A 72,089-nucleotide genomic window follows, 5' to 3' on the forward strand; every position below is an offset into this window, starting at 1 on the left:
TCCTAACTAAATCAAACTATCAACTAAAATTAACATAATACTAATCCTAAATTAACCAACAAGAAACACAAATACTGCTTCCACCCCTTTATCTCGTATCTCACCCTCTATATTTTTTTGGCTCAATACTGTTTGTATGGTTTTTTTTGGATTGGACTATTTTTGTTACTCTATTAGTTCTGTCAGCAACAAAAATAATGGTTTTAACTAAGAGCAATTTCTTTCAAAGAAGCGAAAAACATATAATAATAATAATTACACAACAAATAATTTAATTAGGTATTTGAAAGATTTTTTTTCCAATGTTCATTTTTACTAATAATGTCAGCTATTTCCATACAGTATATTAAATGAGATCATGCTTCGATCAGTAATTAGTAATCACTGACCATAACCAAACTCTAGCTGAAAAATTGTCAATTGACAATACAAAGCTGACTAATAAACAAACAACAATAACAAAAAAAAGGTACTCAAATTCATTCAATATATATATAAACCAATTGGTAAGCATAACTTACAAGCTTAATTGCAACTTAAGAAAAAGGGATTAGGGTGGAATGAGGGTCCATTATGGTCCATTACCTAGTGCCTGCAGATTAAGAAATTAAGTTAAGGAATGAGGGTGGGAAAATGGATTAGGGTGGAAGAGAATAGTGAATACTACTACTGACACGCAAATCGGCGAGAGTGCTTCCGGTTCATAACAGGGGACCTTTTTCTTTGTCAATCTCCAGCACCATGATAGACTTTACTTGTAAATATATTTATAGATGGAATAGGAGAAAACAAGAAGAAATTAAAAGCTTGTTCAATTGTAAAAGAGTAGAAATGAAGCTTCAGCTGAGGTCAATTTAAAGGGAAGGAGATAACGTGGAGCATGTGCTTTCACCATAGTTAACTATAGAAACTCCCGTCATGAACCAAAAAAAATCCAAGAGTGCCACTCTACCGTGTCAAGTGTCTCACTACCGCTATTCTTCTGCATCATAATATAAATCAAGCAAGACAAATAAATAAAACATCTCTTCCCAATTCAGTTATTCGCCACCACCACCACAACAACAATAATTTATTATTCTTCTTAGTCTTATTATTATTGTTGTTACTATATACTAGTGTTAATCAATCTGAAAATCAACACATTGAATTAAAACTAAAGCAACAATTATTTGCCAATAGCAATAAATTAAAACTTGCCTTGAGATAATTATTCATCATTGATGAACATAATTGCAATGCATCCCATTTATCTGCAGCATAAGCAAAAACCAATTTAGCTTTATTTGGGATCCCCTCGTTTGATTCTACGTGATCATCTTGTCAACATAAGAGTTGAAGGCAATGAGCTAAACCAGCTTATACTCTGAGACCTCATTTTTCACTCACAGTAAGCCACAAAATACTTGCCAAATTCCAGTAAAGCAGAATGCTTAAAGAGAATAAAATCCTTCGACTAGTTAAACTTACAAGAATTAGGAAGTCATTAGTCAGCCTATTCTCACGATCAATGTCCTTATCCTAATTGTTTCCACGATTTTCACTGCAAAATTGTTTATAAACCATAAGAATCACAATTGGATCCAACATGCCCCCTCATCCCAGAAAAATTAAAAGTAAGAATTTAAACCTTCTCCCAATAACAAATCGTGCAACAATGCTCTTCCATCCTCCAGTTTCTTCAAAGCTGCACCTGCAAAGAAAGAACTCTTAATGTTAAAACTACCTCTAATCCACAATCTCAGTGAGCAAACTGTGTAATATTAATCATGGCAGAGTAATTTACAATGTCAGTGATTTCTAATTAAGCAAGAGAAAGAACAAAACATATATAATTACCACTTCCCATCCAGACATTGCGAATGGCATCCCTATTCTTCTGGCGGCCAAATGTTGTGAGTACACCTATCATGACCAAAGGCTTTCCCTCAGAGTAAATCCCATTGGTCTCAAGCAGTTGCTTCAAAACAAAACCCTCATTCCTAGCAGCAGCAAGTTCCATCTCAAGGGAATAGAGCTTCTTGTGTTGTTTCCTAAACAATCACATGATGAAACAAGAACTGGACAAGTTCCAAGCACGAAATGATCGTCATTAACAAATATCCAAACAAGAATTAAGAGATCAAGTTGAGTGAACCTGCAGATTATGATCTTCAAGGTATCTTCTACTGATATCGCAGATTGTCCCTATAACAGTTAACAGAACGAAACCCTAAGATTGTCTCACTAACTTGAATTAACTTTAATCACAGTTAATTAGAACCGTACCTTGGGATCGGTACTGATGAGCGGATAATTTATACGCTTTTTGGCATTGTTTTTAGTATGTTTTTAGTAGAATCTAGTTACTTTTAGGGATGTTTTCATTAGTTTTTATGTTAAATTCACATTTCTGGACTTTACTATGAGTTTGTGTGTTTTTCTATGATTTCAGGTATTTTCTGGCTGAAATTGAGGGACTTGAGCAAAAATCAGATTCAGAGGTTGAAGAAGGACTGCTGATGTTGTTAGATTCTGACCTCCCTGCACTCAAAATGGATTTTTTGGAGCTACAGAACTCAAAATGGCGCGCTTCTAATTGCGTTGAAAAGTAGACATCCAGGGCTTTCCAGCAATATATAATAGTTCATACTTTGCCTAAGTTTAGATGATGCAAACTGGTGTTCAACGCCAGCTCTCTGCCCAATTCTGGCGTCCAGCGCCAGAAACAAGTTGCAAAGTGGAGTTCAACGCCCAAAATGGCACAAAAGCTGGCGTTCAACTCCAAAAATGACCTCTCCACGTGCAACACTCAAGCTCAGCCCAAGCACACACCAAGTGGGCCCCGGAAGTGGATTTATGCATCAATTACTTACTTTTGTAAACCCTAGTAGCTAGTTTATTATAAATAGGACTTTTGACTATTGTATTAGACATCTTGGAACATCTTTGGATTATAATTTGATCTTTGGACGCCTGGTTCTTAGATCAGAGGGTCTGGCCATTCGGCCATGCCTGGACCTTTCACTTATGTATTTTCAAACGGTAGAGTTTTTACACTCCATAGATTAAGGTGTGGAGCTCTGCTGTTCCTCAAAGATTAATGCAAAGTACTACTGTTTTCTATTCAATTCATCTTATTTCGCTTCTAAGATATTCATTCGCACTTCAACCTGAATGTGATGAACGTGACAATCATCATCATTCCCTAAGAACGCGTGTCTGACAACCACTTCCGTTCTACATTAGATTGAATGAGTATCTCTTAGATCTCTTAATCAGAATCTTCGTGGTATAAGCTAGATTGATGGCGGCATTCATGAGAGTCCGGAAAGTCTAAACCTTGTCCGTGGTATTCCGAGTAGGACTCTGGGATTGAATGACTGTGACGAACTTCAAACTCGCAAGTGCTGGGCGTAGTGACAGACGCAAAAGGATAGTAAATTCTATTCCAGTATGATCGAGAACCTCAAAGATGATTAGCCATGTAGTGACAGCGCATCGGACCATTTTCACAGAGAGGAATAGGATGCAACCATCGACAAAGGGTGATGCCTCCAGACGATTAGCCGTGCTGTGACAGAGCATTTGGACCATTTTCCCGAGAGGATTGAAAGTATCCATTGGCACCGGTGACATCCTTACAAAAAGCCAGCCATAGAAAGGAGTAAGACTGATTGGATGAAGACAGCAGGAAAGCAGTGGTTCAGAGGAACGAAAGCATCTCTATGCGCTTATCTGAAATTCTCACCAATGATTTACATAAGTATTTCTATCCTTATTATATTATCCTTTTTCAAAAACTCTATAATTATTTTATATCCGCCTGACTGAGATTTACAAGGTGACCATAGCTTGCTTCATACCAACAATCTCCGTGGGATCGACCCTTACTCACGTAAGGTTTATTACTTGGACGACCCAGTGCACTTGCTGGTTAGTTGTATCGAAGTTGTGACAAATTATGAATTGAGATTAGAGCACCAAGCCTTTGGAGCCATTACCAGAGATCACAATATCGTGCACTAAGTTTTTGGCGCCGTTGCCGGGGATTGTTCGAGTTTGAACAACTGACGGTTCATCTTGTTGCTCAGATTAGGTAATTTTCTTTTTGTTTTACTTTCAAAAATTTTTCAAAAATCTTTCAAAAATTCTCCTTTGTTTTTGAAAAAATTTTAAAAATAAAAATGTTTTCAAAAATATATTTTTCTTCAGAATTTTTAAAAAAAATGAATTCTAGTGTTTCATGAAGCATGTTGAAGCCTGGCTGGCTGTAGGGAATGTCAGGCGTGTCATGTCTGAGTTACATACTAAAGCTTGGCTGGCTATTAAGCCATGCCTGACCCTTTGATTGGAACTTTAGAGCATAAGATTCCTGGAATTCATATTAAAAATTTTGGAATCCTTATTTTTCTTTTTCAAAATGATTTTCAAAAAAAATTAAAAGAAAATACAAAAAAATATCATAAAATTCATAAAAATAAAAAATATTTCATGTTTCTTGTTTGAGTCTTGAGTCAAGTTGAAAGTTTGGTGTCAATTGCATATTCATCTTGCATTTTTCAAAAATTCATGCATTCATAGTGTTCTTCATGATCTTCAAGTTGTTCTTGGTAAGTCTCCTTGTTTGATCTTGATGTTTTCTTGTTTTTCATGTGCATTTTTGCATTCATAGTGTCTGAACATGAAAGATTTCTAAGTTTGGTGTCTTGCATGTTTTCTTTGCATATAAAATTTTCAAAAATAAGTTCTTGATGTTCATCTTGACATTCAAAGTGTTCTTGGTGTTCATCTTAACATTCATAGGGTTCTTGCATTCATCACATGTTTTGATCTAAAAATTCTCATGCATTGAGTCTTTTTCATGTTTTTCTCTTTCATCATTAAAAATTCAAAAATAAAAAAAATATCTTTCCCTTTTCTCTCTCAAACTTTCGAAAATTAGATTTGACTTTTTCAAAAATTTTTAAAATCTAGTTGTTTTTATGAGTCAAATCAAATTTTCAATTTAAAAATCTTATCTTTTTCAAAATCTTTTTCAAAAGTCAAATCTTTTTCATTTTTTTTAGTTATTTTCGAAAATTATAAAAATATTTTTCAAAAATCTTTTTCTTATCTTTATCTCATAATTTTCGAAAATAACACCATCAATTAATGTTTTGATTCAAAAATTTCAAGTTTGTTACTTGCTTGTTTAGAAAGATTCAAACTTTAAGTTCTAGAATCATATTTTATGATTTCTTGTGAATCAAGTCATTAATTGTGATTTTAAAAATCAAATCTTTTTCAAAAAACTAATTTCAATCATATCTTTCCAAAAATATCTTCTTATCTTATCTTTTTCAAAATATGATTTCAAAATATCTTTTCTAACTTCCTATCTTATCTTTTCAAAATTGATTTTCAAATTTGTTTCAACTAACTAACTAACTTTTTGTTTGTTTCTTATCTTTTTCAAAACTACCTAACTAACTCTCTCTCTCTAATTTTCGAAAATATCTTCCCTCTTTTTCAAAATTTCTTTTTAATTAACTAATTATTTTGGTTTTTGATTTTAATTTTCGAAAAATTACTAACCTTTTTCAAAAACTATTTTCGAAAATCACTAACTCTTTTTCAAAAATTATTTTCGAAAATCCTCTTTCTCTCTCATCTCCTTCTATTTATTTATTCTTCTACTCACACAGGGACCTCTATAGTGTGGTAAAAAGGATCCCTACTATTATTATTATTATTTTTCTGTGCCCTCTTCTTTGTCATATGAGCAGGAGCAAGGACAAGAATATTCTTGTTGAAGCAGATCCAGAACCTGAAAGGACTCTGAAGAGAAAACTAAGAGAAGCTAAATTACAACAATCCAGAGATAACCTTACAGAAATTTTCGAACAAGAAGAGGAGATGGCAGCCGAAAATAATAATATTGTAAGGAGGATGCTTGGTGACTTTACTGCACCTAACTCCAATTTACATGGAAGAAGCATCTCCATTCCTGCCATTGGAGCAAACAATTTTGAGCTGAAACCTCAATTAGTTTCTCTGATGCAGCAAAACTGCAAGTTTCATGGACTTCCATCTGAAGATCCTTTTCAGTTCTTAACTGAATTCTTGCAGATATGTGATACTGTTAAGACTAATGGAGTAGATCCTGAAGTCTACAGGCTCATACTTTTCCCTTTTGCTGTAAGAGACAGAGCTAGAGTGTGGTTGGACTCTCAACCCAAAGACAGCCTGAACTCTTGGGATAAGCTGGTCACGGCTTTCTTAGCCAAGTTCTTTCCTCCTCAAAAGCTGAGCAAGCTTAGAGTGGATGTTCAAACCTTCAAACAGAAAGAAGGTGAATCCCTCTATAAAGCTTGGGAAAGATACAAGCAGCTGACCAAAAAGTGTCCTTCTGACATGCTTTCAGAATGGACCATCCTGGATATATTCTATGATGGCTTATTTGAGCTATCAAAGATGTCATTGGATACTTCTGCAGGTGGATCTATTCACCTAAAGAAAACGCCTGCAGAAGCTCAAGAACTCATTGACATGGTTGCTAATAACCAGTTCATGTACACTTCTGAGAGGAATCCTGTGAATAATGGGACGCCTATGAAGAAGGGAGTTCTTGAAATTGATACTCCGAATGCCATATTGGCTCAGAACAAAATATTGACTCAGCAAGTCAATATGATTTCTCAGAGTCTGAATGGAATGCAAGCTGCATCCAACAGTACTCAAGAGGCATCTTCTGAAGAAGAAGCTTATGATCCTAAGAACCCTGCAATAGCAGAGGTGAATTACTTAGGTGAACCTTATGGAAACACCTATAACTCATCATGGAGAAATCATCCAAATTTCTCATGGAAGGATCAAAAGCCTCAACAAGGCTTTAATAATGGTGGAAGAAATAGGTTTAATAATAGTAAACCTTTTCCATCATCCACTCAGCAACAGACAGAGAATTCTGAGCAGAATCCATCTAGCTTAGCAAACTTAGTCTCTGATCTATCTAAGGCCACTGTGAGTTTCATGAATGAAACAAGGTCCTCCATTAGAAATTTGGAGGCACAAGTGGGCCAGCTGAGTAAGAAGATCACTGAAATCCCTCCCAGTACTCTCCCAAGCAATACAGAAGAAAATCCAAAGAGAGAGTGCAAGGCCATTGATCTTACCAAAATGGCCGAACCCAAAGAGGGAGAGGAGGACGTGAATCCCAGTGAGGAAGACCTCCTGGGACGTCCAGTGACCAATAAGGAGTTTCCCTCTGAGGAACCAAAGGAATCTGAGGCTCATCTAGAGACCATAGAGATTCCATTGAACCTCCTTATGCCCTTCAGGAGCTCTGATGAGTATTCCTCTTCTGAAGAGAATGAGGATGTCACTGAAGACCAAGCTGCCAAGTTCCTTGGTGCAATCATGAAGCTGAATGCCAAATTATTTGGTATTGAGACTTGGGAAGATGAACCTCCCTTGTTCACCAATGAACTAAGTGATCTGGATCAACTGACATTGCCTCAGAAGAAACAGGATCCTGGAAAGTTCATAATACCTTGTACCATAGGCACCATGCTCTTTGAAAAGGCTCTGTGTGACCTTGGTTCAGGATAAACCTCATGCCCCTCTCTGTAATAGAGAAACTGGGAATCTATGGGGTGCAAGCTGCAAAAATCTCATTAGAGATGGCAGACAATTCAAGAAAACAGGCTTATGGACAAGTAGAGGACGTGTTAGTAAAGGTTGAAGGCCTTTACATCCCTGCTAATTTCATAGTCCTAGACACTGGAAAGGAAGAGGATGAATCCATCATCCTAGGAAGGCCTTTCCTAGCCACAGCAAGAGCTGTGATTGATGTGGACAGAGGAGAATTGATCCTTCAATTAAATAAGGACAACCTTGTGTTTACAACTCAAGGATCTCTCTCTGCATCCATGGAGAGGAAGCAGAAAAAGCTTCTCTCAAAGCAGAGTCAACCAAAGCCCCCACAGTCAAACTCTAAGTTTGGTGTTGGGAGGCCACAACCAAACTCTAAGTTTGGTGTCAAACCCCCATATCCAAACTCTAAGTTTGGTGTTGGGAGGTCTCAACAAAGCTCTGCACATCTGTGAGGCTCCATGAGAGCCCACTGTCAAGCTATTGACATTAAAGAAGCGCTTGTTGGGAGGGAACCCAATGTTTATTTGTCTAATTTTATTTTTGTTTTTCATGTTTTCCTAGGTTCATGATCATGTGGAGTCACAAAATAAACGAAAAATTTAGAAATAGAATCAAAAACAGCGGAAGAAAAATCACACCCTGGAGGAAGCACCTGTCTGGCATTCAACGCCAGAACAGAGCATGGTTCTGGCGCTGAACGCCCAAAATGGGCAGTATCTGGGCGCTGAACGCCCAAAATGGGCAGCATCTGGGCACTGAACGCCAGAATTGCACCCTGGAGAAGAGCTGGCGCTGAACGCCCAGAACAAGCATGGTTCTGGCGTTCAACGCCAGAAATGGGCAACAAATGGGCGTTGAACGCCCAAAATGGGCACCAACCTGGCGTTGAACGCCCAGAGTTGTGTGCAAGGGCATTTTACATGCCTAATTTGGTGCAAGGTTGTAAATCCTTGAACACCACAGGATCTGTGAACCCCACAGGATCACCTCAGGATCTGTGGACCCCACAGGATCCCCACCTACCTCCACTTACTTCTTCTCACCCCTCTTTCACACAATCCCACAAACACTCTTTCCCAAAACCCTTCACCAATCACCTCAATCTCTCTTCCCCATCACCTCTTCACCACTCACATCCATCCACTCTCCCCCATAAACCTACCCCATAAACACCACCCACCTTCAAAATTCAAAATCAATTTCCCACCCAAACCCACCCTAAATGGCCGAACTTACCCCCCTCCCTTCCCTATATATAACCCTCCATTCTTCCTCATTTTCACACAACACACCCCTCTTTTCTCTTCTTGGCCGAAACACACCTCCCCCCTCCTCTCCATATTTTCTTCTTTTTCTTCATCTATTCTTTCTTCTCTTGCTCGAGGGTGAGCAAAATTCTAAGTTTGGTGTGGTAAAAGCATAAGCTTTTTGTTTTTCTATTACCATTGATAGCACCTAAGACCGGAGAATCCTCTAGAAAAGGAAAGGGGAAGACAAAAGCTTCCACCTCCGAGTCATGGGAGATGGAAAGATTCATCTCCAAAGCTTATCAAGACCACTTCTATGATGTTGTGGCCAAGAAGAAAGTGATCCCTGAGGTCCCTTTCAAACTCAAGAGAAATGAGTATCCGGAGATCCGACATGAAATCCAAAGAAGAGGTTGGGAAGTTCTAACAAACCCCATCCAACAAGTCGGCATCCTAATGGTTCAAGAGTTCTATGCCAATGCATGGATTACTAGGAACCATGATCAAAGTAAGAACCCGAATCCAAAGAATTATGTTACAATGGTTCGGGGGAAATACTTAGATTTTAGCCCGGAAAATGTGAGGTTGGCGTTTAACTTGCCCATGATGCAAGGAGATGAACGCCCCTACACTAGAAGGGTCAACTTTAATCAAAGGTTGGACCAAGTCCTCATGGACATATGTGTGGAAGGATCTCAATGGAAGATTGACTCCAAAGGCAAGCCGATTCAACTGAGAAGGCTGGACCTCAAGCCTGTGGCTAGAAGATGGTTGGAATTCATCCAACGCTCCATCATCCCCACTAGCAACCGATCTGAAGTTACTGTGGATCGGGCCATCATGATCCATAGCATCATGATTGGAGAGGAAGTAGAAGTTCATGAAGTCATCTCCCTTGAACTCTACAAAATAGCCGAAAAGCCCTCTCCTGGGGCAAGGCTAGCTTTTCCTCATCTTATTTGCCATCTATGTTACTCAGCTGGAGCTTTCATAGAAGGAGACATTCACATTGAGGAAGAAAAGCCCATCACTAAGAAAAAGATGGAGCAAGCAAGAGAGCTCATTCATGGAGCTCAAGAGGCGCATGAATCTCATCACCATGAGATCCCGGAGATGCCTCAAATGCATTTTCCTCCACAAAACTATTGGGAGCAAATCAATACCTCCCTAGGAGAATTAAGTTCCAACATGGGACAATTAAGGGTGGAACATCAAGAGCACTCCATCATCCTTCATGAAATTAGAGAAGATCAAAAAGCAATGAGGGAGGAGCAACAAAGACAAGCAAGAGACATAGAAGAGCTCAAGGACATCATTGGTTCCTCAAGAAGGAAACGCCACCATCACTAAGGTGGATTCATTCCTTGTTCTTATTTCTTCTGTTTTTCGTTTTCTATGTTATGTGCTTATCTATGTTTGTGTCTTCATTACATGATCATTAGTATTTAGTAACTATGTCTTAAAGTTATGAATGTCCTATGAATCCATCACCTCTCTTAAATGAAAAATGTTTTAATTCAAAAGAACAAGAAGTACATGAGTTTCGAATTTATCCTTGAACTTAGTTTAATTATATTGATATGGTGACATTGCTTCTTGTTTTCTGAATGAATGCTTGAACAGTGCATATGTCTTTTGAAGTTGTTGTTTAAGAATGTTAAATATGTTGGCTCTTGAAAGAATGATGACAAGGAGACATGTTATTTGATAATCTAAAAAATCATAAAAATGATTCTTGAAGCAAGAAAAAGCAGCAAAGAACAAAGCTTGCAGAAAAAAAAAGAAAAAAAAAAGGAAATAGGCGAAAAAAAATAGAAAGAAAAAGAAAAGCAAGCAGAAAAAGCCAAAAGCTCTTAAAACCAAGAGGCAAGAGCAAAAAGCCAATAACCCTTAAAACCAAAAGGCAAGGGTAAATAAAAAGGATCCCAAGGCTTTGAGCATCAGTGGATAGGAGGTCCTAAAGGAATAAAATCCTGGCCTAAGCGGCTAAACCAAGCTGTCCCTAACCATGTGCTTGTGGCGTGAAGGTGTCAAGTGAAAACTTGAGACTGAGCGGTTAAAGTCAAGGTCCAAAGCAAAAAAAGAGTGTGCTTAAGAACCCTGGACACCTCTAATTGGGGACTTTAGCAAAGCTGAGTCACAATCTGAAAAGGTTCACCCAATTATGTGTCTGTGGCATTTATGTATCCGGTGGTAATACTGGAAAACAAAGTGCTTAGGGCCACGGCCAAGACTCATAAAATAGCTGTGTTCAAGAATCATCATACTGAACTAGGAGAATCAATAATACTATCTGAACTCTGAGTTCCTATAGATGCCAATCATTCTGAACCTCAATGGATAAAGTGAGATGCCAAAACTATTCAAGAGGCAAAAAGCTACAAGTCCCGCTCATCTGATTGGAGCTATGTTTCATTGATAGTTTGGAATTTATAGTATATTCTCTTCTTTTTATCCTATTTGATTTTCAGTTGCTTGGGGACAAGCAACAATTTAAGTTTAGTGTTGTGATGAGCGGATAATTTATACGCTTTTTGGCATTGTTTTTAGTATGTTTTTAGTAGAATCTAGTTACTTTTAGGGATGTTTTCATTAGTTTTTATGTTAAATTCACATTTCTGGACTTTACTATGAGTTTGTGTGTTTTTCTGTGATTTCAGGTATTTTCTGGCTGAAATTGAGGGACTTGAGCAAAAATCAGATTCAGAGGTTGAAGAAGGAGTGCTGATGCTGTTGGATTCTGACCTCCCTGCACTCAAAATGGATTTTCTGGAGCTACAGAACTCAAAATGGCGCGCTTCCAATTGCGTTGGAAAGTAGACATCTAGGGCTTTCCAGAAATATATAATAGTCCATACTTTTCCCAAGTTTAGATGACGCAAACTGGCGTTCAATGCCAGCTCTCTGCCCAATTCTGGCGTCCAGCGCCAGAAACAAGTTGCAAAGTGGAGTTTAACGCCCAAAATGGCACAAAAGCTGGCGTTCAACTCCAAGAATGACCTCTCCACGTGCAACACTTAAGCTCAGCCCAAGCACACACCAAGTGGGCCCCGGAAGTGGATTTAAGCATCAATTACTTACTTCTGTAAACCCTAGTAGCTAGTTTATTATAAATAGGACTTTTGACTATTGTATTAGACATCTTGGAACATCTTTGGATTATATTTTGATCTTTGGACGCCTGGTTCTTAGATCAGAGGGGCTGGCCATTCGGCCATGCCTGGACCTTTCACTTATGTATTTTCAAACGGTAGAGTTTCTACACTCCATAGATTAAGGTGTGGAGCTCTGCTATTCCTCAAAGATTAATGCAAAGTACTACTATTTTCTATTCAATTCATCTTATTTCGCTTCTAATATATTCATTCGCACTTCAACCTGAATGTGATGAACGTGACAATCATCATCATTCCCTAAGAACGCGTGTCTGACAACCACTTCCGTTCTACATTAGATTGAATGAGTATCTCTTAGATCTCTTAATCAGAATCTTCGTGGTATAAGCTAGATTGATGGCGGCATTCATGAGAGTCCGGAAAGTCTAAACCTTGTCCGTGGTATTCCGAGTAGGACTCTGGGATTGAATGACTGTGACGAACTTCAAACTCGCAAGTGCTGGGCGTAGTGACAGACGCAAAAGGATAGTAAATTCTATTCCAGTATGATCGAGAACCTCAAAGATGATTAGCCATGTAGTGACAGCGCATCGGACCATTTTCACAGAGAGGAATAGGATGCAACCATCGACAAGGGTGATGCCTCCAGACGATTAGCCGTGCTCTGACAGAGCATTTGGACCATTTTCCCGAGAGGATTGAAAGTAGCCATTGGCACCGGTGACATCCTTACAAAAAGCCAGCCATAGAAAGGAGTAAGACTGATTGGATGAAGATAGCAGGAAAGCAGTGGTTCAGAGGAACGAAAGCATCTCTATGCGCTTATCTGAAATTCTCACCAATTATTTACATAAGTATTTCTATCCTTATTATATTATCCTTTTTCGAAAACTCTATAATTATTTTATATCCGCCTGACTGAGATTTACAAGGTGACCATAGCTTGCTTCATACCAACAATCTCCGTGGGATCGACCCTTACTCACGTAAGGTTTATTACTTGGACGACCCAGTGCACTTGCTGGTTAGTTGTATCGAAGTTGTGACAAATTATGAATTGATATTAGAGCACCAAGCCTTTGGAGCCATTACCAAAGATCACAATTTCGTGCACCAGGTACTCAGAGGCCTTCTGGCGGAAATCGCGAGCGACGACCACTCACTCACTTCCTCGATCCTAGAAGACGCATCGGAGCCACTCTTCGATTCTGCCTCCGCAGGATTCTGATTGGCCATTCGTAATTCGAGCTGGGAGAGACAGCGTGCGAAATGAGAGGTGATTTTGGAATTTGTATTGACATCACAGCTTGTTGCTGAAGATCGGCGGTGTCAGAGAAAGGCGTAGATGTCAGAGGTTTGAGCATTGCTACCACATCTAGAGATGAGTTAGTGGAGGAGGCGCCTTTGCTCGACGGCGGTGTCGATGGCGGCAGTGACGGCTACGATGAGATTAGGGTTTTGGCGGTGAGACCAATCTTCACCTTCAACATAAGCTAGATCCCTTTCTTCCTGAATATCTGAATTAACATTTTTTATGCCAAAGTTCTAAGAAGCACAAGCAATAACTCATTAAAAAAATATTTTAATGATAATAATACTGGCCATAACTCTATGGCCACTAAAAAATTTTTTACAAACAAAATTTTTTTGTATTTATTAGTGGCAATAAAAATAATTGCCATTATAATATATAGTAATAGAGGCAAATATATAATTGCCGTAAAAACATAACTTAAATTAAAGAATTAATAGCCATTGTACTATTGCCACTAAAATTTTGTCGCTAAAACATATTTTTTTTGTAGTGTGAGAGGAAGAAAGTGAGCGGCGGCAGCGACGGAAGAAGGTAAGGGACGACGACGTGAGGGACTGAGAGGAAGAATTCCGGCGATTCAGTGAGAAGGAAGAAGGACTGAAGGAGGCGGTGAGTGGTGACCTGTGAGATTAAGAGTGCGAGAGAGAGGCTCTTCTAAGTTCTGAGAGAGCGTGAGAGAGTGACAAAGAGAGCGTGAGAGAATGACTGATGGTGAAATTCTAAATTAGGGTTTTAACTAATATATATATGGTTATTTTTGTAATTTTATATATATAGATATAAACGGGTACCCACGGGGCGGGTACCTCTATCTCCGCCCCCGCCCCGTTTGTTACACGGGTACCCGTACCCGTTCCCCGTGGAGAGAAAATGCTCCCCAAACCTGCTCCCCGACGGGTAAATCCCAGCGGATAACCGCCCCGCCGGGGAGAATTGCCATCCCTAGAAGTGGGAGAGATAACCGCATTTTTTCTCATCATGAAACCAATAAAACATAACTTTTCATCTCTGATATTTTCTCACGTACTCAATGTTTTAATTTTTACACGTAACTTTTCATTCGTAGTGAAATCTTTTTTTTTTCAAATTTAAACTAATCTATTCGATCTATTTTCCACCTTTTAATTTACAAACAGGAGTTAGGTTGGTGCATTGCACCATTATGGGGGAGTAGGGTGTTTAACCGAGGCATGATATCAAGGTGGAACAAATCAGAAAGTTCAATTTGGGGAGGAGGTAATTGAATGGTCCGATTGGAGCTCAAGACAAGTATTTGGCACTGCCTTCTTTAGTAAATAAATCGAAAAAGACCACCTTTTTTGATGTCAAAGAAAGGTTTACCAAAAAGGTCCAAGGCTGGAAACGATGTCTTTTATCTAATGGAGGAAGACAAGTATTATACTAAGGGAGGTAGGAGAAGCAATCCCGATATATACCCTGTTTTATTTCAGACTTCCAGATAATCTAATCAAGGAAATTCATGACATTCTTAATCAATTCTGGTGGGGTCAACAAGCTGCGAAACGTTGTATGATTTGGATTAGTTGGGATACAATGACAAAGGCTAAGAAAGAAGGAGGGCTTGGCTTTAAAGACCTCTGTGCACAAAATTTGTCTTTCCTAGGTAAACAATGTTAAAGAATTGCCACTAATCCTGATGCTTTATTATCTAGAATCTTAAAAGAAAAATATTTCAGATATAATTCTATTCTAGATGCAGAGTTGGGGTACCTTCTTGGGGATGGAGGAGTATCCTTGCAGGTAGAAGTGTCGTTGAAAATGGATTAAACTAGAGAGTTAGTTCTGGAACAACAAATCGAATCTTTAGAGATCCATGGCTCCCACCTCCGTATCCATTCTCAGTACCAACTCTCATAAGTTAGTCCCAAACTAGACATTCAATCTTCTTAGTTCGTGATCTGTTCTCTGCACATAAGCAATGGAATCATTCCCTAATTAATTCAATATTCTCTCAAGATATTTCCTAGAAAATTCTATCTACAGTACCAGGAGAAGGAGAGGATGAAATTCAATGGACACTCAACAGATCAAATATATATGATGTAGCTTCAGAATATAGAGTTGCTTACCTTTTTCACCATGTTTCTCTAGAATTTTGTCCAAATATCATGCAACAACTAAAAATCTGGAATTTCCTTTGGAGTCTGACAGTTCCACACAAGATTCAGGTATTCGGCTAGAAGTCCCTTCATGAAAAACTCCCCGTCACGCAGTTAATAAATCAGCGATTCCCAAGTACTTTACCAACTTATCCCATTTGCAATGCTGAACCAGAATCCTTGTTACATTGCATATCTTCAACTGTCCAGATGCTTCAGAAACTTGGAGCAAGAGTCTAATAGCGCACCTGACTCCAAATCTGAACTGCATCTCCTTTTTCGATTGGTGGAGACTCCAAATTGTTGCCCGGGTTGATCTGTGAGTAAGAACTCGGTCCGTTTTGCTTTGATTATTGCCTGGCATATATGGAAAGAAAGGTGTAGGAGGGTGTTCGAACGCCAATCTATGAATCTTGAAGAACTTCTAGCAATGGCTACCAAACAAAATTAAGAACTTGTGAACTTACTCACTGAAGTCCCAACTTAATTCCAACTTTGCTTTCTTCTTAGTTTCATTCTTTTTACTGTGCCTCGCTATATTTAAACGAAGGATGGGAGAACCCCACTTTTTTTTATGTAGTCCTGAATTTTAGACAAAATATTTTCTTTCATTTGAAATAAAATAACCTATTGTATTTGAGAAAAAATAATAAATAAGTTGTTACGGTAACTAGAAGATTGATAAAAAATAATTGATAAATTTATTGAGTTAATTAATAATTATAAACACTTAAGTTGGCATTTTTAAAAAGTTATTTATTATTATTAAAAAATTCTATGTTAAATATTAATATACTGGCATTAGAGTTATTTAGATATTTAATTAATATATTTATTATGGTATAAATAAGTGTTTAAATTTTTTGATATAATAATTATTATTGTTGTAATTATAATAATAGTAGTTAAAATGTTAATATATGGTATTGATCCATGTACGCGTGTTTTTAATGAATAATTAAATTTAGAATAGTTATTAATAGTTATTAAGAGTTATTAATACTGAATTTGGAATTGTATTAATAAGTTAATTATTAATAATAATAAATTTATTATTAATATGTTAGAGTTTTTCAAAAAGTTATTAATCTATTTAGTTATGTAAATAGTTAGTTTTTAAATTTTATTAGTTAATTAGTTATATATTTATTAGTACATTTATTATAATTAAGTTTTTATGGATTTTTTTATTGATGTGAAATTTGGCTGCGTTATGTAGGGTTCACGAATGTTGACCTGTAGCTATTATTTGCTATCGGATTTATACAATTCTGTTGTGGAGGAGATGGCATTCGAATACGCATACATTTCACCTTTCGATTGGTAGTATGCCGTGACATTAGAAGACATGGTTATGATAATTGGTCTTCCAATTAATGGTCTTCCAATGATAGAAGTGACAGTAAGTAGTTTCGATGCCCTAAAAGCTGAATGTTTGGATCAGCTTGGAGTGACACCTAGGAAGGCGAATTGCAGAGGTAGTTTTATAAAGTTGACGTGGCTACAGAATCTGAAAGACCATTTAGTGTTGAATGATGAAATTAGGATTCAAATGTATGTAAAGTGCCACATCATGTTGTTATTCGGGACGATCCTATTTGGAGACAAGTCTGGGGCAACGGTGCATTGAAAATTTTTGCCTTTACTGCGGGACTTTGCTAGTATCGGTGAATTTAGTTGGGGATCGGCTTGCCTGCCGCACTTGTACAGATCTCTTTGTAGGGCATCTCGTTTCGACTATAAGGAGGTCGATGGTCTACTAACACTTTTGCTCACTTGGACCTGGATCCGTTTACCGTTTCTTGCGCCGATTCCTGTCAATCCTCGGCTTTTTTTTCACTTGAAAACAGGTAAAACTATCTAGCAACAACTTCAGCTATATGTTATCACCGTATCTTAATGTTTTGGTTTAGGGTTTGTTAACAAAATAAATGGTATCAGGTGGCGTAATTGGGAACATGCTGGCTAACCATATAGATTTCATTCTCTTTCTCACTTTAGGAGTTTGTTAGATGAACTACAAGAAGGCCAAGTATAGGGTGTTCCTCATTAGGAATGGAGTCTAGACCGAGCACACAGGGAAGTCCTTATTGTCCCTAAGAATCTTGACTGGTCCTCCGAACATTCATTATGGGTATTGCAATGGACGAACCGGTTTAGTCATGTTCTTGCTGATCTTCTCGTGCAAGCACAGCATCCCCTAGAACTTTACATGTATTGGTACTGTGGAAAATATGGCAACCACTTGAACTTATTGATTCTTGTGGAGCAGGATAACCAAGAGAGCAATCCAGTAGATGATAATAAGAATCAAGTGCCGCAGACACATTCACCACCACAGTCACCCCCACCACCACCGCCACCCCCAGATCCACAACAACAAGCCATGATGATACAAGAACCAGCCCAGCTTCCCTCGAATTCATATATTCCTCAAACATATTACCCATCATAGTCATACCCATTACATCAGTAGTATTGGAGTGTTCCACAGTTTGACACAGGAGATGGATCTTCATTTAGCCAGCTACTTGGGTTCATGGCTTCAAACCAAGGCCAATCACAATCTAGCCATCAGCCTGGTGTGATTACGGGTAAGTATTCTTTGGACTCAAGAATTCGATACCGCATTCCTTCAGACAATTTTGGAGAGAGAGTATCTGGTGACTCTAGTAAGAGTGACGGGGGTCGAGGGATTGTTAACAGTGGTAACCCTAATCGTGTTTCGATGGAATTAATTCAAGAAAGCACTAAGGGGCTTGAGCACGAGACTGATGACTACTTAGTAGACCGTCCGAATGGTGAGGACGAGGATGAGGACGAGGATGAGGACGAGGCAGGTAATGGTTATTCATTGCTTGTTTACATATTAGACTATTTGGTGATATTAGTTCTTAGATGCAACATTATTGATTAGTTTCAAATAATTTTTGAAAGACATAATTTATGTATCTATATGTTTATGTATGTGGAATAGGTACAGGCACAAGTGATCCATCAAGAAGCTGATAAAGGCAAGGGCTACGATCTTAGAAACAATCCTCCACGTCGTAGTGCAAGTTGATTTACCTCGTCTGCGTTCAACAGGGTAGCCAAGAAGTGCAAATATTTTGTGAAAGATGTAAAGTGGGCAGTGAGAAAGTAGTATGTTTTCAGCTTTCATTTTTGTATCTATGTTAAGTGCTGATTTGAATATGAAAATGCAAATGTAATAAAGTACTTGCTTAATCGGATTTAAAAATGCAAATGTAATAGAGTACTTGCTGATACAATTATAAAAATGGATTTGTGATATAGTACTTTCTGATGCAAATATAAAAATACAAATGTAATAGAGTAGTTGCTGATGTAAATATAATAATGCAAATATGACATGAGTCTACTGTGCATCAGAATCGGCACTAGCACCTTCGCGTTGGCGGCATCTACTACGGCTGTGACCCTGACCACCACATTGTCTACAATGCTTGGGAGAACGCAAAATTCAAGTGTCCATCTCATTCAAGAAGCGTGTCATCCTTGGGCGACCTTTGGTAACTTGTCTGAGGAATGGATTTGGTATAAATCGAGGTCTGTAGTAAGCAGGCCATGTTAGGGGATTTCTTAGAGGTCTAAACCTAGCTCTGTATACTCTTCAAACTTGGTCCATCTTATAACCTTCATGAACATACACTTGCCAATCTAGCCGCTGATTCGCACGACATGCAAATACATATCGACATGAAATCCGGTCCACTTGAAATTAGCACCTCATGATCGCACTAAAAGTCTGGTCGTCACCTACCTCTACTCCTTTAATTTCCTACTATATTTATTTAATATTGAAGTTTTGTGAATACGAACCAAAATCCTTAATTAAAAAAACGAAAAGCTTTTACTTTTAATCACTTAATCACAAAGATATATATATTCACATAGCATTATATACATAGACTTATCTCAAAGTTCTCAAAATACAATACCTATCCCCTCTAAAAACTAAAAACAATAAACGACGAGGGGAAAATGAAATCTAACAACTCAACTCGTGAATATAATCTTCTATGCTCCTGTAGTTCTGCTCTAAACCTTCGCACCTATGGCTGAAAGGGGGTAAAAATAGGGGGTAAGAACTGGGGAGTTCTTAGTAAGATCGGGGTTAGAATTTTAGTTTATTTTATATATACTTGGTCAGCAAAAAGAGTCAACAAGGGACAATCTAATTCAACAATTATAGAACACAGAATTCAAACAGCCATTTAGCACACCCACAATCACAAGAAACACACTCACAATCAAATATGCGCAAACAAGCATGATGCATGTCTATTCTTATCGCGGGCCACGAGCTCATGTGTCGGTTGCCTACCCACTCCCGACATTACCTGAGCACAAGTTCCAGATATGGCTTTCCAGATGCATACAGTGTGCATATAAGTCTTATGGCCGGGTCTCATATAGTGTGACTTTTAAGTGTATTTCAATATGCTTACATCTGAAGAACAGTTCTCAGTGTGTGGACGTCCCCACTATACATTTGGCACTAAGGCCCAAACAAGGTTGCATCTGCTCTCCTGTGGCAGACAGACTTTTAAGCTTTTTGTTTATCTTTGCCCTCTGCTCTCCTGTGGAAGAGATCCCTTTAGTTAATACATTCTTTTATTCCCACTCTCTGCTCTCATGTGACAGAGGTTTTTTAGATTCTTTTAATATTTACTTTCTGCTCTCCAGTGACAGAGGTTCTTTAGATTCTTTTAATATTTACTCTCTGCTCTCCTGTGGCAGAGGTTCTTTAATATTTTTCTTTCCTTTTCTTTTCTTTCTTATCATTTCATAATGTAATTTATCTTCGCATTATTCCCTCGCCTTTCCCTAAGTGTCTTATAGAAAAGAATTATAAAGTACTTTAATTAAGTCTGCGTTCTCTAAAACTTTTATGATCACTCTATTTGCTCTTCTCTGACTTAAAATAATATTAATAATATCTCTACTAATTAATATTTGTAATAAAATATTAACAATAATATAAATAGAATAATTTAAATAGTAAATAAATAATATTTATATCTTTTTTTTAAAACTTAGCTTCGTAAATCTTTTAGTCCTAAACTCTTATTACCTATGTTTTAAACTTCAAACTTTTAAATACTTCACTTTTAACCCAATATTTTTATAAAATTATATTTGAAACCTCACTTATCTCAGTATTTATAAAATTAACCCTGAACTTTTATAAAATATCCATTTTGTCCCTGTACTTTATTTATTACCCAAAATACCTTAAAACATATATAATTACAAAACTAACTTTAATTTTTATTAAATTACTATTTCAATTTCAAATATAAATTTTATTTCCCTGCTTATAACTTTACCAAAAGATTGAACCCCATTTCCAAAATTCTTCAAGTTTTCACCTTGAGTTTTAAGTCCATTTTTAGACTTTACTATTACCGAATTTTCACCGCTTTTCATTTAATCTATCGGCCATCAAACCTCATTAAGTTTAATCAATAATTCTTATTCACAACAGCCCGAAAATCATTAAAATAGCCCCAGTTGTGCTGTTCTTCTTGGCCGAACCACAATTCACAAGCAACAACAATAATTCTACAAAATTTCAACATAAACTTAATCAAACCCAAACAATAATCAATCAAACCAATATTCACTCGTCAAATTCACATTTAATTATTATAAAATTACTAAAACCTATCTCGGTATGAAATTAAAACAACGGAAGCTCCGGAGAAGCTTTCTGACCGAGCTATTGAAGAAGAAAACGTCAAAAATTATTTGTGCCTCCTAGAACTCTAATTGGTCGAACTCAAGGAGAAGGGGAGCTATGTCACTGTCAACTTCTACCAAACAAAAGTAACGTCAATGTGAAGAGAAAGAAGATACGAATACTTTTATCGGATTAGATTTTTTATTGAAGTTACGGACCGTAAGAAATCGAACGCCGAAGGTTGGAGGTTCTATGGTTTCTCATTCTCTTTCTCTCACGGCCTTTCTTTCTTTTCCTTTGTGGTGTTCGGCCAAATGAGGAAGAAGAATGATTAATGATGATGAAGTGTTTTAATGAAGGGCCATGTGTCATTAGGGGGTATGTGTCATGATTATAAGTTGCTGAGTCAGCGATTCAAGTTGTAAATATTTTAAACGTATAATTATGAAAGCTGGATATATTAAAACACAAGTAATAATATATATGAGTTACTAATATAAATGACATTAGCAACATAACAATAAAAGATATACGGTGAAGTATTAGCAAAGCTATGTTCACCGAGAAGTACCCATATTTACTCATATCGGCGGATATCGAACTCGATAATAATATTATTAACTAAACTTTGCTTTTAAATTAAAAATATCAATGACTTAAATTAATATATATATATATATATAATTTTTATTATTTATAAATTAATAAAATTATAGTTTTAATTATGTAAAATATTTTATCATAATAATAATAATATATATAAGAATCTGAATTTAGTTGAACTTAAATAGTTATAAAAGTAATTTAATTACTTATAATAAAATAATTTCTAAAATAAGAAACTCCAATTTATGAAATGAATTATAACTTATTTATATTTATATTTTTAAAATTGTGGGTCGTTACATTCGCCGTAGTCACAACATTGACGACCTAAGTCAACATTGTACTCCACCCCACTAGGTATCTCACGCACTTTAAATATCTCGTTCTGCCTGTCAAAACAATTAATCTGGATAGTCTCTGATGCACGTTGGTTTGCATGCAATTTTGAGGTCACAAGCTCAAAAAAATATGACCAGCATTAATGCGAGCCTCAGCCTCGGCTTTTTTCCTGGTAAACAACTCATTAAGCCTATAAAAAAGTTACCTTTAGTAATGCAGTCACAGGGGGATTGCGCGTCCCTTCAAGACTGAATTGATGCATTCCACTAGATTCGTGGTCATATGATCCCATCGGTAACCACCATTGAATACCAACGCATATTGTTCACGTGGAATACGGTTTAACCAGTTGGTGAAAGCCTCACCCCTTTCTCGTAAACACTGGTAATGCATCTTGTATTCCAACACTGTCCTCGAATATCCTGCGATATAATACCACGTGTAAATGAGATTCATCACAATTGCAACTCTAACAACAACAAACTTCAATATATTCATATTTACCTATGTTGACGATGAGCTTTTGCAAGTACAGTGCCTTGAACTTCTTCAAGAAGTTTGACTCTATATGCCTGATGTAGAACATGTGAAAAGTTCTAGGAGGGGACCAAGCTCCGTTACTATAGGCAATAGCTGAACTGATGGAGTCACGTCGGTTAGAGATAAGTCTGACACCATCTCGAGTTACCGCATGTTGTCGCAAGTTACTGAGAAAAAAGTGTCATGCATCGGAAGTCTCTCCCTCCACGATTGCAAATGCAATAGTTATGATGTTGTTATTACCATTTTGTGAAACTGCAACTAACAGACAACCCTTATATTTTTCATACAAATGTGTCCCATCTACCTTGAGAATTGGTTTGCAATGTCTGAATGCTCTAATGCAAGATGGTCATGCTAACCCTGATAAGCTAATCACAACTTGACCTATACTGTGTACACTTGGCATAAAATGTCAACGGTTCTGACTCATACACTCGATAGTCTACCCCTTTGCAAATGGTATAATCCTTCATCGCCATAATGACAACTTCCCTGGAACTAAATTCTATTCTCACGGTAAATTCACCATCTACTAGAACAGAGAGTTTTGGGACAACGATACCATGCGATAAATATTTAATAAATAAATATTAAACATATACATATATTTATTTAGAATCATCTAATTATCTCAACATCAAAGAAATAAATACGTAAATACATAAATAAATGCTAATTAATATTAATCAAATAAATAATAAATATATGATCTTATCCTAAATTTAACTAAATAAAGACATAAACAAATACTAATTAATTATATTTTCACATGTCAGGTAACTAATTAATCCATCAATAATATAATAAATAACAAAATTCTAATCTCACGTACAAATATTCAAATCACGTACCTGCATTCATATATTTAGAAAACACCGGTGCATGCATAGCCTCCAAATCCAATGCGCGCATGAAAGATGGTTTCTCAAACGGATGTTGGTTTGCTAGTGCATTTTCCACTTCTGTCACATCTGCCTCCATAGTGCCATCAGCTTGATCTTTGTTTCCATCTGGACCAACGACCTCGTAGTTGCTTTCAAACTCTTCTTCACTGTCACTATTGTAATTTTCCCGTTCAATATTTTGATCCGCTTCAGATTGTTCGAACTCAATATACAACTCAATGAACGACATCTGGGAGTGACTTTCAATATACATTGAAAACATCTCTTGTATGCTCGCTTCATGAGTTATATATTTGGTTTAAAATTAAATGAATCCTCCAAATACCGATATAGGATACCTGTATAAAATACATGACACTCTTCTTAATATTTGAGAATCTATCTTCTCAGAAATCACACATTTTAGTTCTTCAAATAAGATTGTGAATAGAATAATAATATCTAACAGATTCTCACATACAAATTTCACTCATTAAGATGTTTGTAATAAAATCTGACCTAAATAATACACTTTCAATACAACTATATCATCCATTTTTTCCCTCACCTTAAAATGAAGTCTAAAGCTATAATATTTTGAAACTGAGATGACAATCCAGCCACAAGAGGAGAGAACTCTCAGCGGCTGAGGAAAGAAGAATCAGTGAAGAAGAAGAAGAAGAAGAAGAGAGAACTCGACAACTAGGTAATGGGCTGAATATACATATATAAGTGAAGAAATCGATTGGTCCGATTTCAGTTCACCAATTTAAATTATTTTTTTTAAAGCAAATCGGATGGTCCGATTTGCTGCATCAACAATTAAAAAATATTTAATTTGCTTGTAATCGGAAGGTCTAATTACTTTCATGCCAAATTCAAAAATTCCACAACACACAAATCGGACCGTCCGATTTGTGTCCCTATTTTTATCAACAAATAAAGTGGATGGTCAAATTACTTCTGCGTTAAATTTAAAAACCAGCCGCCACATCTGTGTTTAACACACCCAACCTCCATAACCAAGCACAACTCACATGAAACTTTCATATCGAAAAAAATGAGCCTCTATTTTCTATGTACTCTTTTGAGTACTAATTCAAATGAGTTAGTTTTTAAGAAAATTGATATTATTTTAATTATAATTTTTTAATAACAAAATACAATATCTCGTTCATGTTTACACTGTAAACGAGATATGTGTATTTTTTCAAATTTTATATATTTCGTTTACAGTGTAAACGAGATATATTCATAATTATTTTATTTATACTGTAAACGAGATAAATTAATGTGATGTAAATTGGTAAATACACTACAAATTATATATTTCAGTAAATAAAATAATTAAATTATTTATTTATAAAAAAATCTCTCAAATGTTCAACAATCCACACGAAAATGATCATGCTGACAAATTTCACACTCTTGATGTTCATGCTTAGGCAGCGTGCGGGAGGGTGTATTACAATTTTTTATTTTTTTAAGGATAAAATTTTTAAAATATTTATTAGTGTGAGATATTTATCACCTCTTAAACAAACATTTTAAAATAAACTAGACCCACATTTACCTTTCACAATAATTCAGATTAAAAAACATCTCATTTTAACAAAAGATATATCATTACAATTCAGATTTTGCTAATGATAATTACAATTAAGTTAGATAAAGTAAGAAGTATTTAAAATAAAGTAATATTTAGTTAACTTTAAATAGATAAATTCTATGATTTTTATTTGTTTATGAAAAAATAAATTCCAAAAAATAATTTAAATGGTAAAATGTATAACCACATCCAAACAAATGACTGCAAATTAGTTATGATAATTTGATCTAACTTGCATTAATCCATTCCACACCTAATTCAGACAAAATGAGATTTTCAACGAACTACTAGAAATACAGGAGTTACCAACGGGCAGGTACCCATGAACGATAAACAGTAACAAAGCTCAATGACTGTGGTAACCAATTGCAACGCATTGTATTTCTGTGGCCAAATTTTGTGGAGTTTTTCAATGTTCTTGTTTATCCGTGGCCAACTTGAGATGAGTTTTCTTATTTGCCACAGACCCAATGATCACCGTGACGAAATAAAACGATATCCACTTTCAATTCCGCCCTTAATTTGGTGTTTCCTTTCCATCCTTTTAAAATATTTTTATGCAGTTCATATTTTTCTCAAATTTAAACCTTAACCTCAGATAAATATTAGGGTGCATGTTTTTTTTTAGTTTTTCGATAGTTGGTTTCTTCTCCCTCCTTCTTAGTGTTGCCACTGAAAATTAATAAAGTATGTTAATTATCTAATTTTAGATGCGGTTCATGATTTACAATTTTCACACTTTCTGCTAAAGTTGTTAATTTTCGCTTCTTGATTAATAGTAATTTCTTAGTATGGTTATGTTGTTCATTAGCGGTATAAAAATTAGATGCGGATCATGATTTGCAATTTCACTCTTTCTTTCATTTTTACCATGCACATTTTTCTGTCGATGTTCTTTCTGACCAAATGTAGTTTATTCTTTCCTATTTATTTATGGTGGTTATGTTTGTATTTCTTATCCTTTTATTCTTTACTATTTACTTATGGTGGGGTTAAATTTTGATTGTGTTTGGGATGCATACTTGAGAATATAGATACAAGAGTCATTACAATCATCATCAATTTATTAGAAGAGAATTCAATGCTATAATAATAATGATCCATGTTATATATGTTAAAACTATAAAAAGAGTACAAAAAGAAACTAATTTTATAAACTACTTATCGACTAAAAATCACTTTTTATATTAGTTATATTTTTTTTCATATATATGATGGATCATTATTATAGCATTGAATTCTCTCTCATTAGTTTGATGATGATTATTAGGGGTGTTAAAAACCGATTCGGACCGAACTAAACCGACGAACCGAATCGAAATAACCGAGAACTGAATTAACTGAAAATCGAAAAAATCGAAAAACACCTATTTTACTGTTTTTTGTGCGGTTCGGTTTGATTTTTGATTTTGACTCTGAAAACCCTAACTGAACCGAATCGGTTCGGAAAAAACCCTAAAAATGACTAAACCCACCCCCCAAACGAATGAAGCTGATGCGCGAGTGTGAGAGCGTCCCAGCCGTCCCTGACCCTAACCCCCAAATCCCCAATCCCTAACCTGCGCTCTCTACTCTCTAGTCTCTACTACTTAGTCATCAGTCGCTCTCGCTCTCTCTTCTCCAAATCCCCAATCTCTAACCTGCGCACTCAAATCTCCCCAATCTCTCACTACTTAGTTGCTCTCGCTCCTCCGAATCCCGACGCGGAAGCCTTCCTCTTCGCGGAGACGCCACCCACTGACCCAGAAGAGAGAGCACAGCACGACGCCGTCGCCCACTGACTCAACAAGGCAGCACAGCACGACGCCGTCGCTGTTGAGATGCCACCACCCAGCGCCAGCAGTGTTCCTGGGTTCTCCCACTCAGCGCCATGATCATCAGTTCAACCCACTCCCAGCACCTCTGAGTCTCCCAGTCAGCCTTCCTCCCAAGTCAATATGGAGTCCGAGCCACCGATTCAGGTAATTTGAAGCATTTGCTGTTTACTGGTGCATTGTTGATTTGTTGCTATTTGCTGTTTACTGGTGGGTGCATTGTTGATTTGATGAATTATTTTATTGTTGGTTTTGTTGTTGGCTTGCTGCCTTGTTGGTTGCTGTTTATTGTTGGTAATTTGCTTGTTGCTGTTTATTGCTGGTTGTTGCATTGCTGATTTGATGAATTATTTTATTGTTTTGTTGTTGGCTTGCTGCCTTGCTAGTTGCTGTTTATTGTTGGTAATTTGCTGGTTGTTGTTTATTGCTGGGTGCTGTTTATTGAATTACTGGTTTATTGAATTGCTGGATTGCTGCCTTGCTAGTTTATTGAATTGTTAGATTGCTGGTTTATTGCTGCCTTGCTGGTTTATTGAATTGCTGCCTTGCTGGTTTATGGAATTGCTGGATTGCTACTGGTTTATGGTATTGCTGGATTGCTGCTGGTTGATAACTTGTTGTGTTTCTGGCCTTGATTTATTGTATTTATTTATGTAGTTTGACGTCAGTTCAAATGAGAATATGGGTGAATCCGTATTGCCGCCAATTCCTCTTCCGAATGAATCAACAAGCATCAGATCTCCGACTGCATTACCTCCTGTACACAAAATTGGCTCCGAAACTCTCCAAAACTTGTCCTTGAGGAATTCATCGAGGAATTAGAGAAGTTGGAATTAGGTATGGTTAAGTTTCTACTTATAATTTTCTTTATTTTAATATAGTTTTTATTAATATATATTATTTGTTATGATTGTTTCTTGTTTTATATATTTTGTAGAAGTTGCACCCACTCCTGATCCCAATGAAGAAGATTCTGTTATTGAGTCTGATTGAGTACATCTTGTTATGGTAGGAATTGTTCTCCTTATATTATTATTATTATTATTATTGTTGTTGTTGTTGTTGTTGTGCTTGTTGTTCTTATTATGTAACTGTTTTTTTTTATTTCAGGTTGGTTTGCATTAAGAAGTTTAGCTATTTTGTTGGAGAAGGCACCATAACTTTGCTATCAGTTTAATGACAATTTATTTTTATTTTTAGTTGTGTTGACTGTTGAACTATTGAACTTCTTTAATTGTCCTATTTGAATTCTGTTGTCGTTAAATTTCATTAGATCGAGACTTTGTTAGCTATTGTGTATTTCGGTTTGTCGATTTCAATGTTATGACTTTGCATAATAGTATGGTAGAATTTTTTTTATTTTGATTGAAAAAATCGAACAAACCGAACCAAACCAAACCAAACCAAACCAAACCGATTTTAATTGGTTTGGTTTGGTTCGGATGACCTTGACAAAAAAACCGAACCAAACCGAACCGCACTTTAATTAGACGATCGGATCGGATGGTTTTTCCCTCAAAAACCGAACCAAACCGCACCACGAACACCCCTAATGATTATTATGACTCTTGTGTCTGTATTCTTAAGTATGTACCTCAAACAGAATCAAAATTTAACTCCACCATAAATAAATAGTAAAGAAAAAAATGGTAAGAAATACAAATAATAAAGAACATGCAAAATTTATTTTATTCTGATGACCCACTATTCAAAAATAAATATATGTTTATAATTAACTTACAGATGGAGCATAAGTTGATTTGAAATTAGATTGAGGATGAGGGAAGTAAGTGAATTTAATAATAATATTTAGATTAAAATTATTATTTGACTGAATATAATTAAAGTTGTGATGCATAATAATGTTAATAAGGTGAAGAGTTTTTAGATATGGGAGATAGAGAGGGGTATAGTATCTTTCGGAATTCTCATGTTTATGTTTAACGGAGTAGCTCTAACTAATTTTAGAAACCACTAACTCTGATTGATTGGAATGATAACTAAGTTAATTACTAAGTATTAATTAAATTCATTTCAATGTTGAAGAAAGAAAAAACTATACATTGTACGTATTTAAATTACATTTCATAAGCCTTGAGAAACCAATTTATAAACTAATTCGTTGAGAAACAAAAGTTCATGGTCAGGTTTTAATTCTGTTTTGAATTTTATCTTTAATTCTTAGTTTTGATGGCTACTTCTATCTACAATGATGGTATGTTAGTATAGTTTAACTCCTTCTGATAGGGAGCATGATTTGAATTGGCGTGTGAAGTGAATGAGAACTAATTTTTTGTTAGTATATTCTAGTGATTTTTCAATCTTTTATTTGTTTATATGAATATGATTAATTGTCTTAATTATAAAAAATATGACTAATTATGCTTTTTAATCTTGATGTATTTGTTACTAGGGTAAAGTATATTTTTTGTTCTTGAAGTTTGACAAAAGTTTCAAAAATATCCCTAAGTTTTATTTTGTTTTAATTTTGTCCTAAAATTTTTCGATTTGCATCAAATATACCCCTGACGGCTATTTTTTCAAAAAATTTAAGATCAATTCAACAACAATTTCATAAAAACAACCCTCAACACAAGCAAATCAAGCATAATTTTCATGTATTATTGTTAGATTGGTTTTAAATTTTTTGAAAATTTAGCCGTCGAGGGTATATTTGATGTAAATCGAAAACTTCTGGGACAAAATTGAAACAAAATAAAATTTAGGGGTATTTTTGAAACTTTTGCCAAATTTCAGGGACAAAAAATATACTTTACCTTTGTTACTATTTAGGTCACACAAAATGACAATCGCACGACCTTGCAAAAAAGATTTAACCTGGATTACTATGGAAGAGTGTGACTTGCTTGAATGCTGTGGAAGCATCAAGTTTGCTCCGGAGATGGCTTCTGCTTCTCCATTCTTCTCGTGATATGCATGCACAGGTCATAGCTCTCACTCACTGACGCTGCTCTATCTCCTGCCTGTGGCTGCCTCCTTCGATCTCAGACCTCGCACCTCCGGCAACCTCCGACCTCGCACTTCAGGCGACCTTCACAGTCGTGCTTTGCGCTCACAGGTCGCAGCTCTTACTCAGTCACACTGCTCAATGCCGTTGTCGTCAACAACATCAACTTCTCTAGGTTTTTTTCCAAATTTGATCATTTGTAAATTTTTATTTTATTTGGTATGTCTCTATTTCAGAAAAAAAAGAAGGGATTAGATGAGGATTTAAAAATGGGCATGTGTCTGTATTATTTGGTTTGATGTTGTAAGGAATTATCCTTCTATTGCCTGTCTCGTATAGAGCATCAATTGGAACTCCAAGGTCGGCACAAGACTAGCAGCAACCTAGCATTTGAATCCCTAATACAGTAATTTTCTCTCTAACATGATGCATTTTATGTGTGACGTTTTGATCAAATAGATTGATATCACTAACACATAATGGAATCGTAATCCTCATTACTACATTGACGGGTATTTTTTCCATGTTGGGCTTTTCAATTTACTTATATAAAATGAATGCTAATCCAAAAATGATATAAAATTTACTGCTATTAAACTAGTTACTATGAAAGTGGATATAGTTGTTCATATTTTCAGAAATTTGTATTTACTACAGAAATTTCCTTTCATCCCTCGAATTATTGATTTAAGCTTTGGTTTTATTATATATTGTTGTTATCTTCTCTTGCATGATCACGGCAAACTACTCAAACCTTGACCAAGAAGACCTTAAATAATTTATCATTCACGGGGTACAAATTGTAATTTTTAGTAGCACTTACATAGTTAACTTTATTCACATTGCTCATAAGATATGCATTATCTTGCGGCATTCTTCATGGATCATATATTCCTGAATCTAGTTATATGATTTGTTACTCTTGATGTTCATGTTTGGGTTTAAAACTTAAGAGATTATAGAAGTCGGAGAAACATTATCCAACCGAACCAAATATATATTTACCAGTTTCTAAGCAGAAAATAATTGATTTAGTATAGTTGGACATGAGTGATTTCTTTCAATTATTAATGATGAAACTTTGGAAATATTCTGAATTTGTATATTGCTTTGACTTGTTAAATATGCTCTATGATTGACTTACTGAATATGTTGTATTGGTTTAGCTTTACCGAAATAACATTAAATGATAGATTGTTCTTTTCAGTATTTATTTTCATTTTTTGGTTTAGCTTTACCGAAATAACAACATGTGACTAAATCTAGTTACTTTATTTTTCCAGTCCACTGTCCTGAAATCATGTGCTCCTTTAATTTGCTCCAATTAGTTCACAATAAGTTAAGAGTATTTAGTTTTTTATTAGGTGACCACTTTGCCAAATTAGATCCATTTATTTTGCCGATTTATGTGTTCTTCTAGTAGATGCTTTTTAATTTCACCTATCTCTAGTGAGTTTATAAACAAAGCCCAGTGATGGTTGATTTTATTTTCTACAAGTTATACTTGTACTGGCTGATTTTTTTTTCTCATCCTGTTTTTTACTTTGCACAACTCAGTTTTTGTTCCCTTTAGTTTTGGTTCCTTCTCTGTTTGCTCTGCACAAAGCATATTTGTGTTTTTCCTGTCTTCTCTTGGATTTGTGTAACTATAAATATATTTTAAAATTATTGAATACTGTTATATAGTGTTTTTGCTTGTAGTATGTATACATTTTATACATGATCAAGAAAAAGTTATATGTGGGATAAAAATGTAACTCGTTGTGGTCGAAATTATTGGTCTTGAATTGGTTCTTGTTGTTATACACTTTGCTTTAATAATATTATTTTTATCTTGATTAATCATGCATGGATAGACTAGCAATATATATGTTTACTTTGTTGGTAACCTCTTTTAGTGTAACGAATCCTTGAACCATATAATCTAATTTTCCGTTTAATTAAAGTCGTACTTGTTTAATTGGTAAGTTCAGGATTCTAGAGAGAATTTCTTACCAACCTACCGTGTTTTTATTGTCAAATACTATATTTGGTTTTGTACAGATATGTGTATGCAATTTAGAATAAATTAATATGCAATTTAAATTAATTAGTGATATATATGTGTGCAATTAATTTGATAAATTTAAGTTTGTCATCTATGCCGTTTTGTTTTTCTTTTTTCAATTTTGGTTTAGTTTGACTTGATGTTCTTCCATTAATTCGGACACCTCTACTGGAGAAATCATCACTCGCAAGATGACAGCGATTCAAGTTTGGGCCTTGAAAAAATGTGAAAAAGTTATGATGGAGTTAGATGCAGATGGACAAGGTCGACATAACGGCTCGAACCTGTTTGTGAAATTTCTTGGTCAAGTAGCTCGTCGAATTATATTTTGTCCCATATCAATCAAAAGATGGGATAAGATGCTAGAAGATAACACAAAAATACAATGGAAACTTATTGAAGTAAGTTTATTTCACTTTGATGTGCATTTTTATTGATTTGTTGTCATTTAATAATTGATCTCCTCTATGAAATATTTCAAGGAAAATTTTGAGTTTGATTATGCTGCTGGCGTCAAATGGGCTCTGAGGACCTTAGGTGATAGATGGAAGGCAAAAATTTTGGCTACGAATCCCTTAGACATACCGCCTATTGAATGGACTGCTTTTGTGGATCATTATATGGACCCTAAAATAAAGGTAAATACTTAATCTATGCTTTTTTATTTTTTTATTGAATATTTATTATGGATATCTGGTAATATTCATTTACTAGTTTCTTGTTCTTGAAAATCATAGAAATAATGTTTACAAAACGTCAGAAATCGTAAGAAGCTTATAGTTTCACATGCCGGTGGAAGTAAAAGTGATGCTAGAAGAGCAACTCAAATGGTATTATTTTTTTATTATTGAGCCTAGTACTGTTATACTATTTCTATAAAATTAGCAGTTTTAATTAAATTTGTGATTACCTTTAATATTCTATTTATTGTATTAGGAGAAAAAATTGGGAAGGCCTGTATGTTGAAGCGAGGTAATTGTATCAACTTTGCTAAAGAAAGATGGGAGTTATGTAAGCGGGAAAGGACAACGATTAGCTGTGAGTGTCTGAATTTTTTTTATATGGCTGTATATTTTTTTATATGCCTTAATTATGTCAATACTCTACTCTAATGCGATGTGCATTTGTTTATAGGAAAAAATAGCAGAGCATTTGCCTGAAGATCAAGAGCGTGCTGCCACTGAAGGTATTCATTCAAAAGTCTTGTCTCATCCAGATGATGCAATTGGAAAGGTTTGTGGTCCTGAGAATGGTATGGTATGTGGTTTTAGTAATGCTGCATGTCCCAGTGGTTTTGGTAAGTCAAAGCGCACCTTTGGAAAGATAATATGCGGAGATTCTAGCAGTGCATTGCAACATGTTGCAGATTTAGAGAGGCAACTTCAAGAAGTTAAAGATCAAATGGCAACTCTCCACAGATTTCTATGATAGAAGTACAGTGATGAAATACCTACCTTTTTTTATTCTGTGCCACACATTCAGTCATATTGATACACATCATGTTATGTTTATTTTACTTTTAATTTATATCTAGTTTACATTGTTATTAGAGATACTTTTATTTTTTGTCGTACAGAATTATAGAACTTGATTTTTGTTATTTCTTTACTATATATATGAACAATACATATGCTTTACCGTTATTACTTAGTTTGCTATTTTTTTTGTTTTAATGGTTATTATCGTTGCTTTAATGGTTTTTATTATTATAAAATATTTTTAACATGTTAGCATATATATAGTAATATAGATATGCCATAACAATTTAAAAAAAAAATTCAATTGGTAATTATGGCTGAGAGTTTTTTTTAATTAAAAAAAATTAGCTACCGATTTATGTGTTGGTAAATAGCCCATTAATATTGGTCATGGAAAAAAGCGTAAAAAAAAAACCTGGCCTGCTAAATATTTTTTGTACATGTTTTTTTTGTCACAGAAAAATGTGGCAAAAAAGCACAGCCTGTCAATATTAGCTACGAAAAAAATTGTGGCAAAATTATACTTGTTAGTTATATTGTTGTCATTTAACCACGGTTTACAGTGTGGGCAATAATGTAAAAATCGTAACTATTCAAATGTCTCCACGAGTCACAAAAGTGTGGCTAACAATCTAAAAACCGTGGCTAACAGTCTAAAAACCGTGACTAATTGAAAAGGTATCGCCCTTGTTAACCATAGATATGGATTCGTTGTTAACGCTTAATCGCCACGAATTTTCTTGGTTTTAGCCACGGTTTTTTCTGTGACTAATCACCGCATTTCTGGTAGTGACAATTGATGATGAGTTTTTATTAAATTCATTTGCTTTTCTTTCTAATATGGGGTGATATGAGTAATGGCTGTCTTGTCCTCGACTCGTTCCAATATATAATTTAATATATATATATATATATAAGTGAAAATTTTTTGATCTCTTATTAGTATTATCTCAGAGTCTTAGTGGCCTCTTTCGTTAATTATTTTTTCTCTTTTTGTGTGTTTTTTGTCTCTGTAAATGCTAATTTTTTTCTCCCCTCCATCCTCTTTAAATTTACTTTCTCCCTAACTGTGGTGTTACTTCTCTTTTTCTTGCTTCGACATTGTTTATCTTCTTTTCACAATGATGCTTTTTTTCTTTTTGTTTCGACATCATTTCTCCTCTTCTCACTATGATACTATTTTTTTATTTGGAATGTGATGGGTATAAAACAGGTATATCTTTTAAATTTAAATATGGTATAAAAATTAAATTATTTTTTACTAAGAGAATAAAAAATTAAGCGAAATATAAATATTCAAAATTGATATGAATAATTTAAAATTAATATGTTTATTTTTTTCTATTCCAATTAAATCATTGAATCTTTATATACAATTTAAGACAAATAATAAATTAATCCATTAAGTATTCTATAATTAATTAATTAATTAATTAATTAATTATATTTATATTATAAAAAGTAAATGTTATCTCCATTTAAAATTAAATGTTCTGCTTTAAATATTCAAATAATTAAGAAAGTAATTCAAATAACATTAAGGATAAAGCATTCAAATAAATCAAACCAGTAGTCAAACCCGACCTCAGTCTTCGCATAAGCAGCATTCACTAGAAATCTCCTAGAATCCTTGCCCTTAAAACTCAGGGCAAAATTTGCCGCCACGTGTCAGATACAAAATGCCCAGCATGTATTAGGCGGAAGCCAACAACCATCAGGAGCCTCTAGTGCAGCCTTGATCCTGTTGTTCCTATCCGATATGACAAGAATACTTGGTTGATGCGTTACGTGTTGTCGAAGGTGGGATAAGAAGAATGACCACGATTCTGCATTCTCACCCTCCACAAGTGCGAATGCAACATGAATGATATTGGAATTACCATCATGAGCAATCGCAACGAGCAGTGTACCATTGTGTTTGCCGTACAACTGGGTCCCGTCAACACTAACTAACAAATTGCAATGTCAGAAAGCCTCGATACACAGTGGGATATCCAAAAACGATGGTAGAAATAAGCATGCGATTCATCAACTTGCCCAGCCACTCGCACAGGACTCGTCCTCAACACTGTAACACTACCCAACATCGTCATCTACAAACCTAGCACCCATCGCAACAACTCATTATATGACTCTTCTCAGTCTCCGTAAATCTGAGCCATGACCTTCTGCTTAGCCAACCGAACCCTCCTGTAAATCGGTCTAAAACCAAATGGGCCTTTGTCGCATTTAGCAGTACCTTGATCGACACGGCAGCAATGACTCTAATCATAGGCAGTATGAAGGCCGAGATCACATAGTAATCAAGCCTCCTGTGATCACTAGATATCGAAGTAGCCAGACAAGTATGCGGTCCATTGTACCGTTTTATCTCCCAAATACCTTTACGCTGGCGGAGACTGATACGAATAAACCATGCGCACCCGTTGCCGAATTCTTACACTTCCCATGGTACTTGCGATAATCGGATTCCAATACTTTATACTCAACCCCACGTCGGATGCTACAAGTCTTCACGCTTAGCACGACCTCCTCTTTATCCTGAAATTGCTAACCGGCTTGGAACTCAGCTAGTCCTCCTGTATCTTATGTGTCTCTGTCCCCAAATCTGACAGGCACGCCAGGTGCCCCCTGCTGTCTCATGGCATCCAAGTCCAAAGTTGAAAAGTGTGGAGGATATTACTGCATTCCTGAACTAGCTGCTCCACCATCCCCAGCTGGAGTACTCCTCGCTATGTCATCATCGTTATCATCGACAACCGTGACGGGCTCTACATCATCATCATGATCATCATCCTGCAGTACATCTTCCACACCATTTGGTGCTCCACCTTGTCGGGAATCCAGTACCACATCAGGAGTAGCAGTCATTGCAATCGCAACATCACCGAAGGGTCCAGTATCATCTATTTCTCCGTCACGAGTACAGTTTAGATCAGCAGCGAATGATGGGGAGGCAACCAAAACTGCCTCAGGCTCAATCACGGGCACAAATGAAGAGGCACCAACCTGCATCAAACTAAAGCAGGCTACCGTGGATGAAGGCTGAGGATTCTGGTTTGAACTTCCTGAATTAGAGACCACATCTACAAACTTGGCCAATAGCTCAGGGGTCCTCACCTCGAAAAATTGCTGACGACAATGGAACAGAACTTGAAAATCTTCGTCGCTGCCTATGACGAAGGAATTGCACTTCACATCATCTTACAACAGGAAAATCGGAAGTTTATAGAATAACTTTTCCACTCGTTTCACGCCTTGCATCTCTAGTTTTTGGATTATAGTATTTCGAAACTCGATGAAACTCGTTGAAGTTTTGAGAAAAACACTAAGCGGATACTTATCAGTAAATTTAATTTCGGAACGCGTTTTTTTCTTAATCAATCCTCTATAGTGCACCAAAACTAAAAAACTATCCTCACTAACTATTGTGACTTACACTATCATCAGAATTTCACGTTCACCTCCTATTTATATATATATTGGTCTCATACTAAATCGAATTTGTCAAATTCAATTTATACATATAGGTCAATGCATAATAAATCGACAATAGTCGATTCGATTTACCATGTAAATCAAATCTGTATAGTTCGTTTTATTCTTGCACCATATAAATCGAATAGGTTTGATTCGATTTCCTGTGAGTTTTCCTAATTCGAGTATGCTCCATTTAATTTATAGTAAAAACAACGTTTCTATGTAAATCGAATCACCTCATTTCGATTTACTATTGTAATTGTAATTATATAATAATACATACGGAGATATTTACTAAAATTTTTGACTTTGGATCATCTATATAATATTTGAATGACTTTGATTTATTTAAATGTTTTATCCTTATTAAATTTTGCAAAAAACTTAAAAGTATTTTCTAGTACTATTTTTTTCTGGATTCTTTATGTATTAAGAGTACGATAGAAGTAACTATTCTTTCCTATATTTTGTAGTAAACATAAATTTATTTTTGTGGTAAAAAAGTTTTTAAGTAGGATATTGATTTTGGATGGTGTAATATTTTCTTAATTTTTACCTGGGAAACAAAAAAATATCGATGCCGCGTATTAGTTGATCCACGTGTCTATCACTTGCAATTTTGATCCCAGCAGAGTGCAGCATGTAAATTATCCCCCATAAGTGTTCCAACCACAAAAAATATCTTTAAATTTTCTATTCAAGAAAATCCATTTCCAAATCCTTCACATTGCGTTAATTAATTTCATAAACTAAAAAGTAAAAACAACTAAAAAAATAATTATAAATATTACTAATTTTCCATTTTCTTATAAAAGAAAAAGAAAATACGGGGTAAGTGAATCTCAGATCTGGGTGGTGGCTATAAATAAGGCGAAACCCGCTCTCACAAAACTCGCACTCTGTTCTCTGCTTCAATTCACGCTCTCTCATTTCAGAGTTGAAGCTACACAGAGAACTGGTCTCTTATCTTAACGCTACCCGAAAGGTATGAGACCCAATCTTTCTCTCTCTCTCTCTCTCTCTCACTCTCTCACACTACCGTTACTCTGTTTCTGCCATTTTTCTTACACTTTCCTTCTCTGCTCTCATTTTCTGTAACCGCTATTACTCTCTCTCTTTCTCAACGCTTTCACTTCCTTCTCACTAGAGATCTACGCCAAACATAACTTCCGATTCCGGTGTTTGCTTAAGCTTTTAGATCTGCACTGTTTACTTGCTCTAGTGCTTAGATCTAGTGAATCGGAACTTTGATTTCTTGATTTCGAAGTGTTTGAAACGGATCGAAGTATTTTCTTCGTGAATTTTGCTTCTAGTTCATACGAGATCGTGCTTCTTAGTGTAGAGATTCCGAAGTTGCTCACTGTGTTTTGCTCTAATTAGTTTGACTTGAAGTTGCTTCTCTGCTCGTTTAGCTTATAGAAATAATATTTAAACGTGAATTTTACTACATAGGTGTTTAGTAAATCGAACTCACCAATATTCTTATGATCAGTGTTATTTTTAGGAGCTTTAATTCGCTAGTATGATTTGATTTTCAAGTTATTTATCGTTTTATTTATTTATGAAGTTGATTTTAATTATAAGCCGTTTTGAACATGACATGCAATAATAACAACCAATAACTAAGATTTGTTCTATTAGGAGCAGTCAGCTTCGTGGATTTGACGTACTTTATAGTGTTCCGTTATAAATTATGTTTACAGATAAATAATTCAAACAATTAAAATCTAAATCTATTTGTATTAGAACTTAAAACATATTATTCATGAAATGCTATAGCTAAATCTATATCTAAATCATGGTAAAGATGCTATGACTTACTTTAAACATACTCTAGTAGTCAGAGTTTTAGATGCATTGAGAATTGATTTGTTATTTGTTGTGGTTTTTGGAACACAGAACAATGGCTTCGCATATTGTTGGATACCCTCGCATGGGCCCCAAGAGAGAGCTCAAGTTCGCTCTTGAGTCCTTCTGGGATGGCAAGAGCAGCGCCGAGGATTTGAAGAAGGTTGCTGCTGATCTCAGGGCATCCATCTGGAAACAGATGGCAGATGCCGGGATCAAGTACATCCCCAGCAATACTTTCTCTTACTACGACCAGGTTCTGGATGCCACTGCCACCCTTGGTGCTGTCCCTCCCCGTTATGGCTGGACCGGCGGTGAGATCGGGTTTGACACCTACTTTTCTATGGCCAGGGGTAACGCCACCGTCCCTGCAATGGAGATGACCAAGTGGTTCGACACCAACTAGTAAGTGATGCACTCGGTGTTTCTGCTTTGGTTAGACAGTTAATGTAATTCTTTTTTTTTAATTTTTTTTAATTTTTTGGTGTGTGTGATGGTAACCTATCCGATTGTGCATGTTTTGGTGCAGCCACTTCATTGTCCCTGAGTTGGGCCCCGAAGTGAAGTTCACATATGCCTCCCACAAGGCAGTTGAAGAGTACAAGGAGGCCAAGGCGGTATGTGTCTATATTTTTGTGCCATTAAATTATTATCAAAGCGGTTTGCATTTGTCGTTGAGAAGCATTGTTATGTTATTATTATGCATGCACCAGGGTTCAATTTGATTATTGTGTCCATATGTTATTTATTGTTATCAAGCAAGTACCTGGCTAGGGAGTGTTCTTTTCTTGATTCTTGTATCTCACATTGTCCTGCCACTTGGGTGAATCATTATGTTCAAGACACAATTCTTAGCCAAAAATTGTCATCGAGTATCTTTTTTCTTTTGCACAGCTTGGAGTTGAAACTGTCCCAGTCCTCATTGGCCCAGTTTCATACTTGTTGCTCTCCAAGCCTGCCAAGGGTGTTGAGAAGACCTTCTCTCTCCTCTCACTTCTCCCCAAGGTCCTCGCCGTCTACAAGTAAGAACTTTAACTTTTGTACCGTGACTATTGCTTGCTTTTGTGATTATGTGTGCCATATCTCTAACTTGCTCATATTTGTAAAATCAGGGAAGTCATTGCTGACCTTAAGGCAGCTGGAGCTACATGGATCCAATTTGATGAGCCTACCCTTGTGTTGGACCTTGATGCTCACAAGTTGCAAGCATTTACTGATGCATATGCAGAACTTGCACCTGTTCTCTCTGGCTTGAATGTTCTTATTGAGACCTACTTTGCTGACATCCCTGCTGAGACATACAAGACCCTTACATCTCTGAATGGTGTCACCGCATATGGATTTGATTTGGTCCGTGGAACTCAGACTATTGATTTGATCAAGGGTGGATTCCCCAGTGGAAAATACCTCTTCGCTGGAGTTGTTGATGGAAGGAACATTTGGGCTAATGATCTTGCTGGTTCTCTCAGCACACTGCATGCTCTTGAAGGCATTGTCGGCAAAGGTGGTCATTGATGCACATTCTATATGAAATTTTGGGAGGCTTTTGCTTCTAATATAGCAATTTATTATTTCTAATTTCCTAACTGTATGCAGATAAGCTTGTTGTATCCACCTCCTGCTCACTTCTTCACACTGCTGTTGATCTTGTTAATGAGACCAAGTTGGATGATGAGATCAAGTCATGGCTAGCTTTTGCAGCCCAAAAAGTTGTTGAAGTAAATGCTTTAGCTCATGCATTGGCTGGTCACAAGAACGAGGTAATCTCCATCTCATTCAAGATTTTCCAAAGTTTGATTAAATTTTCCAATGTTTAACGGTAAGAAATTTAGTATGTTAATGGATTCTGACAAAATTCTACTAATGGATTAATATTTTTTGGGTACTTTCATTTATGATATTAAAAAAAATGAAATAAAATAAAAGAATTAAATGGTGAATTAATTATATTAAAAAGGTAAAATGGTAAATGGGGAAAAGGAGAAAGTAGTACTCCAGGAAAAATTACAATTTAGAAAATGCATTAACTGTTTTGTGGTCTCATGTTCAGGCCTTCTTCTTTGCCAACACTGCCGCCCAAGCTTCAAGAAAGTCATCCCCAAGAGTGACCAATGAAGCTGTTCAGAAGGCTGTAAGTGTTTGGCCTTTTATTGATTATGTTCATTGCTCACTGCGTTTAATTCGATATGTTGTATACATCATTATGATTGTACTCATTGCTTTCATTGTTTTTCTCTCAGGCTGCTGCGTTGAAGGGTTCTGACCATCGCCGTGCCACTAACGTCAGTGCCAGATTGGATGCTCAACAAAAGAAGCTTAACCTTCCAATCCTCCCAACTACCACCATTGGATCCTTCCCTCAGACCCCCGAGTTGAGGAGGGTGCGCCGTGAATTCAAGGCTGGAAAGTAAGTGATACTCCTGATATATGCTTTGTGTTGTGGTAATCCACATTATATAACTTGACTATTGTTTCTCATTAGGATCTCTGAGGAAGAATATGTTACATCAATCAAGGAGGAAATCCGCAAAGTTGTTGAACTCCAAGAAGAGCTTGATATTGATGTCTTGGTCCATGGAGAGCCTGAGGTAAATCATATTGGTATTCATATCTAGTAGTCCCACATTTTTTTATCTCTTTCTTTTTTATAGGTCATTCTTGACATCTTACCAGATTTGTTGCCAGCAAACATTTGATTACCTATGCTAAAATTGCACTATGAACTAATTTTGGATGCTTTGCATTGTAGAGGAATGATATGGTTGAGTACTTTGGAGAGCAGTTGTCAGGTTTTGCCTTCACTGTTAACGGGTGGGTGCAATCCTATGGATCTCGCTGTGTGAAGCCACCAATCATTTATGGTGATGTGAGCCGCCCCAAGCCAATGACAGTCTTCTGGTCATCCGCTGCTCAGAGCATGACCAAACGCCCAATGAAGGGAATGCTTACTGGCCCAGTCACCATTCTCAACTGGTCCTTTGTCAGAAACGACCAGCCAAGGTAAAAATCTATAAACTCAGAGTCAAGACCCTATATGTAGTGTTGCTCTGTTTTAAGAAGAAAACAAGATCGATATTTCGTTATAGCTTGGTTTCTAATGTGAATGATGAATCTATCTATATGCAGATCGGAGACCACCTACCAGATTGCTTTGGCCATCAAGGATGAAGTCGAAGACCTTGAGAAGGCTGGCATTAATGTTATCCAAATTGATGAGGCTGCTTTGCGTGAGGGTCTCCCATTGAGGAAGTCAGAGCAAGCTCATTACTTGGACTGGGCCGTCCACGCCTTCAGAATCACCAACGTCGGTGTTCAGGATACCACCCAGGTAAATAACTTGATTTGAAGAGTCATTGTTACTTTTTCAGTTTTTCCAAGAATATGAATATTCACATACTTTGGTATAAACAGATCCACACCCACATGTGCTACTCCAACTTCAACGATATTATTCACTCCATCATTGACATGGATGCTGATGTTATCACCATTGAGAACTCTCGTTCTGATGAGAAGCTTCTTTCAGTGTTCCGTGAAGGAGTTAAGTATGGTGCCGGTATTGGCCCAGGTGTGTATGACATCCACTCCCCAAGGATTCCACCAACCGAGGAGATTGCCGACAGGATCAACAAGATGCTTGCAGTGCTGGAGAAGAACATCTTGTGGGTCAACCCTGACTGTGGTCTCAAGACCCGTAAGTACACTGAGGTGAAGCCAGCCCTCACCAACATGGTTGCTGCTGCCAAACTTATCCGCAACGAGCTTGCCAAGTGAATTCCATAAATGAAAGACCGGAATTCCGGGTTTTATACAAGAAAAGGAAAAATTTTCTGTGTTGTTTTTTTCAACAATAACTGTGTGTGGAATATTTAGGTGTTTAGCATGCTCTATGAGCCATTAATTTTCTTTCTCCTCCTTTCCCCCAATATTATATGTTTCTCACGGTGTTTTTGTATCTTCGGGCTCTGCCCCCAACGTTTATTAATGCAATTTTTACAAGTTTTGCTTTTGCAAATAAGCATATAACCAAGAGTATCTAAATCTATTGACCGTACGAGTATTTGATTTGTCGGTGTGCACTGGTTTATATATAGAGAGTTTAATGTCCGAGTCCTCAATCCTAGTGATACAATAGCACATTGCAAAAAATCAGGCAACCGTGATAAACTCTGCACATGCAACCGCTCCTAACAATTATTGGAGCAAAAGAAAGTTGTTAGTTGGTACAACCACTTTTTGTCTGAAATGAATATTACAAAGATTTGGAAATTGTAGATGTGTACATTAATCGCCACGAGTAATGATTAGTAACTAGTAACTAACCTCCCAACGAAGGGCACCCTTGGGAACAGAAATAAGTTAATTATTATACAAGTAGTCAACTTGATGAAACGTTAGTTTCTAATGAAAAAAATTCAGTCTTCTCACTTTTTGCCATGAAGTTCTTTTTTCTCTATTCATCACTAAGAGTTGGAAAAAGAACAAAAGAAGACACAAATAGACATGAATTCTCCCATATTAGTGTTGGGCCCATTTTTACACTTACTCATGAACTAAGGTTAATAACTCTCCCAAGTTCTATTTGTGAAAAACACGAATGTCAAGATTCTTGTAACATGAACATGAACAGCAGTTTTATAATATACACAAAAAATTATATTAAATTTATAGCGGTGATAAATGAGAAAGACCATCCGTCCTGTCCTACCAAAAGTCCGCTCCAAGTGGTTCTGATTCTTCTCCCGTCCCGCCTAACAGCGGGTTGGCGGGCTAGGTCCGCTAAATCTATTTTTATAAATTATTAAATATTAAACAATATATGTAATTTCACAACTATTTCAATAAATTTATAATTTCTAAAGACAAAAAAATTACAATTTTTAAATTCATAGATATTAAAGTCTTTATAATTATAAATATGTGATAAACATAATTATAAATTAAGTTTTTTGAAACAAAATAAAATTAACATTGTCCAAAGCAAAATAAACATTTTTAAAACATATACCTAAACATCTTCAAGCTTATAATCCATCATCAAACATAATAATAATCTAAAATATAACTTAGAACATCTTCAATTATCTTTTTCATCCTCTTGTAAATCAATAATATCATAGAAATTTATAAAAAAAGACACTAACCAAAAAAAACGTTTGGCCCGGCGGGAAAATCTGCCCCGCCGAAGTCCGCTAAAGCCTACGAATTAGTCGATGCGAGTTAGGTGGACTTTTTTAAGTTTGACGGTTTCAAATTTTCAACCCAACCTGCCTTTTTTGACGGGTTATGCAGGCCGACCCGATAAATTTCGGCCCGTTTGCCCCCTAGTGGTATCAGAGGGTAGGTTATGTTATGAGAAATATGATTTTCTATGAATGATAATTGTATATATAATCATAATAATAGTTCGAATGCAAAATTAACTAAACATGACCGTACCGTGGAAGCAAGATAGTATGTGTCAATACGTTATTGCATATATACACACTACATGATGATGAATAATAAAAGAATTAGTGATTTTGCTTTTGCGAAATATGTATGACGTAGTGGTATATGAATTTGATCATATATGCCATGCATCTGAGATTTTGTTTTTCGTGGCTTTGTGTCATCAAATTTTTTAGATTAAAATTAAACTGAAAATGTTCCGCTAGTATATATGTCATTGTTTTGCTACATAAAGAAAGTTAATGTCTTATTGTATATAATCGTATATGTTGCTACTTGCTACATCATTCACACTTTGCTTTGGTATTATATTTTTCTTCAGATTTTATGAATTGTAATTATTTTATGTCGGATTTATTAATCACTAAAGTGGTCAAATCTAAAAGTTTTAATTAATTTTTAATCCGTCCATTATAGTTAGGGTTGAGCAAAAAAATCCTAATTTTGGATTTTAAACCTAATCCAAACCAAACCATTTTAAAAAAACTAATTTTTTAAAAAAAAAATCTAAACCAGATTGTATCAATTTTATGGTTTGGTTTTTTAATCCAAACCAATTAACCAACTTAAATCCAGATCCGTATCTAAATCCAAATTAGGATCTAAATTTGGAAAAACCCTAATTCGGTGAACCAGTTCACAGTTCACACTACGCACAAACGTGCTTCTCCTTCAACTATGGCGTCGCGCTTCTCCTTCAACTGTTGTGTCTTCTCCTTCGACGCTTCTCCTTCAGTCTTCTCCTTTCTCGTTCGCCGTTGTCATTCTTTGGTTTCACCGTCTCCGTCTCGCCGACTTGCCGTCACAAGTGTGGGCTTTCCATTCGCCTTTGCTCGTGCTTCTTGCCACTGGGTCACAGCGTTAGTACCATTACCTCTGCTCGTTCTTCTTCTAGAGGAATTTTGGGTTGTTGTGTCTGATTTTGCAATTGATTGCATTGCAGATTTTGTTTTTCCACCCAGGAGCACAACAAAGTTCGTGAAACTGAACCAGAACAAGCAGTTCCAGCACAAGCAGAACAAGCAGTAGCCCCTGTTCTAGTTTTCTGCTTTCAGGTTTTTGTCCATTTTCCTTTTTATTTTTATTAAGTTTGATTAATTTTGGTTAATTTGTTGATTTTGATTAATTAGCTTAGTTAGATTAGTTGTTGTTAGTTGATTATAGCCCCTGTTAGTTGGTTAATTAGTTGATTTTGGTTAATTAAGCTTGATTAACTACTGCTATCAGGCTTCAGATCCATACATTAATATGAAGGGTGTTTCTTTTCTTGTTGAATGTATGGTGCTGTTATATTCCCATATGATTTCTGGTATTAGTTTGGTCCAGAGTCCTTTGACATCGTCGATTTTTTTCCTTAAGACATGTAAGATGACCTTGTTTGCTGCTTCTGCTAAGCCGTTTGTTTGTGGGTGTTCCACGGAAGAAAAGTATTGTGCTATTTTTAAATTCTGCAAAATAAAAGTAAGTTTTTAATCGGCAAACTGGCAACCATTGTCAGTGATGATGTGCCGAGGTATACCAAATCTACAAATAATATGCTTCCAGACAAAGGATATCATTTGTTGAGAGGTGATTTTTGCCAAGGGTTGAGCCTCAATCCATTTTGAAAAATAATCAATGGCAACGATTAAAAATTTTACCTATCCCAGTGCCAATGGGAATGGACCGAGTATATCAAGCCCCCATTGATTGAAAGGCCAACTTACTTCTGAGTGATGTAACTCCTTGGCTGGTATGTGGATGATCGGGGAGTACTTTTGACAATTAGATCAAGCTTTGACTTTGTCAATACAATCTTGATTTAAAGTTGGCCAGAAGAATTCTTCACAAATTATGTTAGAGGATAGGCTTCAGGCTCCAACATGAGTTCCACAAATGCCTTCTATGTCAGCTTCCGACCTGGAGAGTCATTTCAATAATGGATGAGAAAAACCTCGTCTATATAGAATGTTATTGAAAATGGTGAAGAAAGATGCTTGAAGTCGGAATTCCCAATATTATTGACACTGTGAGGAATGTTCCCAGTCCTGAGGTACTCTATATAAGGCTTCCGCTAGTTGTTTTCCCGAATGACACTTAAGACCTCAGTTAAATCAATACTTGGTTTAAGCTAAGTAGATTGATGAAGTGAAGAAGTATGTGATTGTGTGCTTGCAAGTTTTGATAAGATATTAGCTAGGTGATTTTCTTCTCAAGGTATGTGATAAATTTTAAATTTTGAAAAATTAGATATTAGAGACTTAACAATAGCTAAGTATTTTGCTAATAAAGGGTCTTTCACTTGGAATAGGTCATTTACCTATTGTACGACTAGTAGAGAGTCGCAATATACCTTTAGTTTTGAGATTTGTAGGTTCATTGTTAATTGTAGACCGGCAATCAGAGCTTCATACTCTGTCTGGCTATTGCTTACCTTGAAGGAAAGATGTAAAGAATGTTCAAGTACAAACTCGTTACTATCTTCGAGGAGGACTCTAGTGCCACATCCTTGAGGATTTGATGCTCCATCCACAGAAAGCGTCTATTGCATCGAATGTTCGTCTGATGTTAGGATTGTAAACTCAGCCACAAAATTTGCTAAGTACTGAGACTTGATCGGTCCTCGGCTTTGGTATCTGATGTCGAAATCGGAAAGTTCAACTGACCATTTAATAAGTTGGCCAGCTAGTTCCGGTTTCTAGAGGACTTGCCGAAGTGGTTGGTCAGTTCTCACATTGATGACGTGGCTTTGAAAATATGGTCGGAGACATCTGGTCGAGAATATTTGAGCAAGTGTGAGCTTCTCTATTTTCGGATAGGGAAGTTCAGCATTCTGTAATGATTTGCTTATGAAATAAATTGGTTGCTGTGTTCTTCCTCTTTCTCTAACAATAACAGAGCTTACAGCCCAGTCAATAACTGAGGGGTAAAGATAAAAGTCTTTCCCCTGAATAGGTTTTTGTAAAATTGGAGGGGGGGGGTTTTGAAAGAACATTCTTTAGATCTAAAAAAGCTTTTTCATAGTTGTCATTGCATGTAAAATGGTTTTTCTTTTTTAACGTTTGGAAAAAACAAGAAGATTTAGATGCTAAGCATGAAAAAAATCTAGATAGGGTAGCAAGTCTCCCTGTTAACCGTTGGACTTCTTTTATTATCTTTGGGCTTGTCATGTCGAGCACAGCTCAGCATTTTTCAGAATTGGCTTCTATTCCTTTGTTTGTAAGCAAAAAACCTAGAAATTTGCCTACTTGTACTCCGAAGGCACATTTTTTGGGGTTGAGTCGCATATTGTCACGTCTAATTTAAGTAAAGATCTCCATAAGGTCATCTACGTGAACTTTGCCGAGCTTTGTTTTGGCCACCATATCATTGACATAGACCTCCATGTTTCTGCCAATTTGATTAGTGAATACCTTGTCCATAAGACGCTGATATGTTGCTCCTGCGTTTTTAAGTCCAAAAAGCATAACCTTATAGCAATAGTTACCATAGTCAGTAATAAAGGCAGTTTTATTTTGGTCAAAAGGATGCATTAAAATCAGGTTGTAACCAGAACATGCATCTATGAAGCTTAATGTTTTATAGCCTAAACCATTATCAACTAAAGAATCAATAGATGGTAAGGGATAAGCATCTTTTGGGCATAATTTGTTGAGATCGATGAAATCAACACACATGCGCCATTTACTGTTGTGTTTTTTCACCATTATGACATTAGGCAGCCATGTTGTAAACCTTATTTCCTGTATAAAACCAGTATTGATGAGCTTTTTGGTTTCTTCTAAGGATGCTTGCTTTTTCTCAAGGCAAAGGTTGCATTTTTTTCTGAGCTACAAGTTGAGCAGATGGATTGAGTGCCGACTTGTGAGAAATGATTGAGGGATCAATCCTGGGCACATCAGCAGGGGTCCATGCGAAGAGATCAGCATGTTGTTGTAGGAATTGTTGAATTGAGCCTCTTTCCTCCGGGCTAAGAGTTGTGCCTACATAAATAATTTGTTAGAATTATTAGTAAAATATACTTTTTGTAGCTCTTCCATTGGTGTTGGTTGCTCAAGGAGCTTGGCTCTCGGGTCGAGGTCTGCAAGTGTTGGGAGCTCAGCAGGATTATGGACATTGTTCACTTGGGCTCCTTTAGCTCGGTTTGGCAGTTTGAGACTGATGTTGTAACACTGCTGAGCTTCACGATGGTCATTGTGAATAGTGCGATAAGATCATCCTGCACATGAAACTTAACATAGAGATGAATGGTAGAGACAATAGTGCCAAACTTATTTAAAAAAGGTCGACTGAGTATTAAATTATAAGGACTAAAGCAGTCAACAACTAAATATTATACGTTCGATGTTTTAGATAAAGGATGCTCACCCAGTGTGGTTTGTAACCACACAGATCCCAATACCGGGGAACGTTCACTTGAGAATCCGACCAGGTCTCCAGTGGAAGGTTGGAGTATGTCATTGCTCAGTTTTATTTTTTAGAATGTTGAATAGAATAGAACGTCTGTACTGCTTCTCGGGTCTAGTAACACTTTGTGAACCAAAAGATCTCCTAGCTAGATGGAAATCACAACTGGGTCATCCGGATTTGTTGTGTTTGTATTGAAATCAGATTCTTGGAATGTCATTTGTGGAAAATATGTAGTTTGAGTTTCATTTGAATTGCCTTATACCGAGAGCATAGCTCAGTATGTACGCTTTTGTGCCGAGCTAGTTGCTCCTCCACCTGCGAAATCTCTAGAAATACAGTTAATAACTCCTCGTGGTTGGTCAGGATGATTATGAGTCATCTTCTCTTTATCTCGGGAGTAGTACCCTGATGAGCGGATAATTTATACGCTTTTTGGCATTGTTTTTAGTATGTTTTTAGTAGGATCTAGTTACTTTTAGGGATGTTTTCATAAGTTTTTATGTTAAATTCACATTTCTGGACTTTACTATGATTTTGTGTGTTTTTCTATGATTTCAGGTATTTTCTGGCTGAAATTGAGGGACTTGAGCAGAAATCAGATTCAGAGGTTGAAGAAGGACTGCTGATGCTGTTGGATTCTGACCTCCCTGCACTCAAAGTGGATTTTCTGGAGCTACAGAACTCGAAATGGCGCGCTTCCAATTGCGTTGGAAAGTAGACATCCAGGGCTTTCCAGCAATGTATAATAGTCCATACTTTGGCCAAGAATTGATGACGTAAACTGGCGTTCAACGCTAGCCTTCTACCCAAATCTGGCGTCCAGCGCCAGAAAAGGAGCCAAAACCAGAGTTGAACGCCCAAACTGGCACAAAAGCTGGCGTTCAACTCCAGAAAGGACCTCTACACGTGTAACACTCAAGCCCAAGCCCAAGCACACACCAAGTGGGCCCCGGAAGTGGATTTGTACATCAATTACTTACTCATGTAAACCCTAGTAGCTAGTTTATTATAAATAGGACCTTTTACTATTGTATTTGGCATCCTGGATTGTATTTTGATCCTGTGATCACGTTTTGGGGGCTGGCCATCTCGGCCATGCCTGGACCTTTCACTTATGTATTTTCAACGGTAGAGTTTCTACACTCCATAGATTAAGGTGTGGAGCTCTGCTGTTCCTCAAAGATTAATGCAAAGTACTACTGTTTTCTATTCAATTCTTCTTATTTCTCTTCTAAGATATCCATTCGCACCCAAGAACGTGATGAAGGTGATGATTATGTGTGACGCTCATCATCCTTCTCCCTTATGAACGCGTGCCTGACAAACACTTCTGTTCTACATGAAATAAGCTAGAATGAGTATCTCTTAGATCTCCTAACCAGAATCTTCGTGGCGTAAGCTAGAATGATGGCGGCATTCAAGAGAATCCGGAAGGTCTAAACCTTGTCTGTGGTATTCTGAGTAGGATTCAATGATTGAATGACTGTGACGAGCTTCAAACTCGCGAGTGCTGGGCGTTAGTGACAGACGCAAAAGGAGGGTGAATCCTATTCCATCATGATCGAGAACCGACAGATGAATAGCCGTGCCGTGACAGGGTGCGTGAGCATATTATTCACTGAGAGGAGGGGATGTAGCCACTGACAACGGTGATGCCCTTGCATAAAGCCAGCCATGGAAAGGAGTAAGAATGATTGGATGAAGATAGCAGGAAAGCAGAGGTTCAGAGGAACGAAAAGCGTCTCCATTCGCTTATCTGAAATTCCTACCAATGATTTACATAAGTATCTCTATCCCTATTTCATTATATGATATTCGAAAACACCATTAGCACTTTATATCTGCCTGACTGAGATTTACAAGGTGACCATAGCTTGCTTCACACCAACAATCTCCGTGGGATTCGACCCTTACTCACGTAAGGTATTACTTGGACGACCCAGTGCACTTGCTGGTTAGTTGTATCGAAGTTGTGACAATTATGTATTGAGATTAGAGCACCAAGCTTTGGAGCCATTACCAGGGATTGTTCGAGCCTGGACATCACAATTTCGTGCACCAAGTTTTTGGCGCCGTTGCCGGGGATTGTTCGTGTTTGGACAACTGACGGTTCATTTTGTTGCTCAGATTAGGTAATTTTCTTTTCGTTTTGTTTTCAAAAAGTTTTCAAAAATCTTTCAAAAACTCTTCTTTTGTTTTCGAAAAAAAAAAATTGTTTTCAAAAATTTATTCAAAATTTTTAAGAATGAATTCTAGTGTTTCATGAAGCATGTGAAGCCTGGCTGGCTGTAAAGCCATGTCTAAATTCATTTGGACTGGGGCTTGCAATTTGTTATCAAGAGCAAATTAGTTGTTGCTCATCCACCTGCTGCTGATCCATGATCACCTGCTGAAGCTTGGCTGGCCATTGGCCATGTCTAGTGTTTTGGACTGGAGCTTTCTTTGAAAGCTTGGCTGGCTAGTGAGCCATGTCTAATTCCATGACTGAAGCTTCAGACTAAGAATGCAAGATTCCTGGAATTCATATTAAAAATTTTGGAATCCTGATTTTTTCTTTTTCATATAATTTTCGAAAAAAATCCAAAAAAATTAGAAAATCATAAAAATCAAAAATATTTTCTGTTTCTTGTTTGAGTCTTGAGTCATGTTATAAGTTTGGTGTCAATTGCATATGCATCTTGCATTTTTCGAAAATTTCATGCATTCATAGTGTTCTTCATGATCTTCAAGTTGTTCTTGGTAAGTCTTCTTGTTTGATCTTGATGATTTTTTGTTTTGTGTCTTTTCATGTTTTTCATATGCATTCTTGAATTCTTAGTGTCTAAGCATTAAAGAATTCTAAGTTTGGTGTCTTGCATGTTTTCTTTGCATTAAAAATTTTTCAAAATTATGTCTATGATGTTCATCTTGGCATTCAAAGTGTTCTTGGTGTTCATCTTGACATTCATAGCATTCTTGCATGCATTCATTGTTTTGATCTAAAAATTTCATGCATTGCATCATTTTTCTTGTTTTTCTCTTGCATTATAAAAATTCAAAAATAAAAAAAAATATCTTTCCCTTTTTCTCTCATCAAATTCGAAAATTGAGTTGACTTTTTCAAAAATTTTTAAAATCAATTTGTTTCTCATGAAGTCAAATCAAATTTTCAAATTTGAAAATCTTATCTTTTTCAAAAATCAAATCTTTTTCAAAATTCTTAGTTATTTTCGAAAATTCCAAAAATATTTTTCAAAAATATTTTTTTCTTATTTTTATATCAAATTTTCGAAAATAACATAAACAATTAATGTTTTGATTCAAAAATTTGAAGTTTGTTACTTGCTTGTTAAGAAAGATTCAAACTTTAAGTTCTAGAATCATATCTTGTGATTTCTTGTGAATCAAGTCATTAATTGTGATTTTAAAAATCAAATCTTTTTCAAAAACTAATTTCTATCATATCTTTTCAAAAATATCTTCTCATCTTATCTTTTTCAAAAATATCTTTTCAAAATATCTTTTCTAACCTCCTAACTTCTTATCTTTTCAAAATTTGTTTCAACTAACTAACTAACTTTTTGTTTGTTTCTTAACTTTTTCAAAACTACCTAACTAACTCTCTCTCTCTAATTTTCGAAAATATCTCCCCTCTTTTTCAAAAATTACTTTTTAATTAACTAATTATTTTTATTTTTTATTTTTGATTTCAAAAATTTTCGAAAATTACTAACATTTTTCAAAAACTATTTTCAAAAATCACTAACTCTTTTTCAAAATAATTTTCGAAAATTATCCCTCCCCCATCTCATTCTATTTATTCATTCATATCCTAACATCTCATCTCACATCTCTTCCATCCGTACAGTTGTGTTTCTTCCTTTACATCACATTCTTTGTCTCCCCCTATTTTCTTCCACTCACAAAGGAATCCCTATACTGTGGTATAAAGGATCTCCATTATTATTATTATTTTTCTGTGCCTTCTTCTTTGTCATATGAGCAGGAGCAAGGATAAGAACATTCTTGTGAAAGTAGATCCAGAACCTGAAAGGACTCTGAAGAGAAAATTAAGAGAAGCTAAAATACAACAATCCAGAGATAACCTTTCAGAAATTTTCGAACAGGCAGAGGAGATGGCAGCCGAAAATAATAATAATGTAAGGAAGATGCTTGGTGACTTTACTGCACCTAATTCCAATTTACATGGAAGAAGCATCTCCATTCCTGCCATTGGAGCAAACAACTTTGAGCTGAAACCTCAATTAGTTTCTCTGATGCAGCAGAACTGCAAGTTTCATGGACTTCCATCTGAAGATCCTTTTCAGTTCTTAACTGAATTCTTGCAGATATGTGATACTGTTAAGACTAATGGAGTAGATCCTGAAGTCTACAGGCTCATGCTTTTCCCCTTTGCTGTAAGAGACAAAGCTAGATTATGGTTGGATTCTCAACCCAAAGACAGCCTGAACTCTTGGGATAAGCTGGTCACGACTTTCTTAGCCAAGTACTTTCCTCCTCAAAAGCTGAGCAAGCTTAGAGCTGATGTTCAGACCTTCAGACAGAAAGAAGGTGAATCCCTCTATGAAGCTTGGGAAAGATACAAACAGTTGACCAAAAAGTGTCCTTCTGACATGCTTTCAGAATGGACCATCCTGGATATATTCTATGATGGTTTATCTGAGCTATCAAAGATGTCACTAGACACTTCTGCAGGTGGATCCATTCACCTAAAGAAAACGCCTGCAGAAGCTCAAGAACTCATTGACATGGTTGCTAATAACCAGTTCATGTACACTTCTGAAAGGAATCCTGTGAGTAATGGGACGCCTATGAAGAAGGGAGTGCTTGAGGTTGATACTCTGAATGCCATATTGGCTCAGAATAAAATATTGACTCAGCAAGTCAATATGATCTCTCAGAGTCTGCATGGAATGCAAGCTGCATCCAACAGTACTCAAGAGGCATCTTCTGAAGAAGAAGCCAATGATCCTGAGAACCCTGCAATAGCAGAGGTAAATTACTTAGGTGAACCTTATGGAAACACCTATAACTCAACATGGAGAAATCATCCAAATTTCTCATGGAAGATCAAAAGCCCCAACAAGGCTTTAATAATGGTGGAAGAAACAGGTTTAGCAACAGCAAGCCTTTTCCATCATCAACTCAGCAACAGACAGAGAACTCTGAACAAAATGCTTCTAATTTAGCAAATCTAGTCTCTGATCTATCTAAGGCCACTGTAAGTTTCATGAATGAAACAAGGTCTTCCATTAGAAATCTGGAAGCACAAGTGGGCCAGCTGAGTAAAAGGATCACTGAAATCCCTCCTAGTACTCTCCCAAGCAATACAGAAGAGAACCCAAAAGGAGAGTGCAAGGCCATTGACATAAGCGCCATGGCCGAACCTGTGAGGAGAGGAGAGGACGTGAATCCCAAGGAGGAAGACCTCCTGGGACATCCAGTGGTCAATAAGGAGCTTCCCTCTGAGGAACCAAAGGACTCTGAGGCTCATCTAGAGACCATAGAGATTCCATTGAACCTCCTTATGCCCTTCATGAGCTCTGATGAGTATTCCTCTTCTGAAGAGAATGAGGATGTTACTGAAGAGCAAACTGCCAAGTTTCTTGGTGCAATCATGAAGTTGAATGCCAAATTGTTTGGCATTGATACTTGGGAAGTTGAACCTCCCTTGTTCATCAATGAACTAAGTGATCTGGATCAACTGACATTGCCTCAGAAGAGACAGGATCCTGGAAAGTTCATAATCCCTTGTACCATAGGCACCATGATCTTTAAGGCTCTGTGTGACCTTGGTTCAGGAATAAACCTCATGCCCCTCTCTGTAATAGAGAAACTGGGAATCTATGGGGTGCAAGCTGCTAAAATCTCACTAGAGATGGCAGACAGCTCAAGAAAACAGGCTTATGGACAAGTAGAGGACGTTTTAGTAAAGGTTGAGGGCCTTTACATCCCTGCTGATTTCATAGTCTTGGATACTGGAAAGGAAGAGGATGAATCCATCATCCTAGGAAGACCTTTCCTGGCCACAGCAAGAGCTGTGATTGATGTTGACAGAGGTGAAATAGTCCTTCAATGGAATGAGAACTCCCTTGTATTCAAAACTCAAGGATCTCCCTCTGCAACCATGGAGAGGAAGCTTGAAAAGCTTCTCTCCAAGCAGAGTCAACCAGAGCCCCCACAGTCAAACTCTAAGTTTGGTGTTGGGAGGCCACAACCAAACTCTAAGTTTGGTGTTGAACTCCCATATCCAAACTCTAAGTTTGGTGTTGGAGAGTCTCAACAAAGCTCTGCACATCTGTGAGGCTCCAAGAGAGCCCACTGTCAAGCTATTGACATTAAAGAAGCGCTTGTTGGGAGGCAACCCAATGTTTATCTAATTCTTATTTTTATTGTTTTCTTAGGTTCATGATCATGTGGAGTCACAAAATAAATATAAAAATTGAAAACAGAATCAAAAACAGCAGAAGAAAAATCACACCCTGGAGGAGCATCTGTCTGGCGTTCAGCGCCAGAACAGAGCATGGTTCTGGCGCTGAACGCCCAAAATGGGCAGCTTCTGGGCGCTGAACGCCAGAACAGGCATGGTTCTGGCGTTCAACGCCAGAAATGGCACACAAATGGGTGTTGAACGCCCAAAATGGCCACCAACCTGGCGCTGAACGCCCAGAGTTGGGTACAAAGGCATTTTTACATGCCTAATGGGTGCAGGGATGTAAATCCTTGAACACCTCAGGATCTGTGGACCCCACAGGATCCACTCAGGATCTGTGGACCCCACAGGATCCCCACCTACCTCCACTCACTTCTTCTCACCACTCTCTTTCACACAACCCCATAAACACTCTTACCCAAAAACCCTTCACCAATCACCTCAAACTCTCTTCCCCATCACCTCTTCACCACTCACATCCACCCACTCTTCCCCATAAACCTACCTCATAAACTCCACCTACCATCAAAATTCAAAACCAATTTCCCACCCAAACCCACCTATATGGCCGAACCTTTACCCCCCTCCCTTCCCTATATAAAGACCTCCATTCTTCATCAAATTCACACAACACACCCCTCTACACTCCTCTTGGCCGAAACCTCATCTCCCTCTCCCTCTCCATATTTCTTCTTTTTCTTCTTCTATTTCTTTTGATTATTGCTCGAGGGCGAGCAATATTCTAAGTTTGGTGTGGTAAAAGCATAGCTTTTTTGTTTTTCCATTACCATTGATGGCACCTAAGACCGGAGAATCCTCTAGAAGAGGGAAAGGGAAGATAAAAGCTTCCACATCCGAGTCATGGGAGATGGAAAGGTTCATCTCCAAAGCCCATCAAGACCACTTCTATGATGTTGTGGCCAAGAAAAAGGTGATCCCTGAGGTCCCTTTTAAACTCAAAAGAAATGAGTATCCGGAGATCCGACATGAAATTCAAAGAAGAGGTTGGGAAGTTCTAACAAATCCCATCCAACAAGTCGGCATCCTAATGGTTCAAGAGTTCTATGCCAATGCATGGATCACCAAGAACCATGATCAAAGTAAGAACCCGGATCCAAAGAACTATGTTACAATGGTTCGGGGGAAATACTTAGATTTTAGTCCGGAGAATGTGAGGTTGGCGTTCAACTTGCCATACATGGAAGAGAACGCACGCCCCTACACAAGGAGAGTCAACTTTAATCAAAGGTTGGACCAAGTCCTTATGGACATATGTGTAGAAGGAGCTCAATGGAAGATTGACTCCAAAGGCAAGCCGGTTCAACTAAGAAGATTGGACCTCAAGCCTATAGCTAGAGGATGGTTGGAGTTTATTCAATGCTCAATCATTCCCACTAGCAACCGGTCTGAAGTTACTATAGACCGGGCCATCATGATCCATAGCATCATGATTGGAGAAGAGGTGGAAGTTCATGAGATTATACCTCAAGAACTCTACAAGGTGGCTGACAAGTCCTCCACCATGGCAAGGTTAGCCCTTCCTCACCTCATTTGCCACCTATGCAATTCAGCTGGGATTGACATAGAGGGAGATATCCTCATTAAAGAGGAAAAGCCCATCACTAAGAAAAAGATGGAGCAAGCAAGAGAGCCCAGTCATGGAGCTCAAGAGGCGCAAGAAGCTCACTTCCATGAGATCCCTGAGATGCCTCAAATGCACTTTCCTCCACAAAATTATTGGGAGCAAATCAACACCTCCCTAGGAGAATTGAGTTCCAATATGGGACAACTAAGGGTGGAACATCAAGAGCACTCCATCATGCTTCATGAAATAAGAGAAGATCAAAAAGCAATGAGGGAGGAGCAACAAAGACAAGGAAGAGACATAGAAGAGCTCAAGGACATCATTGGTTCCTCAAGAAGGAAACGCCACCATCACTAAGGTGGATTCATTTCTTGTTCTTCTTTCTTCTGTTTTTCGTTTTCTATGTTATGTGCTTATCTATGTTTGTGTCTTCATTACATGATCATTAGTAGTTAGTAACTTTGTCTTAAAGTTATGAATGTCCTATGAATCCATCACCTCTCTTAAATGAAAAATGTTTTAATTCAAAAGAACAAGAAGTACATGAGTTTCGAATTTATCCTTGAACTTAGCTTAACTATATTGATGTGGTGACAATGCTTCTTGTTTTCTGAATGTATGCTTGAACAGTGCATATGTCTTTTGAAGTTGTTGTTTAAGAATGTTAAATATGTTGGCTCTTGAAAGAATGATGACTAGGAGACATGTTATTTGATAATCTGAAAAATCATAAAAAAATGATTCTTGAAGCAAGAAAAAGCAGCAAAGAACAAAGCTTGCAGAAAAATAAATAAATAAATAAATATAGGCGAAAAAAAAATAGAAAGAAAAAGAAAAAGCAAGCAGAAAAAGCCAATAACCCTTAAAACCAAAAGGCAAGGGCAAATAAAAAGGATCCCAAGGCTTTGAGCATCAGTGGATAGGAGGGCCTAAAGGAATAAAATCCTGGTCTAAGCGGCTAAACCAAGCTGTCCCTAACCATGTGCTTGTGGCGTGTAGGTGTCAAGTGAAAACTTGAGACTGAGCGGTTAAAGTCAAGGTCCAAAGCAAAAGAAGAGTGTGCTTAAGAACCCTGGACACCTCTAATTGGGGACTTTAGCAAAGCTGAGTCACAATCTGAAAAGGTTCACCCAATTATGTGTCTGTGGCATTTATGTATCCGGTGGTAATACTGGAAAACAAAGTGCTTAGGGCCACGGCCAAGACTCATAAAATAACTGTGTTCAAGAATCATCATACTGAACTAGGAGAATCAATAACACTATTCGAAATCCGAAGTTCCTATAGATGCCAATCATTCTAAACTTCAATGGATAAAGTGAGATGCCAAAACTATTCAAGAGGCAAAAAGCTATAAGTCCCGCTCATATGATTGAAGCTCTGTTTCATTGATAGTTTGGAATTTATAGTATATTCTCTTCTTTTTATCCTATTTGATTTTCAGTTGCTTGGGGACAAGCAACAATTTAAGTTTGGTGTTGTGATGAGCGGATAATTTATACGCTTTTTGGCATTGTTTTTAGTATGTTTTTAGTAGGATCTAGTTACTTTTAGGGATGTTTTCATAAGTTTTTATGTTAAATTCACATTTCTGGACTTTACTATGAGTTTGTGTGTTTTTCTGTGATTTCAGGTATTTTCTGGCTGAAATTGAGGGACTTGAGCAGAAATCAGATTCAGAGGTTGAAGAAGGACTGCTGATGCTGTTGGATTCTGACCTCCCTGCACTCAAAGTGGATTTTCTGGAGCTACAGAACTCGAAATGGCGCGCTTCCAATTGCGTTGGAAAGTAGACATCCAGGGCTTTCCAGAAATGTATAATAGTCCATACTTTGGCCAAGAATGGATGACGTAAACTGGCGTTCAACGCCAGCCTTCTACCCAAATCTGGCGTCCAGCGCCAAAAAAGGAGCCAAAACCAGAGTTGAACGCCCAAACTGGCACAAAAGCTGGCGTTCAACTCCAGAAAGGACCTCTACACGTGTAACACTCAAGCCCAAGCCCAAGCACACACCAAGTGGGCCCCGGAAGTGGATTTGTACATCAATTACTTACTCATGTAAACCCTAGTAGCTAGTTTATTATAAATAGGACCTTTTACTATTGTATTTGGCATCCTGGATTGTATTTTGATCCTGTGATCACGTTTTGGGGGCTGGCCATCTCGGCCATGCCTGGACCTTTCACTTATGTATTTTCAACGGTAGAGTTTCTACACTCCATAGATTAAGGTGTGGAGCTCTGCTGTTCCTCAAAGATTAATGCAAAGTACTACTGTTTTCTATTCAATTCTTCTTATTTCTCTTCTAAGATATCCATTCGCACCCAAGAACGTGATGAAGGTGATGATTATGTGTGACGCTCATCATCCTTCTTGTCTGTGGTATTCTGAGTAGGATTCAATGATTGAATGACTATGACGAGCTTCAAACTCGCGAGTGCTGGGCGTTAGTGACAGACGCAAAAGGAGGGTGAATCCTATTCCATCATGATCGAGAACCGACAGATGAATAGCCGTGCCGTGACAGGGTGCGTGAGCATATTATTCACTGAGAGGAGGGGATGTAGCCACTGACAACGGTGATGCCCTTGCATAAAGCCAGCCATGGAAAGGAGTAAGAATGATTGGATGAAGATAGCAGGAAAGCAGAGGTTCAGAGGAACGAAAAGCATCTCCATTCGCTTATCTGAAATTCCTACCAATGATTTACATAAGTATCTCTATCCCTATTTCATTATATGATATTCGAAAACACCATTAGCACTTTATATCTGCCTGACTGAGATTTACAAGGTGACCATAGCTTGCTTCACACCAACAATCTCCGTGGGATTCGACCCTTACTCACGTAAGGTATTACTTGGACGACCCAGTGCACTTGCTGGTTAGTTGTATCGAAGTTGTGACAATTATGTATTGAGATCAGAGCACCAAGCTTTGGAGGCATTACCAGGGATTGTTCGAGCCTGGACATCACAATTTCGTGCACCATACCCTACAAAGGTGTGGTTGGTAGAAGATGTGGCGCGCTTTTGTATGTGGCCACTGATGTATTTGTCTAAGTGACCTTGCCGAGCTAAGTGCTCCAACAGGTCTTTGGCTATCACATACTTGTCAGTAGTATGCCTATGCTTCTGGTGAAAGGTGCAATATTTGGACTTATCCATATTCTTCAGATCCTGATAATTGCCGGCTTTCCAGGGAGGTTTGATGAGCTTTGAATTTAAGATCTCTTTGATTATGTCGTACTTTTTTGTGTTGAGCTGCGTATATAAGTCATAACGGGGTGTTAACTTGAAGACCCTTTTATTGTCTCGAGCTTTATCATCGTCTTTGTTAGCATGAGTTTTTTCTAACTTTCGAACTTGGCGGAGCTCTTCAATCTCCATCTGGCCTTTAGCTTTCTCACGAAACTCGGCGAGGGTTTATGGCTTGGCAACCGTGATTGCTTGAAATTTTCCTAGTCGAAGTCCGCTCTTAATGGCATGCAGGTGTACTTTTGGGTGAAGATCTGGTATGGTGATGGCCACCTTCGTAAAACAGGTGATATAGTCCTTCAGGCTTTCGTTATGACCTTGTTTGATTCTATTCAAGTAATCCAAATCATGCAGGTAAATGGAAGAAGCAGCAAAGTGATCTTCAAAAAGTTCTGCGAGTTCCTGAAAACAAGAAATTGAATCTGCAGACAAAGAACAAAACCAATCAAGTGCAAGACCGTCTAAAAAAGTAGGAAAACAACATCATAAAATAGGGTCAGAAGCACCATTTGGAAGTTCATGATTTCGGCAGTAAACGACCCAACAACATTGTCGTGTTCATTGTCTTCATTAAATCGCCGGCCTTCTTCATGTGGCTGAGTTCTGAGACATGCATTGGATCAGATTTCTGATCTTCATCTTCTACTCGTTTATCATTATTCTTATTGTGTTCAATCCAAGCATTGGTTATCTCGGCTATTTAGTTTGCCATTCATTGATTCTCGAGTTAAGCCCCACTTTGGTCCTTGAGATTGGCGAATTGCACTGAATTAGTCCTCGAGATCCCAATTGCACTAAATTAGTCCATCAGATTCGAAAAAATGCACCACGTTAGTCCTTCTTCCAATTTTCGTCACCGGAGCACTAACGTCGTCAGTGACGTGGCCAGTTCTTGCCACGCTGGACAGAATGAGACGAGGTGGTTTCTAATTTGGCGTTAAACACCCCTTTGAACGACGTCATTTTCCTTTTTTTGTTTCTACTTTTTGTCTTCTACTTCTCCATCAGTGCAGAGAAAAAAACGTTTCTCTTCCATGAGTGACCCAAAGTAGCAACAGGTGGCTGCAATAGGATTTCTCGAGACTATTAGAACACGACGTTCGCTGTGCAGTTGTCGGAAGAGTACGTTTGCTATTACAGGGATTTTCTGTGTCGTCACTGAGGTTAGTGAGGGTGAAATTTTTTTTTTCAAATTTAATGAAATGCTGTGATGTGTGTTGATCATGGTTAAGTATTTTGTATATTGTCAGTTCACAAGTTTTAAAGCTGATTTTGTGTTAGGGTTTTGTTTTGATGTTTTGTGGGACTGTGTAGGGGTTTCTTTTTATGCTCTGTTCCAATGGTGGAAGAATCAGCACCCATCGAAGGCAATAAGCCCACTGCCCTGGCTGATAACACTTCACTATCCAACATCATAGAACTAACAAATCCTGATGAAGCTGTCTACAACAAAGAGAGACCAGGAGTTACAGTAAGATATCACTTCAATTCATCTCTACTATAGGATTTTATTATTGGACTCCTGCTTCTAGTCAAATTAAAAAATTGTTGCCTTTCTTCCTCAAGGTACATAGTAATCTTGTTATGTCTAGATTAGTTAATTAATGTTTGTTAGATTGCAAGTGTTTGCTGGCTATTTTCCTGGGTTGATAGCTACTTCAATTGAGCTCAAAATCCCTGTTTGCATATTATGCATGCGATATGTTCGATGAAATGCTAATGTGAAATTATTTTGTTTAATTCTTATGTTTGGCCAACATTTATCTTAAAATTCTATTCTCATTAGGCATTATAATTAGAAATTGTGCAGTTTTATGGGTTGAATATAAATAATCACATACATAGTTACTTGTTCTTTGATGTTGTTAAGCAATTCAACTTGATTTTCATCAAGATTGCCACTTTTGAAACAAGACCTGTGTTAATGTGATTATTTTTCTTGTTTTTGTGATGAATAAGTAAGCTTCTCTACTCTTGAATGGATTATGGTTGTGGTGCTAGGCAGAAAGACTATGTCAGAAGCGTGCCCTCGAGGCATTTAGGTTGGATCCAGCTAAATGGGGAGGTAACTACACAATAACTATGTTGGTATACCCTTTTATTTGGTCTTGTTGATTGCACATTATTTCATCTTGTTGGTCATTGGCCTGTTGTTCTAATTGTTCTAAGCTTGCAGGTGGACATGATCTATTCATTGTGATTACCTTTTTTTATTTTTTTCCTCTTTCTTCTTCTACCACTTGAGGCACACGAGTTTTTGTTCAGAATTTAGAAGTAGCATTTAGGTTGAATTCTCTTGTAGACTTTTTGCTGGTTAAATTTCAAAATGAATGCTCATGAGCTTTCTTGATATTCAGTAGTTTCTTTTAAAATATTTAGGTGTCAATTTTTTTCATATGTTATTACCCATAAATTGCAGTGAACGTTCAGCCTCTATCTGGGTCTCCTTCAAATTTTTAAGTTTATACTGCATTGCTAAAACCTCATGACAGAATCATGGCACTTGGTCTTCCTCATGGTGGACATCTTTCTCATGGATACCAAGTATTTTCAATTTCCATCATCCACCATTTCCTGTGATAATGAAATCTATCAAGTTCATGGATTATTGGTAATTTCTTTTGGCAATTTCTTCAAGGATTAGATAGAAATCACTTTGTAGTTATTCATAAAAATTTAATGCTTTTATTACATATCTATTTAGGTATAATTCTTATTAATTAAGAGTTGAGACTTTGTTAGGGTTAGCCTCTGTTGTAGACCACCGGAGTATAGGGCGGCAGCCACATCCACACCACTCTAGAACACTCGATGCTCTACTGGTTTCTCTGGAGATCCTGCTATTTGACCGCCGGGAAGTCTGGCTCCCACTTGCACTCATGATCCTAAATCCAAAAAGCTGCACAGTGAGAAAGAAGACGAAGAACCAGGAAAAGTGGATAGAAGAAGAAGAGGAAGAAGTTAGGGCAAAAATCTTGGTTATAAAAGGGTACAAGGACTAAATTGGAGCTAATCAAATTTATTGCCATGCCATCTAATTGTTGTTGGGTCCAGTGTGGCAAGAACTGGCCACGTCACTGACGGCGTCAGTGCTCCGGTGACGGAAATTGGAAGAAGGACTAACGTGGTGCATTTTTTCGAATCTGGGGGACTAATTTAGTGCAATTGGGATCTGAAGGACTAATTCAGTGCAACTCGCCAATCTCATGAACCAAAGTGGGGCTTAACTCTTGATTCTCCTCTGCCATGCACTGATTGGCCTGCTGTAGCTCCATTACCATCTGAATAAGCTCGGATGGCGTGGGAGGAGGCAAGTCAGCCATGGTTATGGGAGAGAATTTCGGGACCTGTAGGAAAAATAAGGTCTTTTATTTCGAGGACCCACGGTGGACACTAATTATTCTTGCATGAGTTGTCCGGATATAACTCGTCTTCCTTCCAGTTAGCTCCGAGTTTTTATCCTCAATTCCGAGCTAGTGGCTTGAATGTCCGAGCTTTCTGTCCAGAGAGTATATCTCCTTATGGAGAGAACAAAGGGGGAGTGTACCTGTAAAAGGCACTCTGATGTTTAAGTTAGTATTGTGTATGTTCGTCTTAGTTCTGCCGAATATAAAACATCTTACATTTTTTATATGTGAGGTAAAGCAGAGCAGTTACATTTCTAGCAATTATTTTCATTGAAGGATAGTAATATCGTATCAAATTATTACGATACTTATTTTTGGTGTGTGGATCTGAATTATGACGTTTGAATAAGTCATAACATGCAGAGCCGAGCTATAATGTATAAAGCCGATTTATGGCTTTTTAACTAGGTTCTAACGGCTATATCAGATGATAACAAAAGTTTGTCAGTTAATTTTATGCCTAAAGTCTTGTAAATCTATAATACAACTTAGCATTCATTAACAAAGGAAACTCCTTTTCATTTAGTCTATGGAGCCGATGCTATAAGACTAGTAGAGGTGACATAAGGGTCTTTGTGCCTCAACAACAATGATGAAAGAAACTTTGAATTTAGAAGGGTTGAATTGGACATTATTAAAGATGATTGCCACATTACTCTCTTACCTCATCGAGCCATGCAGTATACAATTGAACGCAAGTACAACAGAAGAATTATACCTTAAATTTATTGAAAGGGATTTAGTTTTATGAAAATCTAAAGAGGTTCGAAAACCACACGGGCATGGCAAGTTATCAACTATATATGAAGGATCTTTTCAAGTTATTCAAGTCCTTATAAGCATATGCCTTGAAAACTTTAGAAAGCAATGATTTCCCTGGCACATGAAATGGTTTTTCCTTGAAGATGTATTACATTTAGTCTGGGGGGCTAAAAGACTAGCAAAATAAACATAAGATTTTCACAATAAAAAAAAATAATAAGGTAGCCTCTAATTCACCATTACCTTCAATCAATATATCCTCAATAACTAGCTCTCCATTAATCACTACCATGGAAAGATCCGTTAGATTAACCTCTACATCTGGCTATAGTACTTTTATATGCTCCATTGCTCTATCAAAACCTTGTTTAAACAGTTCAAACAAATCTAATTCTTCGTTTTTTCCTTCTTTTGTTGTGATAATCTATTCGAGCTTTAGTTATAGTGCTTCATTTTTGTCTTCAACATTTTTCATCTTTTCTTTCGTGGTGTCCATTTCCTTTTTCATTTCTTCTTCCTTCTCTTTCTTTTTCAACTTCTTCGACATGACTATTGACTCCGCTTTATTTTCCTTTATTTTTCTCCATCAACTCAACTAACTCCCTTTTTTCTTTCTCTTCTTTCGAGGATGCTACCTCACATGTCCTCTTCCATACACATCAATCTTGTACCTATAACCTGTAGATATATTCATTTATAAATTTTTTTTTTCATATTTAATACTAGATTGCTCAAAATAATTTTATACCTAAAGATATTGATTTACACTTGTCTATCTAACTTCTTCAACTAGTTTCACATTCACTAGTGATTGGTTTTGTTCATCCACCAGTGCTATGAATGATGCTCACAATGATGCATGAGCATCATTCGATAGTTTTCTAGTGAATTATGTTGCTAAAGATGTTGATTCCTCATTAATTCTCTTATATTTTTATCAAGATACTTTGAGTACTTTGTTTTATATGTTTTGTAGAGGATTAATGAAGAATTGCCTAATAAACAAAGGAAAACCCAAAGAAAAGCTTAAATCAAACCAAAGTCATGAGAAAACAAATAGAGAAAATAGAAAACAAGAAAAGGAGAAACAGAAGAGAAAAACACAAACATACAAGTTAAACGTGGAGAAGCCAAGTTACATGTTAGGCCTAATTTTAAGAGCAAGTTAAAGTTATTTTTCTTCAGAAACGTTTAACATGGAGAAGCCACATTGCACGGCCAAACTCAATCTCACCCATGCATGCATCCACGTTTAACATGCACTATCTTAGTTAAACGTTGGGCCAAAAACCAGGAGCTTCCCAGTACCCAGCATCGCACATGTTTAACTTGCATCAGCCAAGTTAAACATTGGGCCAAAGGCCAGTGGCTTCCCCCTCATCAAGATTGTACAAGTTAAACATGGAGGTCCAAGTTAAACATTGGGCCAAAAGCCACCAAGATCTTCTTCTCTATGTATCGCACACGTTTAACATTGGACAACCATGTTAAACATTGGGCTTGTGCCCAGGGGCTCCCTCTCCTCATTATGTCGCACATGTTTAACATGGATAATCTATGTTAAACGTTCCTTCATGCAATGTTAAACCTCTAGGCAAGCTTCTCCCACATCAAAGCCTTTTCTTCACCTAAGTTAAACATGGGCTATTCCAAGTTAAACACAGGCTTCCTCAACATTTCCTGGGAGTGCAAAATCATGAATTAATAAAGATTTGCTAAATTAGACCTCAATTGGAAGATCCTTGCTCTATTTGCTTTATGGAGTTAATTAAGGAAAATATATTAGTTGATTTGATTTTAATTAAGTTTGAATTAGGTTTTGATTAATTAGTTCTGAGAGGTATTTAAGGGATTTCTTAGAAACCTTGAAACCTATCCAGATATTCACGTACACTTTTACAACCCTAATTTTGTTTTTCTATGTAATGAGCAACTAATCTCCTCTATTAAAGTTAGGAGCTCTGTTGATTCTTATGGATTGATGTTATTGCTTTTCTACTCTTGATTTATGTATTGATGTTCGTAATAATTAAGTTTCATTCTTCATCACAAAGATTTGAATATATTAGAAAATAGTTTGGATCTAAATTAAATTCTAAAATCATCTTGGGAAGGTTTTGTGTTAGAATTAAGCTCAAAACTTATTCTCATGATTCTCTAAGTTTTGAAAGTAGTTTAATAAACGGATGTAAACCATCTAGGGTTAGGGCTTGAGACTTGTGTGGTTTTGAACCGGTGCATGTGCTTAATCTCTTGTCTTAAATAATTGACTAAGGAATTAGTGATTAATTAGATAAAGAAAAATTGAATTGCCAAAGAATTAGAATTTGATTAATTGGGATTCACCATGAGAAACATTCTTGCATGATCAAGGTAGAAAGTAAAAATCATTATTTTTGAAAGTTTCAATATCTCTAAAACCTTAACATTTTAATTCATATTACTTTCTCCATCTATTCACTATTGTTTTTAATTGCTTGCTGTTTACTTCTTGAGTTACCTCAAATCAAGATTTTTTTTATCTGACTAGAATAATCACTTGATCCTTGTTGCTTAGTTCGTTAATCCTCGTGGGAATGATAACTCACTCACCGTGATATTACTTGATACGATTCGGTGCACTTACCGATAGTTTGTGGTTTTACAAAAATTCTATATCAGGTTTTTTGTGCTGTTGCCGGTGATTAATTGAGATTAACAATAACCCAATCAATTGATTATCTAGATTAGACTTTTTCTTTTCTTGTTATTAAATTTTTGTTAGTTACCTCACTGGAAATTCTCTTCACTTTGACGTAGGAAATTACAATTTTCCTTGTTTTCTGTGTGGGTTTATGCAGAACAATAAGGATAAAGAACCTCTTTAATTTAATCCTGAAATGGAAAGGACTCTTTGGAGGCAAAGAAAACAAGTTAGAAACTAGAGAGTTGAAGAAGAAATCGAAGAAGAAATTGAAATTGACATGGCAGAGAACAACAATAATGTCATTGACCACAATGTCATTAATAACTAGCAAGCTAGGAGGACCCTTGGGTCTTTTATTACTCCAAATCCTTGACATTGTGGTAGTAGTATTGTCACTCCTACTGTGAATGTTAATAACTTCGAGTTGAAACTCCAACTCATCATCTTGGTCCAACAAAATTGTCAATTTGGTGGAAGTCCTCAAGAAGATCCTAACCTACATATATCTAACTTCCTCCAAATCTGTGACACGGTCAAGACTAATGGGGTCCCTGCTAAAATTTATCGGTTATTATTGTTCCCTTTCTCTGTAAGAGACCAGACCAAGTAGTGGCTTGAAACACAACCCAAAGAAAGTATAGCTAGCTGGGATGATTTGGTTAGCAAGTTCTTAACCAAATTCTTCCACCCTCAAAGGTTGATAAACCTGAGAATGGACATCTATACATTCAGACAGCAAGACGGAGAGTCCATTTTTGTGAAGTGATGAGTCCATATTTGATGATATATTTTAACTCAATCTAGATGGATTCTAGCACATAAAATTTCACTTAAGCACCAAAATAGCATACTTTTGTGTTTGATCCCTAATTTGAACTTAAATGTGAAAACATGCATTTTTATGCTTAAATTGAGCAATTTAATTTCACTTTTATTCCATTTGATGCCATGACATGTTTGTTGAGTGATTTCAGATCAAAGAGGCAAGAATGGATATGCAAAAGTGGAAGGAAGCATGTACAAAGGGAGAAAACATGAAGAAAACAAGGAGGAACACACAGCCATGCGTGTGTGTGCACAACCCTACGTGCATACGCACAAGAAGGAAATCAGCATGTGTGCGTGCGCACAACCCTCTGTGCGTACGCACAAGTGAAAATTCAGCGAAGTGTGCGTATGCATAGGTACCAGTGCATGCCTCCATTAAAAAGTCACGTGGACTCGCATTTTGGGGCTTTTGGCCCATTTCTGATGCATTGGATGCTGAAATCAAGTGCTATATAAAGGGGGCAATATTTCATATGAAGGAAGGAGGTTTTAGTAGGGTAGAAAAACACATTAGGAGTAGGAGAAGTGTAGATTAGGAAATTCTCTCTTAGGATTTTCATTAGGGTTTTGTAGAATTTTATACTTCAAGTTTTGATTTGGGACTATAGCAATTTTATTGTAAGTATTTCTTTTATTTTCGCTTTTATTATACCACTTGTTCTACACTTTCTTTTATTTTCATCTCTCTTGTCAATATATATATAGTTTTGCAATTTTGGATTTTTAGTTGGTTAATTTGATGTTTGATGATCATTGATGCATGTTTGTTTGAGTTACTTTTATTGATTTTGAGCATTTGTGATTCATCGCTTTCATTAATTTACCAATTTTGCCATGTTTTATGTTTATGCCCACTATGTGGTCAATGAAATGTCAATCTTATTAGTTATAGGGTAGATTTCCACCCCTTGGCTTGGGGGAAATGAGTTTATGGATTACTAGAGCCATAATGTCCAACATTTAGTGATAATTCTAGGGTTGTTAGTTGTTATTGTTTCCACTAACGCTAGCTTTTTACCAATTAATTTGGTAAGTTGGCTAGGATTTGTGGATTAATAACAATTATGCTCACTTGACCTATCCTTCGATGTTAAGGGTTGACTTATGAGATTAATCCATCATAATTATCATAGTTATGGTTATGGCAAGGAAGGGAATATCCATAACTCATCCCAAGTCAAGGTTTCATTTATGTTTTGAACCATTTTTCCACCACTTTATAGCATTACTTGTCTATATTACATACATAGTGCTTTTATTCCTTTATTAGTTTATTAATTGCAATTTTGTCTTGTTCTTTCATTTCTTAATTGTTTGCTTCCTTATTGAAAACACCCCTTACTTTCCACAACCAAAATTGTATGCACTCCTTGGCATTAGTTCCTAGGGAAGACGACCCGAAGTTTAACTACTCTTGGTTTATATAAGAAATTATAAACTTTGATTGGGAGGATTATTTGTTGGTTTGGACTATGCTATCAACGAAGGAATTATTTTGCTAAAATTATGAACCATTGTAATTCTGCCTATCATGAAGTCTGGGACAGGTACAAGGAAATACTGAGAAAGTTCATTCCGGACATGTTCTCTGACTGGGTGCAACTCTAGATTTTCTATGATGGAATTATCCCTACTTCAAGGAACTCGTTGGATAACTCAGTCGGGGATCTCTATACATGAAAACGACCACTGATGAAGCCTTGGAGTTGATAGAGATGGTGGCCAATAATCAAAGGAGTTATGGAGTTGGATGCACTAGATACTCTTCTAGCACAAAACAAAATCATATCCCAACAAATTAATGCAATTACTTAACAACTAGAAACATACACGTCTCAATAGTATATATACAAGACACTTCCTATGACATAGGTAGAGAAGTCTCTCCAGGTGAAGGGTGTAGGTTTGACCAATCATCTGTGGAGAAAGTAAATTACATGGGGAACTCCTCTAGGCCACCTAAGAATGATCCATTCTCTAAGACTTACAATCCTGGATAGAAAAATCACTCCAATTTTGGATGGGATAATCAACGGCAGAGGCAAAACAAATTAATTAACAACCCTCGCTAAAACAATTTTAATAACCGATACCAACCATCACAGCCACAAGCATAACAAATTCTTCAAAAGCCTTCCTTTATGGAAACTGCCTTAGAAAAACTCTCCCAGTACACCTTCTCTTTTGTCCAAACCACTTAAAATTTCATGCATGAAACCAAAGCCTCCATCTGAAACTTGAAAGTTCAAATGGGTCCATTGGCAAAGTAATATTTGAAAAACCTACAAATACTCTTTCCAGTGACACCATTCCCAACCCAAGAGAAGAATGCAAGGCTATCAACTTAAGAAGTGAAAAGATAGTAGGTAAAAAAGCTATTGACACTGATAAGCAAGTTGAAGAAGACTGGTATGCAAAATTGTTACTCAGGTTATAAAATTTGTTGTTCGTTCTCTCCCTGGCAATGGCGCCAACAAACTGGTGCACAATACCATGGTCCAAACATAACTTCACAACTTCGCACAACTAACCGGCAAGTGCACTGGGTCGTCCAAGTAATAAACCTTACGTGAGTAAGGGTCGATCCCACGGAGATTGTCGGCTTGAAGCAAGCTATGGTTACCTTGTAAATCTCAGTCAGGCGGATATCAAATGGTTATGGAATTTTCGAATAATAATAATAAATAAACAGAAAATAAAGATAGAAATACTTATGTAATTCATTGGTGGGAATTTCAGATAAGCATATAGAGGTGCGTTCGTTCCTCTGAAACCTCTACTTTCCTACTGTCTTCATCCAATCAATCCTACTCCTTTCCATGGCTGGCTTTATGTAAGGGCATCACCGTTGTCAATGGCTACTTTTCATCCTCTCTGTGAAAATGGTCCGATGCGCTATCACTGCATGGCTAATCATCTGGAGGCATCACTGTTGTCAATGGCTGCATCCCATCATCTCTGTGAAAATGGTCCAATGCGCTGTCACTGTATGGCTAATCATCTAGAGGTTCTCGATCATACTGGAATAGGATTTACTATCCTTTTGCGTCTGTCACTACGCCCAGCACTCACGAGTTTGAAGCTCGTCACATTCATTCAATCCCTGAGTCCTACTCGGAATACCACAGATAAGGTTTAGACTTTCCAGACTCTCATGAATGCCGCCATTAATCTAGCTTATACCACGAAGATTCTGATTAAGAGATCCAAGAGATACTCATCCAATCTAAGGTGGAACGGAAGTGGTTGTCAGGCACGCGTTCGTGGGGGAATGATGATGATTGTCACGTTCATCACATTCATATTGAAGTGCGAATGAATATCTTAGAAGCGGAATAAGTTGAATTGAATAGAAAAACAGTAGTACTTTGCATTAATTCATGAGGAACAGCAGAGCTCCACACCTTAATCTATGGAGTGCAGAAACTCTACCGTTGAAAATACATAAGTGATGAAGGTTCAGGCAAGGCCGAATGGACAGCCCCCAAACATGATCAATATGATCCTAAGATGAACTAAAAATCATAAGATGATCCGAAGATGTCTAATACAATAGTAAAAAGTCCTATTTATACTAAACTAGTTACTAGGGTTTACAGAAGTAAGTAATTGATGCATAAATCCACTTCTGGGGCCCACATGGTGTGTGCTTGGGCTGAGCTTGAAGTTTACACATGCAGAGGCTTCTTCTGGAGTTGAACGCCAGTTTGTAACATGTTTTTGGCGTTCAACTCTGGCTTGTGACGTGTTTCTGGCGTTTAACTCCAGACTGCAGCGTAGAACTGGCGTTCAACGCCCTTTTGCGTTATCTAAACTCGCCCAAAGTATAGACTATTATATATTGTTGGAAAGCCCTGGATGTCTACCTTCCAACGCAATTGGAAGCGCGCCATTTTGAGTTCTGTAGCTCCAGAAAATTCACTTTGAGTGCAGGGAGGTCAGAATCCAACAGCATCAGCAGTCCTTTTTCAACCTCTGAATCTGATTTTTGCTCAAGTCCCTCAATTTCAGCCAGAAAATACCTGAAATCACAGAAAAACACAAAAACTCATAGTAAAGTCCAGAAATGTGAATTTAACATAAAAACTAATAAAAACATCCCTAAAAGTAACTAGATCCTACTAAAAATATACTAAAAACAATGCCAAAAAGCGTATAAATTATCCGCTCATCACAACACCAAACTTAAATTGTTGCTTGTCCCCAAGCAACTGAAAATCAAATAGGATAAAAAGAAGAGAATATACTATAAATTCCAAACTATCAATGAAACATAGTTCCAATCAGATGAGCGGGACTTGTAGCTTTTTGCCTCTTGAATAGTTTTGGCATCTCACTTCATCCATTGAAGTTCAGAATGATTGGCATCTATAGGAACTCAGAGTTCAGATAGTGTTATTGATTCTCCTAGTTCAGTATGTTGATTCTTGAACACAACTACTTTATGAGTCTTGGCCGTGGCCCTAAGCACTTTGTTTTCCAGTATTACCACCGGATACATAAATGCCACAGACACATAATTGGGTGAACCTTTTCAGATTGTGACTCAGCT

At 36.8% G+C, this 72,089-nt stretch overlaps 3 protein-coding genes and 1 non-coding gene across 4 annotated transcripts; 1 reads left to right on the plus strand and 3 right to left on the minus strand.

Annotated features, from left to right (window-relative positions):
• Positions 1-1,490: 1,490 nt before the first annotated feature.
• On the minus strand, positions 1,491-13,216 carry LOC110264107 (hydroxyproline O-galactosyltransferase HPGT1-like). Its single transcript, XM_021105826.2, has 5 exons — positions 13,148-13,216; positions 2,138-2,187; positions 1,840-2,033; positions 1,631-1,693; positions 1,491-1,543 (listed from the first exon to the last, which is right to left on the minus strand). The coding sequence occupies exons 1-5, from the start codon at positions 13,214-13,216 to the stop codon at positions 1,491-1,493; spliced, it is 429 nt and encodes a 142-aa protein (XP_020961485.2).
• A 21,862-nt stretch (positions 13,217-35,078) lies between these two features.
• LOC107647259 (uncharacterized) lies at positions 35,079-37,820 on the minus strand. Its single transcript, XM_016351355.1, has 4 exons — positions 37,719-37,820; positions 36,094-36,602; positions 35,576-35,809; positions 35,079-35,355 (listed from the first exon to the last, which is right to left on the minus strand). The coding sequence occupies exons 1-4, from the start codon at positions 37,818-37,820 to the stop codon at positions 35,079-35,081; spliced, it is 1,122 nt and encodes a 373-aa protein (XP_016206841.1).
• Positions 37,576-42,759, plus strand: LOC107604827 (5-methyltetrahydropteroyltriglutamate--homocysteine methyltransferase). Its single transcript, XM_016306527.3, has 12 exons — positions 37,576-37,875; positions 38,790-39,143; positions 39,268-39,355; positions 39,633-39,760; positions 39,851-40,242; positions 40,335-40,498; positions 40,789-40,869; positions 40,979-41,145; positions 41,221-41,326; positions 41,488-41,738; positions 41,865-42,066; positions 42,150-42,759. Exons 2-12 carry the CDS (start codon positions 38,794-38,796, stop codon positions 42,510-42,512), a joined length of 2,292 nt encoding a protein of 763 aa, XP_016162013.1. The 5' UTR covers positions 37,576-37,875; positions 38,790-38,793; the 3' UTR covers positions 42,513-42,759.
• Positions 42,760-53,089: 10,330 nt separating this feature from the next.
• LOC148562582 (small nucleolar RNA R71) lies at positions 53,090-53,197 on the minus strand. Its single transcript, XR_015887526.1, has one exon. It is a non-coding gene; the product is annotated as a small nucleolar RNA R71 (small nucleolar RNA).
• Between the last annotated feature and the right edge of the window lie 18,892 nt (positions 53,198-72,089).

Source organism: Arachis ipaensis, chromosome B6, assembly GCF_059453495.1.
Source record: "Arachis ipaensis isolate K30076 ecotype BB chromosome B6, ASM5945349v1, whole genome shotgun sequence".
In the NCBI taxonomy this organism is placed as follows: Eukaryota; Viridiplantae; Streptophyta; class Magnoliopsida; order Fabales; family Fabaceae; genus Arachis; species Arachis ipaensis.

Coding starts and splice junctions, on each gene's coding strand:
- LOC110264107 (XM_021105826.2), bottom strand. CDS start 13,216: ATGGCCAATCAGAATCCTGCGGAGGCAGAATCGAAGAGTGGCTCCGAT. Junction 2,188..13,147: donor CGTCTTCTAGGATCGAGGAA/GTGAGTGAGTGG, acceptor TAACTGTTATAG/GGACAATCTGCGATATCAGT. Junction 1,544..1,630: donor CGATTTGTTATTGGGAGAAG/GTTTAAATTCTT, acceptor ACAATTTTGCAG/TGAAAATCGTGGAAACAATT.
- LOC107647259 (XM_016351355.1), bottom strand. CDS start 37,820: ATGAGAGAGCGTGAATTGAAGCAGAGAACAGAGTGCGAGTTTTGTGAG. Junction 35,810..36,093: donor GCAGCTAGTTCAGGAATGCA/GTAATATCCTCC, acceptor TATTCGTATCAG/TCTCCGCCAGCGTAAAGGTA. Junction 35,356..35,575: donor TTCGGTTGGCTAAGCAGAAG/GTCATGGCTCAG, acceptor TTTGTTAGTTAG/TGTTGACGGGACCCAGTTGT.
- LOC107604827 (XM_016306527.3), top strand. CDS start 38,794: ATGGCTTCGCATATTGTTGGATACCCTCGCATGGGCCCCAAGAGAGAG. Junction 41,739..41,864: donor GTCAGAAACGACCAGCCAAG/GTAAAAATCTAT, acceptor ATCTATATGCAG/ATCGGAGACCACCTACCAGA. Junction 42,067..42,149: donor GTGTTCAGGATACCACCCAG/GTAAATAACTTG, acceptor TGGTATAAACAG/ATCCACACCCACATGTGCTA.